We start from the raw sequence: 72,089 nt of genomic DNA, 5'->3' as shown, positions 1-72,089 counted from the left end.
CATCATGGCCATGCTCCTCCCATCCCCATCCATTGCAGCAGCATTATATTAGCTATCTAATGGCTAAAGTAAGAAATGTTTAAGCTATTTTACCTACATTTTAAACTCATTATACACTCTGCTCACCAGTTCTTCAGTTGAAAAAAACTCTATGGGTTTGTTTACAACTTTGTCACTACGTTTTATTGACTTGCCACTACTCTTTATGATGCCTGTCGCTACTGCTAACGAGAAGTTCCTGACTGCAAAGTTTCACAAAATGGCAACAGCATGTTACAGGCTACCAATACTGAAAGCCAGTCACTGAGTTGTGGCTAAAGGCTCCTGTTACCTCTAACATGGTGTAAAGTGGTTAATGACAGCTAAATCCTTATACACCCTGTTGAAACCATACGTCGTGTTCCAACCCTGTCATTAAGTTTAACTAGCATGTCTTCAAAATATTAACTGCTGATTCAAATGTTAACAGATAATTTAACCATTGTTTCTAATCTTTATTTTGTTGGAACATAAATAATACTTTTGTGAGATAATCTTACCTTTCCCATTTTCAGTTCCGTTTTACTGTCAGTTGATCTAGTCAAGCAAGTTGTGTTAAAATGTTGGCTGAAGGGCCCTTATATACCATCTATAAATCTATTGCTGATGCTTACATACATTGAAAGCTGTGCTGTGCTGTTTTCTTTCCACCAATAATTGGAATGTATAGCTATTGTTTTCTTTTATTGTGTTTGAAAAAAGGTCTGTATTTCCATTTGACTGATGTGTGTGTGTGATTCATGAATCCTAGAATGATCTACACACAACCTTCTGAAAGGGCTTTTTTTGTGAATTGAAATGATTTTAACATGTGGCAGGTCATGTTATAGTTTCTATAATGATAATTTAAAAAATGTTTTATAATTGATATCATTTTCTTTCAGAATTTTTTTTATTTAGATATGTTATAAGATGTTTCTCAGTTTACTATCAACATGTGATTAAGCACTAACATATATTGTAGTCTTGGATGTTAGGTTTGGACTGAAATTCAATTTGGCCAAATTTGCGCAAAACAGGAGATATGAAGAATTTCTGTTTTCGAAGAGGTGCTAATTTTTATTTGTGATTTGGAGTGTCATTTCTGGAAGAGGTTGCTTTTAAAATGGAGAAGGGGCTATTTTGGGGGAGTTTTTAACACACTGTGAAGTGGTCTGCTTAATCATATGGACTGGATCTTCTATTCAGTCAAGAGGTAGCAAAAAAAAAAAAAGTAGATTGATGATTAGGTAACAGCCATGTTGATTTTATTTACCTATCAAGTGACTTTACCAACAGAGGGACACAGACCACAAATGAGACAGTGTCATTGATGGAGTCATCTAGCAGCTAGCACTACCAAGAAAAATAGAGAAAATGTTAAGTGGGATATAGAAGATTAGTACTTGGCAGTAAATGTTGTGATTCATTCTAGTGTGAGACTATTTTACCAATATAATACATGTTTTGAGAAAAAGGAAATCCTGCAGTGTCAGGATACAAAACTAATTTTACCTAGTCTGTGTCATTGATTCTATTCTTCTTTCTTTCCTTGTGATCACATGTCGTGATTGTTTTTAGTCCGATCCCTTGACCACATGTTACTGTTCCTGTTTCTCCTCGATTTGGGCATAAAATCTTTATTAGTTGCCAACAATTTGTAATCTATCATTCTTTTTGAGCTAGTGTTCTCAGTACTGTTGAGTCTGATCACATGATGCATTAATTTCTGTCTAAAGTTTTAAGCCTACATTTCCCATTATTCCTTTGTGATCACGTAGTCTAGGCAACTTGACGCCTCCTGGCAGATGCATGGGCTCCAGATACTAGACCGTCATATGGGACCGCTTGGTGAGCTTGGGCAAGCTGGTGCCTGGCTAAGGATGTGGATTCTGTTTCAGCACCTGTGACTGCAACTCTTTAGTTCCTTACGTCTTCTTTAGAGGCTGGCCGTGCGTATCACACTAATAATTTGTATAAGTCTGCCATTTCTTCTGCACATGAAGGTTTTGATAGTTACCCCAAAGGCCAACATCCTTTGGTGTGTCATTTGCTTTGGGGATCTCATGTGTCACGTCCACCTATACCTCGTTACTCCTCGCAGGGCTCCTGTCCAAGCGCCAGCCCTGCAATGTGCCTTCAAGACCGGAGGGGAGATCAGAGATCTCCCTCCCTGGTCTGCAGGCACCTTGCTGGCATCCGGCAGGGGAAGGAGAGAGGACCCGGGAGCTCACTTGTGAGCACGGAGCTTTACCGCCATTCCATGCTGCTGCCACCAGGCCGGGTGGCTGCCTAGCCAGTCCGGCACCACACTCACTAATGCTGACAGCAGTGACCTGTCAGCATAGGAGGCCTGAAGAAGGGAGCATGTCTCTCTATCACCGCAGGGCAATTGTCACAGCAGGGCAATGTCTCTCTATCACAGCAGGGCAAGCGCCAGCCCTACAATGTGCCTTCAAGGACCAGAGGCGAGCTCAGAGAGCTGTTATAGTGAGTGCTTCCTTCTATCATGATTACAATTATAATTTTACATGTGCTGTTCCTTTTTGTCTCTTTTATTTTGAGATCTCATTTGGACATTGTGACAACTAAAGTGGAATATCCTCTTGTGAGTAGGAATAAGATAGTTTTAAGTACCTTTTGTGGCAGCACTGTTGAATCTGTATGGAATTACACCTAATAGTGTGTTTTGGCACAGTGCCCTTTAGTACTTTGTTGTAAAGGTATATTACACCAGTGTATGTACAGTTTCATGTTTTTTAAAATTTTCACTTTATATATTTTAAATAATCACTAAGGGGGGCGTGGTCTGATCATTGCCGAGAGCAGTCGTACACCTGCAGTGCTCCGGACCCACAGCGGCGTAAACTGCTTGTCACACATTACACTCAATGGTTATCCAACAATCTCCCGACTTCTGCACCCCGTGGCATCATGAGGAAGTGGACAAAATAATTAAAAACCCACTCAGACGAAGGAACTATGAAGATTAGGGATCTTTCTGGCTCGGTGATGCTAAACTTCCAGGCCTCGTCTTCGTAGGAGGATCTTCTGGATGCCCCAGACAAAATATCAGAGTCTGATGATTCTTTCTCTGTACTCTCACTGGGAGACCTGTGAGCTCCAGCAAGTAAATGTGATATTCTGGGCCTGCTGAAAAATGTACACACCCTATTCCACAGGGACATTGCGTTGCTTGGGGAGGGGGTGTGAGCCATCACAGATAGGGTGAGAGCCACGGAAGAAGATGTCTCTTCACTGGCACAATGCCAAATGTGCATAACATAAAAGCTGTAAATAGAAGAAGGGATAGTGTACCAAAAAGTGGAGCTGTGATAGAAGACAAATGTACAGGTACAACTAATCAATTCAGATAAAGAGAAAGAATCTCAATATGTTAGTATGAAAAATAAAAAAACTTTATTAATGAAAAGATGTTAAAGTTGCCCAATGGCAAATGTAATGTGTGCTGTGTACAAACAATAATGTGAAAAACTCAGATAAAAAAGGTGAAAAAAATACCTAATAAGTCCTGAATAGGAAAATAATAGATCTAAATATATTATCGTTACCACGTGGGGTAGCAATGATCGTGATAACTAATAAGTTAATTTTTCTATAACAGGATCAAATAAAATTGTATCACAAGTATCACACGTCTATGCCAAATATACTACTCAACAGATATGTAACTGGGAATAGCTGATCAATATAAGGTTGCTATTATGGCATGAATACACAGTAAATTGCAAACCTCAACAATGCTTGCTGCCTATAATAATTATGTGTAGATAACGAGTTCTAAAGTGGACTCCAACTCCCATGAGTGTCAGACATAGGTCTATAAATGAGTCTATCTGTCAAATATGATAATGCCTAGGACTGGAATGGTGACGAAAAAAGGAGGGAGGGTGGAGGTAAGATACCTAGCCTAAGACGGTCTAAATATAGGTAGCCTCGATTCGGTGTAAATATTAAAGCATATAAAATGAGAAAATCAAAAGGCAAACACCTATACTAAGGTTCACTTGTTATGGTTGTTGGGGGACTTATTATGATTATATATATATGATTAATATGTGCTTGATTAAGTCTGTGTGTATGGAAGATCAGGAATTATCTTCAAAGGGAGTTTCTGTTTAGATAGTTGGAAAGATACAGCACCTGAACGACACTGCTACATCCTTGGGAAAGTTTATCACATTTACACATCAACTAGTCTTCAAAGGAGTCTCTATCTAGGAAAAAACACCTTAGGTTAGAGGCAAAGGGATGCCTGGGAGAGTTTACACATAAATAAAATAACAGGATAGACAACACTTTGGGCCTTTGGAAAGTAATTCACATTTACAAATCAATTGAGCTGAGGAATTTGCTATTTACAACATGGGAACCAATTCCTTTCAAAATAGAAGATACTGACATCACATTAGATTAGGTTTGGTAAGACACACATGCTGCACATGACATCTCACAGCATATACACAATGTAGCAGATATTATTAGATAAATGGAATGTATGAGTTGTATGAATGTGTTTTAACTATAACTCTGTACCATTCTTCTTCTGTGATATTTAACTGGGCAGATTCTAAGTAAAGATTTCTCTCTGGTAAGAACTATGGTGTTGGCTGTTTATTTGTAATATCGGGTAGAATACCTTAGTAGTGCTAGTCATATATTCATCTGGACAAGGGGATAAAGATATATGTTAGTTCTTGGAATAGGCGACACAGGGATATTACATTCCACCAATCAGAGTGTTATGAGTTGTAACGGACCGTTTCAGCAGAAAAGGGTAAAAATCCGTTTAGGCGATAATCCCCTTTTCACAGACAGGCACAGCTACTGTAAAAGCACCAAAACTCACGAATTTGGATATAAATGAATGCACCAAACTCCTGAACGGCATACAAGGGAATAAGGTAGCACTCCAACTGGAACCTCACGAAAAGCTGCTAGCAGACGAACAGGAAAAGCATACATCCGCTTATACTCCTAGCAATCAATCTCCAACAGCATACAGTGAATCCCCCCAAGAACGAGACAAGGCTCCGTGTTGAGGGTCAAGCAGTGGTCTGTTTATTGAGGGCTACCTGCCCCTGTATTTATGCAGGTCTCCCACCTGGTGGACACTCCCCTAGGGGACCAAATGGAAGACTGTAACACAGACAGACATGTATCACATTTCAGACTTACAGAAGTAAAACATCCCCACAATGCATCCTGGCTTCCTCCCTTCTGCCCTGGAGATAATTGGAGAAGTAATCCAATTATCTCCCAGGGCAAAGACAAAACTCCATTACACATGTGGAAACACAAACACAGTCATCTGCTTTAAAATATATACAGTTACTTGTTACACATTAAATATGGACATGTTACATATCCCCAGATAGCTCAGGTCTGAGTGCACATTATTAGGTGAATGGCACTCAGACCACCCGAATACATTTTAATTGCCATGGAGCCAAAGTCTTTAATTCCACGAACAGGCTCCATGGCATGCTATCTGGGTACTTCCACATAGATTGCGATACAAATTCAAAGTCCCGAATAAGAACCAGGGGGCTGGAGGCTCAGCGGTGCCTGCACGTAAAAGTGTCCGCTGATAGTGCAGGAAAGCCGGGCAGACCAGCGCTGGCTGCCCGGGGATCTCCAGAACACCGTCATCGTGTGGCGGCTAAATGTAACCACGACCACACAGTAACAATCAATTAAGCTCCAGTTAACCGCAGCTACTGGGTGGTCAATTGCCGGCACACGCTTGTTAAGCCGCGGTAAACCGCGGCTTCAGGGAGGTCAATAGAAGGCACACGCCAGCTTCTGGGTGGCCCATTAACAACGCCGGCCGGCTTCCCACGACTCTGGGGAGGCTGAAAAGAAGCTGTTTGTTCGGTAGATAGAATCTACCGACCGGCTGTGCAGAAAGGGAAAAATAAACCTTTCTGCACAGTAAAATTAACCCTTTAGCTGCCGGTCCATAATCCAGAGGCAGCAGGCGGGCAACCAGGCTCCTCCAATACAATGTGGCGAGATTGGTCTCATCACATCTCTCCCCCTTTCCAAAAAGACTAACAGGGTACCTGACCTCCTGCCGGTCAGTGCCCTTGTTAGTCCAGCAGCCCACCCTCAAAGCAGAAAAAACAGTACAGCCCACCCACAATAAATGGTTACTACACCTGGGTAGAGGAGAAGTTTGTCCATGTCCAGGTGCCTCACCACGGCTGTGTAGGGGACTGGTAGGCTGCCTTGGTGGGTTGCTGAGTGGGCAGAGACCAGCGGTACTCTGTCCTGGTGCCAGCACTACCACCGGAGTAGTCTGGTTGGAGCCTGGTTGCTGGAGACGGACTGTCTCCCCCTTGGATACACAGCTCTGTTGTAGGGGGGGGCTTGGACCGACCGTCCCTACCCCCTGTGCGGTGAGTGCAGAGACCACGGTCCCATCTGCACCGGTGGGGGGTTTACAGTCTCCCCCTGGTACATTAAGCTGTCGTTGGGGAGAGGGGGTAACAAGCTCCTCTCCCGATAGAACACTCTGCCACTGGGGAATTGAGACTGGGTTCTCTATTCCCTGCCCATTAATGATCCACCACTGGGGAGAGGTGGTAACAAGCTCCTCTCCCATACATACTTCCAGTCTTTGCGGAGGGGGACCGACTGTCTCTCCTCCCAATGCAGAGTCCTGCTGCTGGGGAAAGGAGACTGGGCTCTCTATTCCCTGCTGGATACTCTTCCGCTGGGGACTGGAGACTGGGCTCCCAATTCCCAACAAATCACACTGCCGCTGGAGAATGGAGACTGGGCTCCCAATTCCCAGCACATCACACTGCCGCTGGGGAATGGAGACTGGGCTCCTAATTCCCAAAAAATCACGCTGCCGCTGGGGAGGGAGGACACTGCTCTCCTCTCCCTGTACTTCACACTGCCTTCCTGGCATATCACTCTGCTGCTGGGGGGCAGGAACAACTACCTCTGCCCCCTGTAACTCAGCCTGCTGCTGGGGAGGGAGGACGCTGCTCTCCTCTCCCTGCACTTCACACTGCCCTCCTGGCATATCACTCTGCTGCTGGGGGGCAGGAACAACTACCTCTGCCCCCTGTAACTCAGCCTGCCGCTGGGGAGGGAGGATGCTGCTCTCCTCTCCCTGCACTTCACACTGCCCTCCTGGCATATCACTCTGCTGCTGGGGGGCAGGAACAACTACCTCTGCCCCCTGTAACTCAGCCAGCCGCTTGGGGAGGGAGGACACTGCTCTCCTCTCCCTGCATTTCACACTGCCGCTGGGTAATGGAGACTTGGCTCCCAATTCCCTGCAGGACCGGTGGAGAGACCTCGGTCCCATCTCCACAGGCCACCTGGGGTTCTTCCCAGTACATCTCCTCATTATCTGCCCAGCTGAGTGGGTCTGGATCTGGGTCTCCGCTTTCCTGCTGAGCCTTCTCACTGGAGTGGAACAGATTTTGGTAGCCCTGTTCCAGCTCCATCTCTCGGGTCACTAGGTGGACCAGGTCTTGCTCTATCGCCTGAGTGTCGTCCCAGTCATACCTGCTCTCCCTCCACTCAAAGAGATCACTGAACCGGGCTTGTGTGGGGCTCCCAAATTCAGGCTCTGACAAAGACTCCCATAACAAGCCAGGACCATCAAACTCCTCTCCCTCTGGCTTGTCATGCTCGGCTGTCCAGGGAAGGTATTGTGCCCCATACCACCAGAGCGCCTGGTAGGCATCTTCTAGCCACATCTCCTGCCATACTAGGTGTTCCAGTTTCCTCACCCATTCCTCCAGGGGCTGCTCTCCCAGGAAGGGCATCCGCAGGGCTACTCGCTTCTGCAACCGAAAGGTCTTCCTTGGGGAATCTCCCGTCCTGCTGGTATTCCACAATAATCAGTGAAACACAAGTATATATACAAACAAAGTGGGACTAAGTGTGGTGGCAATAAATGCCACAGATCACCTGAGTGGAAAACCCTTACACCACTCTATAAAATACAAACATAAAATACATACAATGTAGTAGGTGGTTCACACTTCTAGAATGATTCTGTAATATATAAAAAGCAATATAGTGTAATATGTTAATACAATTGTATAAATCGAAATGAGCGTCAGGTACTCACAAGCCTAGAGCCAAATTTCAGCATATGGCTCTCATGGATGGCGCTGTGGGACTTTTTAGGATGTCCCTCTCCTATTCCCAGATCACTTGTAGGATACTCCGGTTAAGTACAAATCCAGGTTCCACAACTTGAATTGAATCTTTCAGGAGAAAACTTTATTGCTCCCCAATGTGGAGTAAAAATTGATAAAAGTAAAGTGTAGGTAGAATAAAATAAAAAATGATATAACTATATCAATAAAATTGAGTCCTGCCAATTGGCAAATGAATGTCCAAGGTGTCCGAAACGCGTTTCGCCCCGTACCAGGGGCTTTTTCAATCGGTGTATGGGCTTCCTTCTCTGTTCGGCGTCTTCTTAATCTCCTTGTGCTTTTCACTTCCGGGTTCCGGCTATCACACGTATGGAATGCAACGTGCGTTCCAACGCTAACGGCATGCGTTCCACTTTCGAATGGCGCCGCCTCTATCAACTGACGTCACTGGAACGCATGTCGAGCGTGTCGTGGGTTCCATTTCGGAATTAATGGAAATAAATCGGCAGAAGGATATTATTCACTACAAATACATATCTTAAGTTTACAGTGTCTTATTGGAATGTCAGATATTGTTTTTTTCCCCCTTTTTTCTTCTCAAAATATATTATAGCTATTTAGCTATTTAAGGTTTATAATAATAATAATACTAATAGGGTAATAAGAGGAGGGGAAGAAAAACCATCATATACTGACATATTATATTAAAGTGCTAATATTGTGCAAAGGGTGATAATAGCCCTTATTTTGATAGTATTAATCACACTGATATCTTTAAGGTGCTCTGGTGTATCTTAAGGTGCTTATAGTTATAGGGTATTGCTAGCTGTCCATTGCAATATTTAGTATTTGTCACCCTGGTGTCTCTAAGTGAAAGTGCTCTGGTGGGTAACAGAGTGCTTTCCGTTTTTAAGGATAGCAAATTTTAGAATACATTTAAAAGCCTATTTTATGTAGCAAGTGGTGACAGCATTTTTTTCCGGATATTATTCAAAATATTCAATTTTATTCTAACATAGAGATGTTTTACACATATAGACAATTAAAAGAAATGACAGACCTCGAAGTCTGAATTTAGTCCATGGGGTATGAGAGTGTTAAAATTATAAATAAATTTCATTTCTTCTATTCCGATTTTTTTATTAAAATCACCTCCCCTCCAGTCTTTTTCTACAAGTTTAAGTGGGCAAAAAAAATAGGTTCTCAGGCTCCTGGTTATGGTGAGTTTTAAAGTGCTTTGATAGACTGTGTGTCTCTAGACCCTTTTTTATGTTGCGCACATGTTCCGAAATTCTTATGTGCAGGCATCTTATGGTTCTGCCTATATATAGTAGACCACAGGGGCATTTTATCACATAGATGACTCCTTTTGAAAAACACCTAAGTTGTTCCTTGATGGTAAATTCCTTATTAATGTACTCTTTAATATCGGTTAGGTGTCTCTTTTTACTTTTGGTTGTCCTGCACGCCAGGCAGGTCCCACAACCATAGAAACCTTTATTATGATTTAGAAAATGTTTTATTTTGGCTGGGCCTTCACTACTTCGAACTAGGGTTTTTTTCATGTTAGTGGCGCCTCTATAAATTATACGTGGTTGGATTGGTAAAATATTTTTTAAAACGGGATCTTCTTGTAAAATATACCAGTATTTCTTAATGGCTCTATTTACTTGTTTATGGTTACCGTTAAAATTGCAAATAAAAGGAATATTTTGAGTATACGTTAGTTGTGTGTTTTTAGGTTTGTAGGTTAGTAAGTCTTTCCTTGATGTGTTTTTCACTTCTTCCATAGCCATATTCAATTCAGTTTCTTCGTATCCTTTTTCTTTAAACTGTTCTCTTATCCTCCCTGCTTGTGCTGTATAGTCTTCGTCATTAGTGCAGTTTCGCCTTATCCTCAAAAATTGTCCTTTTGGTGCGTTCTTAAGCCATGGTCTATGGTGGCAGCTGGATTTCTCGATGTACCCGTTTGCATCTACTGTTTTGAAGAAATTTTTTGTTTTAATTTGCTTGTTCTGTACAAAGATGTGGAGGTCTAAAAAATGGATTTCCTTCTGGCTTTGAGAGGTAGTAAGAATAATCCCCCAATCGTTGTCATTTAAAAAGTGTTTGAACATCTCTAAAAGGTCTGTCGTGCCTTCCCAAATTAAAAAGATGTCGTCTATGTATCGGTGGTAGGACACCAAATTCGACACCCAGGGGTGGATTGAATAGATGAAGTGCTCCTCCCAAGACGCCATAAAAAGATTTGCGTAACTGGGTGCGAATTTGGTGCCCATCGCCGTCCCTCTAATTTGTAGATAAAAAGTATCGTGATACCAAAAAAAGTTGTTCGTTAAAATGAGGTGAATCCCTTCTAAAATGAACTCTATTTGCTAATCTTTAAAATCCGCTTTAACTAAAAAGTATTTCACCGCTTTTATTCCTATTTCCTGTGGGATAATACTGTACAAGGATGTGACGTCACTTGTAACTAGATGATAACTATTTTTCCATTGAATAGAATCTAAAACTTGTAAAATAGGGATTGTATCCTTCAAGTGTGACAATGTTTTAGCAACTATAGGCTGTAATAGTATATCAATGTACTCTGAAATTCTAGAGGAAATGGAGCCTATTCCTGATATAATTGGACGTCCTGGTGGGTTTAGTGGGTTCTTATGTATTTTAGGTAAATAATAAAAAAACGGTAACTTTGGGTGTGCCGTCTGTAGATATTTACCTTCTTTTTCTGTGAGTATTTCTTTTTCCAATCCCTTTTTAATATATTCTTCAAAGAGTTCCTTCACTTTGTTAGTGGGATTGGAGCTGAGTTTTCGGTAAGTGCTGGTATCTGAAAAGATTCTTTCGGATTCTTCCATGTATTTCAGTTTCGATAATACCACTATCCCACCCCCTTTATCGGCCGGTTTTATAATCAGGTCTTTGTTTTTTTGTAACTTTGTTAAAGTATTCTTTTCTTTTCTAGACATGTTTTGTTGAAATTTATTTATTTTTTATTTTTTATTTAGGCTGATAATGGGGGTGGGATAGTGGTATTATCGAAACTGAAATACATGGAAGAATCCGAAAGAATCCTTTCAGATACCAGCACTTACCGAAAACTCAGCTCCAATCCCACTAACAAAGTGAAGGAACTCTTTGAAGAATATATTAAAAAGGGATTGGAAAAAGAAATACTCACAGAAAAAGAAGGTAAATATCTACAGACGGCACACCCAAAGTTACCGGTTTTTTATTATTTACCTAAAATACATAAGAACCCACTAAACCCACCAGGACGTCCAATTATATCAGGAATAGGCTCCATTTCCTCTAGAATTTCAGAGTACATTGATATACTATTACAGCCTATAGTTGCTAAAACATTGTCACACTTGAAGGATACAATCCATATTTTACAAGTTTTAGATTCTATTCAATGGAAAAATAGTTATCATCTAGTTACAAGTGACGTCACATCCTTGCACAGTATTATCCCACACGAAATAGGAATAAAAGCGGTGAAATACTTTTTAGTTAAAGCGGATTTTAAAGATGAGCAAATAGAGTTCATTTTAGAAGGGATTCACCTCATTTTAACGAACAACTTTTTTTGGTATCACGATACTTTTTATCTACAAATTAGAGGGACGGCGATGGGCACCAAATTCGCACCCAGTTACGCAAATCTTTTTATGGCGTCTTGGGAGGAGCACTTCATCTATTCAATCCACCCCTGGGTGTCGAATTTGGTGTCCTACCACCGATACATAGACGACATCTTTTTAATTTGGGAAGGCACGACAGACCTTTTAGAGATGTTCAAACACTTTTTAAATGACAACGATTGGGGGATTATTCTTACTACCTCTCAAAGCCAGAAGGAAATCCATTTTTTAGACCTCCACATCTTTGTACAGAACAAGCAAATTAAAACAAAAAATTTCTTCAAAACAGTAGATGCAAACGGGTACATCGAGAAATCCAGCTGCCACCATAGACCATGGCTTAAGAACGCACCAAAAGGACAATTTTTGAGGATAAGGCGAAACTGCACTAATGACGAAGACTATACAGCACAAGCAGGGAGGATAAGAGAACAGTTTAAAGAAAAAGGATACGAAGAAACTGAATTGAATATGGCTATGGAAGAAGTGAAAAACACATCAAGGAAAGACTTACTAACCTACAAACCTAAAAACACACAACTAACGTATACTCAAAATATTCCTTTTATTTGCAATTTTAACGGTAACCATAAACAAGTAAATAGAGCCATTAAGAAATACTGGTATATTTTACAAGAAGATCCCGTTTTAAAAAATATTTTACCAATCCAACCACGTATAATTTATAGAGGCGCCACTAACATGAAAAAAACCCTAGTTCGAAGTAGTGAAGGCCCAGCCAAAATAAAACATTTTCTAAATCATAATAAAGGTTTCTATGGTTGTGGGACCTGCCTGGCGTGCAGGACAACCAAAAGTAAAAAGAGACACCTAACCGATATTAAAGAGTACATTAATAAGGAATTTACCATCAAGGAACAACTTAGGTGTTTTTCAAAAGGAGTCATCTATGTGATAAAATGCCCCTGTGGTCTACTATATATAGGCAGAACCATAAGATGCCTGCACATAAGAATTTCGGAACATGTGCGCAACATAAAAAAGGGTCTAGAGACACACAGTCTATCAAAGCACTTTAAAACTCACCATAACCAGGAGCCTGAGAACCTATTTTTTTGCCCACTTAAACTTGTAGAAAAAGACTGGAGGGGAGGTGATTTTAATAAAAAAATCGGAATAGAAGAAATGAAATTTATTTATAATTTTAACACTCTCATACCCCATGGACTAAATTCAGACTTCGAGGTCTGTCATTTCTTTTAATTGTCTATATGTGTAAAACATCTCTATGTTAGAATAAAATTGAATATTTTGAATAATATCCGGAAAAAAATGCTGTCACCACTTGCTACATAAAATAGGCTTTTAAATGTATTCTAAAATTTGCTATCCTTAAAAACGAAAAGCACTCTGTTACCCACCAGAGCACTTTCACTTAGAGACACCAGTGTGACAAATACTAAATATTGCAATGGACAGCTAGCAATACCCTATAACTATAAGCACCTTAAGATACACCAGAGCACCTTAAAGATATCAGTGTGATTAATACTATCAAAATAAGGGCTATTATCACCCTTTGCACAATATTAGCACTTTAATATAATATGTCAGTATATGATGGTTTTTCTTCCCCTCCTCTTATTACCCTATTAGTATTATTATTATTATAAACCTTAAATAGCTAAATAGCTATAATATATTTTGAGAAGAAAAAAGGGGGAAAAAAACAATATCTGACATTCCAATAAGACACTGTAAACTTAAGATATGTATTTGTAGTGAATAATATCCTTCTGCCGATTTATTTCCATTAATTCCGAAATGGAACCCACGACATGCTCGACATGCGTTCCAGTGACGTCAGTTGATAGAGACGGCGCCATTCGAAAGTGGAACGCATGCCGTTAGCGTTGGAACGCACGTTGCGTTCCATACGTGTGATAGCCGGAACCCGGAAGTGAAAGGCACAAGGATATTAAGAAGACGCCGAACAGAGAAGGAAGCCCATACACCGATTGAAAAAGCCCCTGGTACGGGGCGAAACGCGTTTCGGACACCTTGGACATTCATTTGCCAATTGGCAGGACTCAATTTTATTGATATAGTTATATCATTTTTTATTTTATTCTACCTACACTTTACTTTTATCAATTTTTACTCCACATTGGGGAGCAATAAAGTTTTCTCCTGAAAGATTCAATTCAAGTTGTGGAACCTGGATTTGTACTTAACCGGAGTATCCTACAAGTGATCTGGGAATAGGAGAGGGACATCCTAAAAAGTCCCACAGCGCCATCGATGAGAGCCATATGCTGAAATTTGGCTCTAGGCTTGTGAGTACCTGACGCTCATTTCGATTTATACAATTGTATTAACATATTACACTATATTGCTTTTTATATATTACAGAATCATTCTAGAAGTGTGAACCACCTACTACATTGTATGTATTTTATGTTGGTATTCCACAATACCCAGTGCCTGGTACCAGATGCTTTTACGGACTGCATCTCGGTCATCCATGGCGCCCTCATTGAACTCCACTGCTGGTTCCATGCTGGTGCTGTCAGGGTCACTGTACTCAGACATGCGTTGCCCTCAATTTGTAAAAATCCAAAGCAATGGTGTCTCCTTAGCTGTCCTTCTGGCTGTAGGAACGATCCCACCGCTGCCACCAATTGTAACGGACCGTTTCAGCAGAAAAGGGTAAAAATCCATTTAGGTGATAATCCCCTTTTCACAGACAGGCACAGCTACTGTAAAAGCACCAAAACTCACGAATTTGGATATAAATGAATGCACCAAACTCCCGAACGGCATACAAGGGAATAAGGTAGCACTCCAACTGGAACCTCACGAATAGCTGCTAGCAGACGAACAGGAAAAGCATACATCAGCTTACACTCCTAGCAATCAATCTCCAACAGCATACAGTGAATCCCCCCAAGAACGAGACAAGGCTCCGTGTTGAGGGTCAAGCAGTGGTCTGTTTATTGAGGGCTACCTGCCCCTGTATTTATGCAGGTCTCCCACCTGGTGGACACTCCCCTAGGGGACCAAATGGAAGACTGTAACACAAACAGACATGTATCACATTTCAGACTTACAGAAGTAAAACATCCCCACAATGCATCCTGGCTTCCTCTCTTCTGCCCTGGAGATAATTGGAGAAGTAATCCAATTATCTCCCAGGGCAAAGACAAAACTCCATTACACATGTGGGGACACAAACACAGTAATCTGCTTTAAAATATATACAGTTACTTGTTACACATTAAATATGGACATGTTACATATCCCCAGATAGCTCAGGTCTGAGTGCACATTATTAGGTGAATGGCACTCAGACCACCCGAATACATTTTAATTGCCATGGAGCCAAAGTCTTTAATTCCACGAACAGGCTCCATGGCAGGCTATCTGGGTACTTCCACATAGATTGCGATACGAATTCAAAGTCCCGAATAAGAACCAGGGGGCTGGAGGCTCAGCGGTGCCTGCACGCAAAAGTGTCCGCTGATAGTGCAGGAAAGCCGGGCAGACCAGCACTGGCTGCCAGGGGAGCTCCAGAACACCGCCATCGTGTGGCGGCTAAGTGTAACCGCGCCCACCCAGTAACAATCAATTAAGCTGCGGTAAACCGCAGCTACTGGGTGGTCAATTGCCGGCACACGCTTGTTAAGCCGCGGTTAACCGCGGCTTCAGGGAGGTCAATAGGAGGCACACGCCAGCTTCTGGGTGGCCCATTAACAACGCCGGACGGCTTCCCACGACTCTGGGGAGGCTGAAAAGAAGCTGATTGTTCGGTAGATAGAATCTACCGACCGGGTGTGCAGAAAGGGAAAAATAAACCTTTCTGCACAGTAAAATTAACCCTTTAGCTGCCGGTCCATAATCCAGAGGCAGCAGGCGGGCAACCAGGCTCCTCCAATACAATGTGGCGAGATTGGTCTCGTCACATGAGTCAAATTATACAGCATGGGAAAATTCCAAAGAACTTTCCCACGTTGTGTAAAATGACACAGAGCACTCTGATTGGTGGATTTCAAGCCAACCAATCAGAGTGCTGTGACAGGTAAACGTAGAGACTTACCTGTCAGTCTCTTCATTTACCTGTCAGAGCACTCTGATTGGATGGCTTAAACACACCAATCAGAGTGTCTGAGCTTAATTGCAGGGAGGGGCAAGGCTTTATAAGCCTTCCCCCGCCCTGCAGAGCTCAGTCTGCGCAGAGCTCTCCATCGTTGAAGAGGGATTATTTTTTTTGCGCTCGTTTTTTTTTTTTTTTAATTGCGTCGGTTATTATGGATTTTTATTTGGCCTTTTTTGGGGATGTAAAAAGAAGATTTTAGAAGAAAGAAAACATCAAAGGTAAGTTTATTTTTATTTTTACAGGTACTTAGTTAAAGGTCCCCCCTCATTATTTTTAGGGTTAGAGGGGTAGGTAGGGGTTTATTTTTTGGGGGAGGGGGTGACTAGGGGATTGTGGACCCCTAGTCACCTGGGGGGAGGGGGGGTTAAATTTGCATTTAGGCCCCCACCCACCGCTCAGGGGTGGGGGACAGGGGGGAGGACATTAGGTCCCCCCTTATTCTTGTTTAGGGCCCCCACCCACCGCTCAGGGGTGGGGGCCAGGGGGGAGGACATTAGGTCCCCCCCAATTTGTATTTAGAGCACACCCCCATGCTCAGGGGTGGGGGACAGGGGGAGGACAATAGGTCCCCCGCTTATACTTGTTTAGGGCCCCCTCCCTTCGCTCAGGGGTGGGGGCCAGGGGGGAGGACATTAGATCCCCCTTATTCTTGTTTAGGGCCCCCACCCACTGCTCAGGGGTGGGGGCCAGGGGGGAGGACATTAGGTCCCCCCCAATTTGTATTTAGAGCACACACCCATGCTCAGGGGTGGGGGACAGGGGGGAGGACATTAGGTCCCCTCCCTTATTCTTGTTAAGGGCCCCCACCTGCCACTCAGGGGTGGGGGCCAGGGGGGAGAACATTAGGTCCCCTCCCTTATTCTTGTTAAGGGCCCCCACCCACCACTCAGGGGTGGGGGCCAGGGTGGTGGACATTAGGTCCCCCCCAAATTTTATTTAGGGCCCCCATCCGCCGCTCAGGCATGGGGGCCAGTGGGGAGGACAATAGGTCCTCCCCCTTTTTTTACTTTAGGGCCCCCACCTGCTGCTCAGGCTGCTCACTGTTTACTAGACATGCCCCTACTCATGGTATAGCAAGTAAGGGCACAATTTACTAATACTAAGTAATTTTTACTTAGTTCAAAATAGAAGAAATGATGAGAGCACTCAATGAATATAAATAGAAATTTTACCAGTACTGTGATGGACATCTAGCTAAAATTTAAACATAGGAGAAACCATAGGGTAATATAGTTGGTACATATATTAAAAACCACAAGTTAACTGGTCAGAATCACATGGTTCTGAGTAACTTAAAAAGCTGACTCAGACTATAGGCTTGAAGCAGAGATAAATCTTGGTAAAACTGGACTTCAGCAATGGCCAGGATACCTCCTGTTCGTCTTAAATAGCATATTTTCCAATAACCCAGGATGCAGGATCAAGGTAAAGACTTATTTAGTAATTAAAACAAAAATAACAATTTGATAACAAATTGTAATAGTCCAAATAACTGACGCGTTTCGGCTGGAGAGCCTTCCTCAAAGTGGTGCTGTCCGTTTATCTCTGCTGGGTCTGTATTTAAACAGAAAAATTTGGCGCCCTTCCGTGTGACTTCCGGGTTTCTAACTTCTGCATTTGTCATTCTTACACATCCGACGTCATATTCGTGGATCCTACGTCGTGACGTTGTTCCGACGGCGTTAACCGGAAGTTCCTCCGGCGCTATTACAGAAAATAATAAGGAAAAATTGCCATATTTTAGAACATGATCAAGACATTCATCAATATTTGGGGAAGAAAACTAAAATTATTTTTAGAGGGGCAAAAAGTTTTAAGCAGGTCTTAACTTCGTGTTTTTTAGACAAAAGTGTAAGCGTACGGAATTTTACAATGTTTAAGAGGGAAAACGGCTTTCACTATTGTAGATCTTGTAAAGGCTGTACCTTAAGAAAAAAATAAAAATAAAAAGGTTACTGAATTCACCTCTTTTAAAAATCAGCAACATTTTAAGATTAAATCATTTTTAACTTGTAACTGTAAAAATATTATTTACATGATTATTTGTCCCTGTGGTCTCCAGAACATTGGCAAAACCTCGAGATTGTTAAAGATTCGGATAAGGGAACAAATCTATAATATTAACCGTGGTTTTAATTTACATAGTGTCTCAAAACATTTTCTGGAAGTTCACAATTGAAATGCCAATGGCCTGGAATTCATGGGAATAGAAGGAATAAAAACGAATTGGAGAGGAGGAGACATTGAGGGCCTGCTTAGTAGAACTGAAATTAGATGGATTTTTAATGTAGATACATTGTTTCCCCATGGTTTGAATGCTGAATTCGAAATTAATTCATGCATTTAACTATTCATATTTATGATTTTATATTTTTTGTTAAAGGGACACTCCAGGCACACAGACCACTTCTGCTCATTGGAGTGGTCTGGGTGCCAACTCCCATCACTCTTAACCCTGCAAGTATAATTATTGCAGTTTTTTTATAAACTGCAATAATTACCTTGCAGGGTTAACTCCACCTCTAGTGGCTGTCTACTAGACAGCCACTAGAGGGAACTTCCTGCTCTATAGCACAGAAAACCTGTGCTAGAGCGTCGCTGGACGTCCTCACGCTGTGTGAGGACCTCTAGCATTGCTCAAATCCCCAAAGGAAAGCATTGAAAATCGTTTTTAATGCTTTCCTATGGGGAGACCTATGCACATGCGCGGCATTGGCGAGCATGCACATTAGGCCTCCTCGGCCGGTGGGCGGGATCAGTCTCGCCCACCGGCCGACGGAGACAGTAGGAGGAGTGGCGTGGAGGAGGATACAGCTACGAGGGACATCGTCGCTGCCTCAGGTAAGTGACTGAAGGGGTTTTAACCCCTTCAGTAACCAGGTAGTGGGAGGTGGGAGGTGGGAGGGAGAGGGTACCTCCAGTGCCAGAAAAACGGATTGTTTTCCTGGCACTGGAGTTTTCCTTTAAGTAATAGTATTTTTTATTATTTATTAGAATAGTAGTTTTCCTCCTCTTTTTTATGATTCCTATGATATATAATGTTATTGTTTTTAACATTTTAATATTTATATCCTTTTGTTTTTATGGATTTTTCTCTCTATTAATGCACATCTCTTTTCTCTAAGATAGGTACATTAATATGTCTATTATTTTAATTTTATATTGAGCAAATTACGAGACTGGCATTATATGTAGAGAAAAGACTTTTCAAAATAGCGCCGTCGGAACTTCCGGTTAACGCCGTAGGAACAACGTCACGACGTAGGATGCACGAATATGACGTCGGACGTGTAAGAATGAAGAATGCAGAAGTTAGAAACCTGGAAGTCACATGGAAGGGCGCCACATTTTTCTGTTTAAACACAGACCCAGCAGAGATAAACGGACAGCACCACTTTGAGGAAGGCTCTCCAGCCGAAACGCGTCAGTGGCACAGCTATTTGGACTATTACAATTTGTTATCAATTTGTTATTTTTGTTTTAATTAATAAATAAGTCTTTACCTTGATCCTGCTTCCTGGGTTATCGGAATAGACACTATTTAAGACGAACAGGACGTATCCTGGCCATTGCTGAAGTCCAGTTTTACCAAGATTTATCTCTGCTTCAAGCCTATAGTCTGAGTCAGCTTTTTAAGTGACTCAGAACCATGTGAGTCACTTGAATGGTGGAAACATAAGCAGCTCTGCGAATATGGGCTTAGGATATTATTTTGTAGTTCCCATTTGTAAGTATAGATGATGGTCCTTTCCTTCCAGAAATATAGAAGAAAAAGGAAAAGAAAAAACAAAATAGTGTGTACTGTAAGGCACAGAATACAATTAAAGTGGTAAGAAATTTACTCACATTTGATGGAGCATATGTGGACTGCTCTATCCCTTTGGCTTGTGTGGTAAAATCCCCACCACGGCTATGTTAGTTCAAGCAGTATAGCTGCAGAGGTTGGTCCAATAAAAAAGTACTTTTATTTAAAGGTAATTAATATAAAAATATAAAACAAGAAAAAATAGGTAGATAGTAATAATAAATACAATTAACACGTTTCATCTGGCAAGAGGCTTTCTCAAAAGTATTTTACAGACATGCTTAAATGGGGGGGGGAGATTTGAAAATACTGGTTCTGTGACATTAAAGGTCACATGACCAAAATTAATTAACATAATCAATCATACAAAAATATTTAAAAACGTATTAAGGGAAAAGAGAAGGGTATTGGGGAGGGGATAGAATTGAGACGCTGCACCACTCCTTGTACTTTCATCTGCTTGTGGAGGGGATGAGAGACCCCGGCTCCGGTGATTTAGCTGCCGTTTGCACTGTTCCAGTTATTGCTTAGCGCTGAATACTCTTTAGCTCTTTTGAATACCAGGAGTAGCAGTGAACACAGGGATGTCGGGTACAAAATTGTTAGGGGGCACCCAGTAATCAGCGCCAGGAGCAGTGCCAGGGGATCGTCACTTTCTTCATCTGGTACATAATCACCAGCTGCACTCCCTGTGGCAGTGTCTGTTGCCTCCGAGTCGGCCACTAATATATTATATGCCTCCTCGGCACTAAACCTTCTAAGCATGGTGAAAGCTTAAAATTAACTTTAACTAAATAACGTATTCTTTTTTTTGTTTTTTAATTCTTTATTTTTTGATGTGCAGGTGTATACATAGGATTTGCTCATGCCACAACAGCGTATATAGATGTACTCAGATTAAACAGTGGCATATTCAATAGCACAATTTCATTTTATAAACTTGGTTAGCATTTCTAGTTTGTCTCCACGTGAGGAATGTCATCAATCCGAGTCTAAAAGATATGCATACATTTCTATGTCATAGTGGTTTAGTTACAGCATTAAGTACAACAGTGTCAGGATTACAGAATGATCCAGCATGTAGAATTGTGTAACACAGAGGACTGATTGGTAATGTATATCGGACCTTAGAATGGCTGGACTAACGTACCAAAGAATAGTCAGGAATAGCCAAGGTCAAGGGAAACAGAAAGAGACACAACGATAAGGAAAAGCCAGAAGTCAGGGATGCCATAAAACAGGGAAGTCAAAAACAATGCCAAAGTCAAATAACCAGAATTACCAGAATCAATAACGAGCTCTCGGACAACCACAAGTAACCAGCCTTTGACCCCAAAGGCAGTTACCAGGTTCCCATTTGCATAATTGCTGCTCAGCATTAACCATTCTGTGGATTTGGTTGCTGCTCGGCACAACTTTTCCTGTGTGGACAGTAAATGCCATTAACCAAATTTTTATAAGCGTATGAATATGTAACAGACAGTACTAGTGCATACATTTCTATGTCATAGTGGTTTAGTAATGGCATTAAGTACAACAATACTAGTGTGACATCGATTTAGGTGTAAGTGTCTGCCGAGGTAGGTAGGCATGCACACACATCCATGGCATATCAGCTTAAGCAAAGCATAGAGTGTAACTATTCTAGTGTGTCTTCGAGTTGGGTGAAGGATTAGCAGTGTTGAGACAATACATACATACATACATTTATATGGTTTCTTAGCATACTTGAACATTATAGTATTATATAGTAAGATTGATTATAGTAAGAATAGCCATGTTAGATGTAACTGCGTTTGCCCTAAGTTCAGTGTCCATGGCGGTTGTGTGAGTCCTTCACCCTAGAAGTCCCCATATCGCCTCACAAGAATGCTCTGTGCTGGTGGCCCATGAGCGGGGCCCAGGTCCCTGTTGTGTAGGTTCGCTGTGCATGTGCCGAGTAGATGTTGGTATGTCTGCCAATGTCCTCTGGAGCTTTCTGCACCTTTTATGAATGTGGCCCGTCCTGCTGTGTATCTGCGAGCTGGGTGCATCGCGGTTCCAGTGCTGCTGGGCAGGAGGCTCCTTACGGTGAGTAGAGGGAGGGTGCATTTTTGCTCTGAGTGTCGGCTCCCTGGGTCCCGGTGCGGGACAACTTAGGGTTGGTCGCTGGTGGCGGGTGCTGTGGTGCCACCACTTGCTTAGTGTTTCCCTTCCTCCACCTCTGCCCGCCTCGGGAGGCAAGTATCTTGTGGAGGCCCTGTATTTTCGTCTTGCTGTTGGCTGCGGTTGATGTCAGGTCAGCAGGAGCCGTCTGCCAGTCAGTTATTCCACACATGGTCTCCGCCATCTTAAGTGTGGGCCCTTGGCCTGTGTTGTTGCCGGATCTTAGCTGCCACGAGTGTGGCTATGGGTCAAGGACCGGGATCAACCCCCCGGTCCAGAGGGGGGGGGGGGACAGGGCAGAGTCTGCAGAGATTCAGAGTGCTGTTCAGGCTCCGTGAGGCAGGATAGTGGAGCGGTGGTCGTCCACCCCACACACCGCCGGCTAAGTTCCTGCTTAGGATCGGAGATCTCACCTCCGAGGGACTAAAACTACAGGACCAAGCCTCTCCTTGGATCCGGTATCCGTTGTCCGTCATGGGTCGCAGTGGTAGGTAGTTGGATTCATTGAGAAGCTTAAATTAATGGGTTGTAGTTTGCCTTAATGGGTTGTAGTTTGCAGGCGCTGAGCTTTCCTGCGACCGTCCATCTTGGCGGTCCGGCCCCGCCTTTTTATACTTTTTTTTATACTTTTTTAAACTTTTCTAAAACTCTTAAAAACTTTCTAAGACTTCAAAACTTCTAAAAAAATTAACCCCTGCGGGTAAAATCAGAAATCAGATCACCGCTAAACACAGTGTGTACACCTTGCAAATGTCAGGATTACTAGTTGATCCAGCACATAGAATTATGTCACAACTAGGACTAAAGGTAACATCTTATCGGGCCTTAGAGTGTCTGGACTTAACTTACCAGAGAATAGTCAGAATACTTGCCAAGGTCAGGAACACAGAACGAGACACAACAATAAGGGAAAGCCAAAAATCAGGGATAACCAGAATACAGGGAAGTCAAACGAAGCCAAAGTCAACAACCAGAAATAAACACTCTCGGACAACCACCAAAGGAAACCATTACATGGCAATGAGGAAAAGGTAAAAGGAGTTTAAATAAGCCTCCCTCAGATCCGGTTGGCTGTACCCAGCCTTTGACCCCAGAACGTGTGTGCTCTTCCTGTAGCGTTACTTACCTTATCCAGGGGCCAGCCGCGGTCCTCTCTTCGAGAGGCTCATCCGACGGCTTCAATAGGAAGGTGGGCAGTGACCGCGAGAAGCGGTCACGTGTACTGCCTGAATCTAAGAGCACGCCGCGAGTCTCGGGCACGCTCTTAAAGAGACAGTGGGAGCCTAAATTGGCAAAAGGCTCCCATTGGCCCCTGTCATGCCACACTCCCCATACACTTACCTTTTGGGGGTGTGGATATGACAGGAGCCAATCACATTAGTTTAGAAGCTATTTAAACTTACCTCTCCCTTTACTCCCTGCCCTATCGTGGTTTCTGTTGCAGTTCCCATTAGCGCTTGTTGTGTTCAGTTGTGTTCCTTCGTATTGACCTTGGCTTTGTTTCTGACTACGTTATCTCTTTATCCTTATCTGTTCTGTTTGCCGGCTTGCTGTTTACTGTATACCAGACCCCGGCTAGTCCTAGTTTACGCTGTCTCTTTGTGCCCTTGACCTCGGATCGCTCCTGACTCTGTACTCCTCTCTTATACGTCGAGTCCGCCTATTCTAAGGTCCGGTAGACGTATCTCTCCTCTGTGTTGTCTTCTGCTTAGCTGAATCCTGCGTGTTGGGGTATATTCTCGTTACACTTCCATTGCAAGATATCACACGCACGCCGTAGGTGGACATGGGGTTACAAATTGGTGTGGATCCGCAGCGGCCGGCGTCCACCAACATGCTGCAGGAGTCAGATACATTAATGCATGGCCACTGAACGGCACTACTGCATTTGTCAGTAAGACAATTACTGCAGATACCGCAAGGTGAGGATGAATATGTTACAGCAAAGCAGAAATGCTTAGACTTAAAATAAACAGTTTTTTTGTCCTTTTCCCTTTTTTCACTTTTTTTTATACTTTTTTAAACTTTTAAGAACTTCTTTGATACTTTTTTCACTTTTTACAAACTTTTAAAATCTTTTTAAAACGTTCTAAAACTTTTCAACTTCCTAGCTACCCTAATGCTAGATTTCCCAATTTCCCTAGCTTCCACCCACCCCAGCTAACTAAATAACTGAAAATAAAAGTTAAAAAAATATAAATTAAATATATATATATATATTTTTTTTTTTTCTATTTCAGACATGTACCTGCCTTGCATAGTTTTGCTAATGCTTCTATATTTCAGGCCTTGGTACTCTTGTCATCATAAATATTTTGTGTTATCTTATTAATTTCCCCTCCCGAATCACCTTTCCCCTACCCCCTCCAAACTCTAGTTTTATTTTATTGTGTATACCTATTTGTCTAGTTTACTTTTTCATTTTATTTTTGGAGAAAGTGAAAGTCACTTATGTCTAGTGCATTATCCTTATTGTATTATTCTTTTTTGTCTGCCTGTTTAGGTGATAAGGTCTTTGCCTTCTTTTCTTTGTCTCCCCTTTTTTCTGGTCCTCTTTTCGCTATGTTTGGACCTTAGCTAACACAGCTAATTGTTACATACTAGGTTCATAAGGGAGCAGCGTAATGGTGATATTAATTGTAAGGTTATCACTTCCATTTTACCTATCCAAATGTCCCAGTCTTCTATTTAAGGATATATGTTTCCTAAGTTCAACAAGATACCCCTTTCCATTCTTGCTTGCCAAATGACTTGTGTTATTAAATCTTGAATGAGTCGGATTGTCTCTCTTTTCCAGTTTCGTGCTAAAAGTAGTTTAGCTGCTGTAATTATATGTAAAATTATAATTAATATTTTGTTGGTCATTTTTGGCCAGTACAAGTTTAGCAAACCACTTCTGGTTTGAAAACTAATTTTATATCCGTTATTTTATATTGAGCCTTAATTACATCTTTCCAGAAATTATTTATGGGTTTGCACTTCCACCAACTGTGGATTAAATTGCCTTCATTAATGTTACATTTCCAGCATCTATCTGATGAATCTGGGGAAAAAAAATGTCATTGTTTCAGTGTTGAATACCATCTGTTTGAAAGCTTAAATTGGGTTTCCTTAGGTTTAAAATAAATTAAATATATTTAACCCCTGAGGGTTAAAAAATAAATAAAGTTAACCTCTGCGGATAAAAAAAAAACACTCTGATCACAGTAAAGTACTGTGATCAATATTGTGATCACTGCTGTCAGTGATCAAAGGGTTAATCCCTGGTAAATTTTAAATCAGGAATTGATAAAGGGAGTTTTGACACTTTAAAACACTTTGGGTCTGTCAGGGACACATAGATGCACACGATCCGTCTCTCTCCACTTCAACACACACACAGAGGTGGAGGGAGGTGGATCAGAAGTCCCTGTGACCCGATTCTAGATCAATTTTAACCATGTTCTAATCCTCGTGTTAACCTTCCTATAACTCTCACTATTTCTATACCTACCTATATGAAACTTAATTTAATAAAGCTTTTTCATTCACATATTGTTTGTATTGGTGTCACATGATGATGTCATTTTGGTGCCAAACTCCACTTTCAAATGTTTGTATATCCTATATATACTTCTTTTTTTGCCAGGTTTTGACTTTTTGTTTCTACTTGACAAAGCCCTGTGTGGCAAAACACATTGTGGAATATATTAATGCTGTTTTAATAAAGGAATATTGGCTTCTTTTTTTACTGTGAGTGTGCCATGTACCTTTTTTATTTATTTTTCTATGACCTGACATCATGTCTACTGTTCTAGTGAGGACCTTGCTGAAGAATCCTAGGTGGGGATCAAACCACTTAAGCTTTATTAATTGAGTGGTCTGTCTACTCAATTAAATGTGAGTTAATTACTTTTATCTCACTCCTGGTTCATTTCATACAGAGAACATTATTGTTTTTTTTTTTGTATTTGGATTCTAGTTTTATTACGCTGCTGAGATATCTAATATCTGAGTTTTATTTTTTTGTGACATACTACACTATTGGATTTTCTCTGTATTTTTTATTTGTCCATAGGGATCCCAAGTATTGTTTGACCTGATAATTAAAACAAGTAGAGACTCTTCCACGTGATTGGAATTTTTATTGGACTTTTTATTGCTTTCTTTATTTTTTTTTTTATGTTTGACTATATTCGTAGTTTTTATTGTGTTCTTATGTATTGACTGTTTTTTTAATACACAACCTTGGCACCACCTTTTATTTTTTTATCCATTGTATATACCTTTGTTTATTTATTTATTTTTACTGTTCCTGTTCGGTTACTCAGCACAGATCTTTTTTTTTTCTGCCAGGGTGATAGGACCCACCAATGGACCACCAGGGATCCAGACAATCCACCAGGAAATCAAAAGGTGAGGTTGTAAAGCAGACACCCATACACTACATACAGCTAGCACATACTACAGACATCCACTACATACAGCCAGCACACACCACATATACATTACATACAACCAGCACACACCAGAGACATATATTGCATACCGCAAGCACTCACCATGCACTTATTACACACAGTTAACACACCACACACACACACACACCATGGTGGAGGACAGAGGGCGAGATGCAAATTTTCGCAAATTAAATCCAACTTGCAAACATTTCCAGTTGTGACTATAGCTGAGTTGGAGAATTACTCCAGATTTGCTATTTTTGGCTCAGTTTTCCATTTGGATTTTATTTGGGAAAGTTTAGTGAATAATACTGACAGAAGTCAGACATAAGCAGAGTCCCCAAATTTTCTAATATCAAATTATTTTGTGTCAGGACAAGTAGATTGCCATGACGGACAAATAGATTGAGCTACTTTTTTTAGGCCCTTAAACAATTAGATTTTCAAACATTTCCACAGTCCTGGTGAGAGAACCCTTGATGGACACTGTTAAAGAAGTGATGCAATGGAAGTGAGAATTCAGAGAAAGATGGCACTGGGGAGACACCATAATGAAGAGAAAGACAAAGGACATGAGAATTGAAAGAAAGATGGCACTGGGAGAAAAAAACTGGGGGATCACTGCTAAAGAAGAATGGGTAATAGAAGTAAGGATTGAGAGAAGGGAGGCACTGTAGTGGCAAAGCTAAAGAAAAGGGGCAATGTTGGTGAGAATTTAGAAAACAATGAAACTTGAGAGACATTACTGAAGTAGAAGGACAACGGAAATGTCTAATGTTCTAGTAGATGCTAATTATACTTTAAAACACTAAAAACACAGATGCACAGACTAGTGTTCTAATAAATTTAATACATTGTAAATTGCACTCTGATTGCCTTATTTATACAGTTTATTAGAAATGGTGAATCCTTCTGAATGAGCCAATTCTAGGGTTTGTGGCACCCCAGTCAGTATGTCTTCTGTACTCTCCAGGTCTCAGGTAATACTGGAGGCCTCTGTAGTTAGGTTCTTCATAGAACATCCAGTAGCCATCAAGTATCTGGCAGGAGTGAATGTCATTGTAACGAAATCTGTCATAGACATTGGGGCAGTCTTCAGTGAACTCCATCATTTGATCTTTGAAATCTTCTCTATCATAGATCTTCACTCTGAATGAACCGTGGTGCTTTAGGGAAAGCAAATTCATAAACAATTAGTGGCTGTATAATAATGTGCAATTATTTGTTATGAAATATCAAAATCATACTCACACAGGGTTATTCACTACAGTCCAAATGACCCGTATTGAATGTGGCAAAACCATGCGGTTGCATATGGGGGTCATTCAAACTGCAAAATTCAGATATTGTTCACACTATTTTACAATGTCTAGATTTTTCAATACATGCACCGAACAAGTCTGCATTTGCACCAGATTTTAGCCGGATTGAATGCTGCCATATAATTGAAAACTGGATCGACCTGCAACTCTGCCCCTGGTTAGATCCTGACACCGCCAGAAACTTGCAGATTTTTAATAACCATCCTACAATCACAGCCACACTGAAGGTCTGGCACAACCTCATAAAAACGACCACTATATCACCTCATCCGTCCCCGCTATACCCAATAACTCACAACCCTGACTTTCAAAGCGGCAAATCCGGCAGTACCTATAGAGCATATCACACAGGTACTACACTACAGCTGAGAGACTTAGTTGGAACCAATGGAATAAAGAACATCGAATGTATCTTCCTGCACACTAATATAACTGGTAACCAAAGACTACAATACAGCCAACTTAAGCTATTCGTTCGCAACCGGGATCTCCTCCCAAAGGGAAATAGGACATTGACCACCTTTGAACACATCTGCAGTACCCAACCACTTAAGAGCAAAGCCCTCTCGACCATGTATCATATAATCAGAGACCTACAAGACTCACATCTACCAAACCTCTTAGTACAATGGCAAGAGGAACTGGATATGCACTTCTCGACGCAAGAGTTGAAATCAATATTCAAACATACTCACAAATCCTCATCATCCACTTTAGCCCAGGAATGTAACTACAAACGGATTACAAGATGGCACCATTCTCCAATGAAAATCCATAAATTCTTTACCTCATCCCCTGATACTTGCTGGCGCTGCCAAGCACCTGGAGCTCACCACTCTCACATTTGGTGGCAATGCCCACTGATAGTGAAGTTCTGGAAAAGAATCCATAAAATTACCCAACTAGTTACTAAGAGCTTCTTCCCCATTGACCCTAAACAATACCTATTCCTGCTCCCGTTACAACATCTTCGGAAAAAACAATCTATCCTCCTAAATTTACTCATTATGGCCGCGACACAACTGATCCCCAAATATTGGAAACAGGTTGTCACCCCGACGATCAGAGAATGGTACGCTAGAGTCGAAGAAATTAAACAGATGGAACAACTGCCCCACGCAAAATCGAATAATCTTGTAACTTTCTCAGAAATTTGGAATCCCTGGAATGACTTTTTAACATATGAAAAAGGGAATTCTCTCTCTCTCCCCCCTCTTCAACACTACTAAACAAAAATACTAAACCGTCTAATTAAATAAAGTACATAACCCCCTCCCCCCCCAACCCACACAGAGGACAACCGAACCACCATACTGCACTTCTCATAGCAAATCATCACTTGAAGTTTATATAAATACACACCTACAGCTAAACTTCCTAAGGTTCACCACTGAAACTTGTATTTGTATTTCTATTTTTACCTGAATTTATATTTGAATTATATTTCAATTTTGTAATCTTATTATTCCTTTGTCAATGTTATCAAATACCTTCATTCTGTTTTTGATGGTAACAGTTAAACGATTCACGATGTAAATCCACTAATTGTTACACTTTACTGTAAAACCTTTATCTCAAAGTCAATGCATATAACTACTGTAACCTGTACATTTCTGCAACAAAAAGAAAAATAAAAAACTTTGAAATTTAAAAAAAATAATAATTGAAAACTGAATCCAAATGCTTCAAATCTGAGCCTGGATCCTTTAAATCCATACTTGGATTTTTTTAAAAAATCCAATATACTTGTACACTGGCAAGTAAATAGCTAAATAACTCTCGGCAGTGTCAGCAAGCAAATAATTTAATAACTCTAGGAAGTATAAGGGTTAATTATGTAGTTGCTGGCCACTGCTTGTTAGCCAGCCACTACATTATATAAACAAACAAAAAAGTGTAGTTTGTGGCGCTAAGAAACAGCTGCTGGAACACACTAGTGGAATTTAATCACCACAGTCCCACAATAAGCATAACACAAAAATACAAAAAAGTGTGCAGCGCTCGTGATAAATACACACAATAATATGTTAGTGGTATATCCCAAGGTATATGTATGAGATAAGGATAAATACCTTATTATAATAGGTCTCAATAAGCATAGCTCCTATACATAATAAACAAAAAAGATCATAGTATAATACTGCAATGTAAAATAGATCAAATACAGCAGTCTTAATGGTCCCACTCACATGGGTTGGAGCCTGTTAATGGATAAACTGGCTCAGGTAAAAGCGCTTAGGGAGGAGTTTCCACTGAAGTCCACAAGGCTGGAGCTTGAACCTCAAAATATGAGGGAAATAGAGCAGGCAAAACACCAATTTTAGAAATATATCAAAAGTATTATTTATTAAAAAGCATATAAAATCTTACATTCCAAATTGGGTAATGTCAGCATCAAGCACAACGTGTTTCGACGTCACAATCAGTCTTCCTAAGGTGCAATATTGTATTCAAGCTCAGTATACATTTAAATAAGCAATTTTGCCCGGGAAACGGGTACAAGGAACCCACCCCCTTTGCCCATCAACCAATCACATAAGTCCGTTTGATCTGTGACTCCGGGCTCTGACGTTGTGGTTATCACTTCCGCGTTTTTGCGTTCCACCGCTGGTACTTCCGGGTTCGCATGCGTTCCACTTACGGCATTCATGCGTTCCAACAGTTATCAAGTCCGTTTTTGCTCATAATCATAAGGGTTAATAGTCCAAGCATAATTCCAGCATACACAAGATGAAATTAGCTCGAGGCAAAGAAGGAAAGGGGGGGGGGGAAGCATACAAAAAATAATAAATAATCAATATAAAATACCCTAATCAAGGGAACTAATTTTATAACTAATCAACATAATATAATTATATATACATAATAAAAACATTTAAAAAAAAATATATTAAATATAATTATACATTTCAAAATCAATATTCAAGCCATTAGGAGAGAGGGTTTCCAATTCAAAGATCCATTTCATCTCGGTTTTATTTAGGATCTTTATATGGTCACCCCCTCTCCATGGCTTTAAAACCCTCTGTATTCCCATAAAGTGCAAATTTTTTGTATCACCATTATGGATTAAATTAATATGTGCCGATACAGAGTGATTGAGAACTTGTCAGGGTACCTGTAGTCTCTACCTCAGAGGAGGTGAGAGACTTAGACGTTTATCCTCCCAGAGGGGTTGTTTCTTCCGTTCCTCGCGGTTCTCTCGGCCATTTACAAGCCGACCGCGAGGGATCCACTTCCTTATATGACGCGACGCTCAGTAGTCGACGTCATGACGCCAACCCGGCTCGACCTGTCAGTCAAGTCCCGAGCACTAATCAGGACTCGTCGGGGGCGTGATTACCCTCTAGAATCAAGGTATAAAATAAGGCTTTCGGCATCTGCTCATTGCCCTGTCGTGGTTCTAGCCTGTCTAGTCACTCAGTGCTCTTGTATTCTAGTTGTCTCTTTGGTTCTGACCCGGCTTGTTTGTATTACTCTGTTTATCTCTGTTACCCTTTGACTCGGCTTGTCTCTCGCTTACCTGTCCTCTCGTTCCCTCGACCTCGGCTTGTTCCTAGACCATTCTCTACTTACTCCTTACGTTAAGTCCGGCCATTCTAAGGTCCGGTATACGTACCTACCACCTGTTTGTACTCTGCGTGTTGGATCCCTGTCCCGATCCTGACATTACAACAGGGCCAATGGATCCTGCAGGTACAAACACTCAGGTTGGTCCTTCTGACTCTAGGTTCGACGCCATGGATCACAGAATGGACCAGATGGCTCTAGCACTACAGGCGTTACTATCTCGTTCTAGTAATCAACCAGAGGAGATGCGTAATACTTCTATCTCTCCTGTGAGTTCAGGTCTAGAGGTAGCCACTGTAGGTGCTTCTTCCCGTATCACTCCACCTGTACATTATGGTGGTTCTCCAGAGAAATGTCGTGGTTTCTTAAACCAAATAGGTATCCATTTCGAATTACAACCTCGCTCCTATCCTACAGATAGGGCGAAGGTTGGATTTATTATCACATTACTTGTTGAGAAAGCTTTGAGATGGGCCAATCGATTGTGGGAAAATGATAATCCGTTAGTATATAATTATAATGCCTTTGTAGCTGCTTTCAGAAGAACTTTTGACCCTCCAGGTAGAAAGGTCAATGCAGCTAGATTACTGTTGCGCCTTAGACAAGAAAACCGAACACTTGTGGATTATGCACTAGAGTTCAGGTCCTTGGCGGCAGAGGTTAAGTGGAATGAACAGGCTTATATAGATGTATTTTTAAACGGGTTATCAGACATAATCCTTGACGAGGTTGCTACTAGAGAGCTTCCTGAAAATTTGGAGGATTTAATTTCTTTTATTTCTCGCATTGACGAACGTTTAAGAGAGAGGCAGAACACTCGAGAGAGAAACCGTAGACCTTCCTTTAAACTAGCTCCTTCATTTCAAAGTTCTGAATCCACAACCTCACTTTTTCCAGAACCTATGCAGATAGGCAATACTCGCCTCTCAGAAGAGGAGAGACAGTACAGGAGAAGGGAGGGGTTGTGTATGTACTGTGGAGTCAGAGGTCATTTACGCCTAAATTGTCCTAATCGCTCGGGAAACGCTCGCACCTAAGTTTCTCTAGAGGACAGGCCTTGGGTGTTTCTATTTTGTCCTCTAATCTTAATTATAAAGATCACAGGCTTCTGCTACCCGTTTCTTTAACTTGGGAGAAGGGAGTACTAGAAACTATGGCATTGATAGATTCCGGAGCTGCTGAGAGCTTTATCGACCAAGTTTTTGTTACCAAACACGCTATCCCATCCCAGTTAAGGGAGACACCCTTGGCCTTTGAGGCCATAGATGGTAGACCTTTAGTTGAGCCTGTTATTTTCCGTGAAACCATACCCGTTAAATTAACTGTTGGTATCTTACACGAGGAAGACATATCTTTATTGCTTATTTCTTCTCCTTCTGTTCCCATAGTCCTGGGGTACCCTTGGTTAAAAAAACACAACCTTATTATTGATTGGGAATTAGGGGAGATAATCTCATGGGGTCAGGGTTGTCAGGACAGGTGCTTATGGACAGTGTCACCGCTTTGCGCAGTTAACACACCGATTAATTCTACCTACTCTACAGAGGTACAAATACCGCCCCTGTACCTGGATTTAAAGGCAGTATTTGACAAAAAGAATGCTGATACTTTACCTCCACACAGGTCTTTTGATTGTAAGATTAATCTACTACCTGGTACTATGCCCCCAGGGGTAATGTATATCCTTTGTCCACTAAAGAGAACTTAGTCTTAGAGGAGTATATTCGTGAGAACCTTGAAAAAGGATTCATTAGGAGATCCTCCTCTCCTGCCGGGGCTGGGTTTTTTTTTGTTAAAATGAAGGATGGTACACTAAGACCTTGCATTGATTATCGAGGTTTGAACAAAATAACCATTAGAAATGCCTACCCAATTCCTTTGATTACCGAGCTCTTTGATCGTCTAAAAGGCTCCAAGATTTTCACCAAGTTAGATCTCAGAGGGGCGTATAACTTGGTGAGAATTCAGCAGGGACACGAGTGGATGACGGCGTTCAATACCCGTTATGGGCACTATGAATACACAGTAATGCCTTTTGGCCTCTGTAATGCACCGGCAGTATTTCAGGACCTGATCAATGAAGTTCTTAGGGAATTTCAACATGACTGCGTTATTGTATATCTGGATGATATACTTATACACTCTAGAGAGATTGAGACTCACCACAGACAAGTCAGAAGGGTATTGCGCAAGCTTCTTCAACATGGCCTGTACTGCAAATTGGAGAAATGCAGCTTTGACCAATCCCAGATAAACTTTCTTGGTTATGTGATTTCTGGGGAAGGGTTTAAGATGGACCCGGATAAGCTCCAGTCCATTTTGGATTGGCCTTTACCCAGGGGCCTCAAGGCCATTCAGAGGTTTATTGGATTCTCCAACTATTATAGGCGCTTCATTAAGGGTTACTCTTCAATTATAGCTCCTACTACCAATATGACCAGACAGGGGGCTGACACTAAGAACTGGTCTACTGAAGCCCTTCTTGCCTTCAAAACACTCAAGGAACTGTTTGCTTCTGCACCAATTTTAGTTCACCCTGATACGACGCTGCCTTTCCTACTCGAGGTAGACGCCTCAGAGACAGGTATAGGTGCCATCCTGTCCCAAAGGTTAGGTGTGGATAAGCCCTTACATCCATGTGGTTTTTTTTCCAAGAAACTATCAGGTCCTGAGAGCAGATATGACATTGGTGACAGGGAACTACTAGCAGTTATCATGGCTTTAAAGGAGTGGAGACATTTACTGGAGGGCACCTTACATCCTGTTACTATTTTGACAGACCACAAGAACCTGTCCTATATTGGGGAGGCCAAGCGCTTGTCCTCCAGGCAAGCTCGTTGGTCTTTATTCCTCACGCATTTCAATTACGTGCTCACTTATAGACCTGGTTCTAAGAATTCTAAAGCCGATGCTTTGTCTCGACAATATGAACCTTCTGCGATATCTGAGCCGGTTTTGTCTTCTATAGTACCCAGGTGCAATATTATCGCCAACACGAGTCTTAAGATTCACTCTCCGTTGCTTGGTCAGATCATGAAGTTGCAGCATCTGGCGCCTAGACAGACTCCTGGGTCAAGGCATTTCGTTCCTCCTGAACTCCAACTGGAACTCTTACAGTGTTTTCACAACAGTAAGGCGGCTGGGCATCCGGGTATTCGCAAGACATGTTCCTTGATCTCTAAAGATTTCTGGTGGCCTTCTTTACGGAAGGATATTAGGGATTTCATCGGAGCATGTGAGGTCTGTATGAAGACTAAGCAACCTCATACGCTTCCATGTGGGTTGTTACATCCCTTGAACATTCCAGAGAGACCATGGTCCTGTTTGGCTATGGACTTCATTGTAGATTTGCCTGTTTCTAAAAAACAGACTGTGATCCTCACGGTGGTTGATAGGTTTACTAAGATGGCTCATTTCGTGCCCTTAACTAAACTCCCGACTTCTCCTGAATTGGCGGAGATATTCGTGAGAGAGATTTTTCGCTTACATGGGATACCTTCCGAAATTGTTTCCGATAGAGGTTCCCAATTTGTTTCACGTTTTTGGAGATCCTTCTGTTCTCAACTAGGCATCAAATTGAATTTTTCTTCTGCCTATCACCCTCAGTCTAACGGAGCTGCTAAACGTACCAATCAAAAGATTGAACAATATTTGCGTTGTTTTGTTTCTGAACACCAGGATGATTGGGTCGGTTTGATTCCTTGGGCGGAGTTTGCACACAATAATCTCGTTTGTGATTCTACTCGTTCCAGTCCCTTCTTCATGAATTATGGCTTTCATCCTTCCATTCTTCCCTCGGTTTCTCCTTCCCAAGGGGTACCGTCGGTTGATGTTCATGTTGCCAATTTGAGGAAGTTGTGGGATCAGACTCGACAAATTCTCCTACATAATTCCATGTTGTTCAAGAAACACGCTGATAAGCACAGAAGGGCGGCTCCGGTTTTTGTTCCAGGTGATAGGGTATGGTTGAGTACTAGAAACATTCGTTTGAGGGTTCCTTCTATGAAATTCGCTCCTCGTTACATTGGCCCTTACAGGGTTCTGACTCGAATTAACCCAGTTGCGCATCGCCTAGCTCTTCCAGCTGCCTTACGCATTCCTAACTCCTTTCATGTTTCTTTACTGAAACCGCTAGTCTGTAACAGATTTTCCTCCACTATATCCTCTCCTCGCTCTGTTCAGGTTGAGGGTCAGGAGGAGTATGAAATCAACTCCATCATCGATTCTCGAATCTCCCGGGGGAAGTTACAATATCTTATTGACTGGAAGGGATATGGTCCTGAGGAGAGGACTTGGGTACCTCAGGAGGATGTACATGCTCCTCGCCTCCGCAGGGCTTTTCACTCCCGTTTTCCATCTCGTCCCGGTTCCTTCCGCCCGGTGGGCATTTCTGAGAGGGGGGGTACTGTCAGGGTACCTGTAGTCTCTACCTCAGAGGAGGTGAGAGACTTAGACGTTTATCCTCCCAGAGGGGTTGTTTCTTCCGTTCCTCGCGGTTCTCTCGGCCATTTACAAGCCGACCGCGAGGGATCCACTTCCTTAAATGACGCGACGCTCAGTAGTCGACGTCATGACGCCAACCCGGCTCGACCTGACAGTCAAGTCCCGAGCACTAATCAGGACTCGTCGGGGGCGTGATTACCCTCTAGAATCAAGGTATAAAGTAAGGCTTTCGGCATCTGCTCATTGCCCTGTCGTGGTTCTAGCCTGTCTAGTCACTCAGTGCTCTTGTATTCTAGTTGTCTCTTTGGTTCTGACCCGGCTTGTTTGTATTACTCTGTTTATCTCTGTTACCCTTTGACTCGGCTTGTCTCTCGCTTACCTGTCCTGTCGTTCCCTCGACCTCGGCTTGTTCCTAGACCATTCTCTACTTACTCCTTACGTTAAGTCCGGCCATTCTAAGGTCCGGTATACGTACCTACCACCTGTTTGTACTCTGCGTGTTGGATCCCTGTCCCGATCCTGACAGAACTCCCTTTTCAGTGTTCCTGAGGTGTTCACAAATTCTGACTTTCAAAGGTCTAGTCGTACGTCCCACATATTGTAGTCCGCAAGTGCATGACAATAAATAGATCACATTATTAGTATTACATGTGATAAATTCTTTCACTACATATTCCCTTTTCGTTTTATTGGAATAAAATTTATCAGTTTTTCTATTTATAATTTTGCTACTATTGCATGCTTTGCAGTTTCCACAGTTGTAGAATCCCTTTAAATCTTTACCCAGTACATCTTTATTTTTTGGGGAGTTTTTAGGTATAAAACTGCTGGTTAAAATATTCTTGAAATTACTGGCTCCTCTATATACTATTTGTGGTTTATCTCCCACGAAAGTGAGGAGATCTTCGAAATAAAATTAGTTCCCTTGATTAGGGTATTTTATATTGATTATTTATTATTTTTTGTACGCTTCCCCCCCCCCCCCTTTCCTTCTTTGCCTCGAGCTAATTTCATCTTGTGTATGCTGGAATTATGCTTGGACTATTAACCCTTATGATTATGAGCAAAAACGGACTTGATAACTGTTGGAACGCATGAATGCCGTAAGTGGAACACATGCGAACCCGGAAGTACCAGCGGTGGAACGCAAAAACGCGGAAGTGATAACCACAACGTCAGAGCCCGGAGTCACAGATCAAACGGACTTATGTGATTGGTTGATGGGCAAAGGGGGTGGGTTCCTTGTACCCGTTTCCCGGGAAAAATTGCTTATTTAAATGTATACTGAGCTTGAATACAATATTGCACCTGAGGAAGACTGATTGTGACGTCGAAACGCGTTGTGCTTGATGCTGACATTACCCAATTTGGAATGTAAGATTTTATATGCTTTTTAATAAATAATTATTAAGTCCCATGTTTAGTGAATAGAGATGTCGCAAACATAAAATTTCCGCAAATGTACGCGGACGGGCGAACCGGGCGAACCGCCATAGACTTCAATAGGCAGGCGAATTTTAATACCCACAGGGACTCTTTCTGGCCACAATAGTGATGGAAAAGTTGTTTCAAGGGGACTAACACCTGGACTGTGGCATGCCGGAGGGGGATCCATGGCAAAACTCCCATGGAAAATTAAATAGTGTATGCAGAGTCTGGTTTTAATCCATAAAGGGCATAAATCACCTAACATTCCTAAATTGTTTGGAATAATGTGCTTTAAAACATCAGGTATGATGTTGTATCGATCAGGTAGTGTAAGGGTTAGGCCCGCTTCACAGTGACAGACCAAACTCCCCGTTTAACGCACCGCAAACAACCGCAAACAGTCCATTTGCACAAGCGCAAACTCCCCATTTGCACAAGGTTGGATACCAAGCTAGCCATGTCCCGTTCCTTGTCCTCACTGATGTAATTGAAGGTCTCTTACTTCACCCAGCCACGTACAACACCAAGGGTCCCCGAAAGGTGACAACAAGCCCCCTGGGACGCCTGCTGTGTTTGGTCTTCCACCTCCTCAAAGCCACCTTCCTCCTCTGACTCCTCTTCTTCAGATTCCTCTCTCTGCGTTGCCTCTCTCAGCGTTATTATAAGGTGTGTTAAGTAGTACTATTCCTATCAGTTTAATCCCTGTTACGTCCCCTATCAGGGGAAGTGTATATGGCATCGATTTTAGGAACCGGGAGATGGAAAAAGATGCTTGGTCGGTCCTCCTACTTCAAATTTGGGGCACTGCGCGTGCAATCTAATGTGCCACCAGATAGGAGTGGTGTGTTAAGTAGTACTATTCTTATCAGTTTAATCCCTGTTACGTCAGGCCTTTTTTAGTCGAATGTATCGCCCACTGTCAGTCCCTTCGGGATCCATCCCTCATTCATCTTGGAGGGATTATTGGGAGGGGCTGGGGATGACCCAGCTGTCATGGTCCATATTGGTACCAATGACAAAGTCAGAGGAAAATGGAAGGTCCTAAAGAGTGAGTTCAGGGATCTAGGAAGTAAGCTAAAGAAAAGGACCTCCAAGGTAATATTTTCAGAAATATTACCTGTGCCGCGCGCTACAGCAGAAAGGCAGCGGGAGATTAGAGAGGTCAATGGCTGAAGTCTTGGTGCAGGAAAGAGGGTTTGGGGTTTTTAGAGCACTGGGCCAATTTTGCGCTTGGGTACAACCTGTATAGTCGTGATGGATTGCACCTAAACGGAAGAGGGTCTGCTGTGCTGGGGGATAGGATGGCTAGAAGGTTGGAGGAGATTTTAAACTAGTAGTAGGGGGGGTGGCTCAAAGCAATCTAGAAAATGGAGATAGGATAGAAATGAGATGGGCCTTAGCTCAGAACAATGGGGATGGAGATGGGGGGAGGGGGGAGCTCAGAACAGAGGAGGTATGTAATATTGATTCACAAAAAGTACAAATGACTCATGGTAATATTAAATGTATGCTTACTAATGCAAGGAGCCTATATAACAAAATGGGGGAACTAGAGGCAATAGCATACACTAAACAATACGATATAATAGGCATAACAGAAACATGGTGGGATGAGACACATGACTGGGCAGTTAACTTAAATGGGTACACATTATTTAGGAGGGATAGGAAAAACAAGAAGGGTGGTGGGGTATGTTTGTATGTCAGCCATGAGTTCAAGTCAAATCTTAGGCATGTGGAGTGTAACGAGGAAAATGTGGAAGCTTTATGGGTAGATATCTGCTTGGGGCAAACAAAGGGAAATACGTTATTGGTTGGGATATGTTATAAACCACCAAATGTAAATATTAATGAGGAAGAACTGCCGTTAGAGCAAATTGGTGAAGCTGCAAATTGGGGGAACACATTAATTATTGGAGATTTTAATTACCCGGACATAAATTGGGATAGAGGGACTAGTACTTCAGCTAGGGGAATACGTTTTTTGAATGTGTTAAATGACACCTTTATGTCACAACTGGTACAAGGACCAACTAGAAAGGATGCTTGTCTGGATCTCGTTATAACAAACAATGTTAATCTTTTAACCAACATTCAAGTAGGGGAGCATTTGGGAAATAGTGATCACAATATGGTAACTTTTGAAATAAACTCTAAAAAGCAAAAGCATGTGGGGTATATTAAAACGTATAATTTAAAAAAAGCCAATTTTAATAAGATTAGGGCAGCTCTGCAACATATCGACTGGCATAAACGCCTTAGTGATAAAAACACTGAGGAAAAATGGAAACTATTCAAACAAATATTAGAAAGGTACATTTCACAGTATGTACCATTGGGTAATAAATATAAAAGAAACAAATTAAAACCAATGTGGCTTAGTAGAGAAGTAAAACAAGAGATTAAAAATAAGAAAAGGGCTTTTAAAGCATTTAAATCGGACCAATCTGATGCATCCTATATAAGATATAAGGAAGCCAATAATACTTGCAAAAAGGCAATTCAAGTGGCTAAACTAGAAAATGAGAAATTGATAGCCAAAGAATGCAAAACCAACCCCAAACATTTTTTCAAGTACATTAATTCTAAAAAAACTAAAAATGAAAGTGTAGGTACACTGAAAACAGAGATGGGTCTGTGAGTCAATGAAGACCAGGAAAAGGCAGAAATTTTAAATAACTAAATAAATTTTTCTTCGGTATATATTAAAGATTCTTTTGTTTCAGGTATTGTACCGGAGGATTGGAGGAAGGCAGATGTTGTTCCTATATTTAAAAAGGGTTCAAAATTCTTGCCTGGAAATTATAGACCTGTGAGCTTAACTTCTGTGACTGGGAAATTATTTGAACGGCTATTAAGGGATAATATTCAGGAATTCATTGGGAACTGTGTTATTAGCAATAATCAGCATGGTTTTATGAAACATAGGTCATGTCAAACTAACCTAATTGCATTCTACGAAGAAGTAAGTAGAAATATAGATCAGGGTGTTGCAGTGGATGTGATCTACTTGGATTTTGCCAAGGCATTTGATACGGTTCCTCACAATAGGTTAGTCTTCAAACTAAAAGAAATTGGTCTAGATGAATATTCTTGTTCTTGGGTAGAACATTGGCTTAAGGATAGAGTACAGCGAGTTGTCATAAATGGTAAATTTTCAAGCTGGACAAAAGTGGTAAGTGGTGTCCCTCAGGGTTCTGTTTTGGGACCGCTTCTATTTTACATATTTATAAATGATCTTGAAATGGGCATTGAAAGCCATGTATCAGTGTTTGCAGATGACACAAAACTTTGTAAAGTAATAAAATGTGAGCAGGATATTGCCTTGCTGCAGAGGGATTTGGATAGATTGGGGGACTGGGCACTAAAATGGCAGATGAAATTTAACGTAGAAAAATGCAAAGTTATGCACTTCGGGGTTAAGAATGCACAAGCAATTTACACCCTAAATGGTAGTGAACTAGGGATAACCACACATGAGAAGGATTTGGGAATTGTTATAGATAACAAATTAGGTAGCAATATGGAATGTCAATCTGCCGTTGCTAATGCCAGTAAGGTTTTGTCATGTATAAATAGGGGCATAAATTCTCGAGATGAAAATATAATTTTGCCTCTTTATAAATCACTGGTAAGACCACACCTTGAATATGCTGTGTAATTTTGGGCACTTGTTCTAAAGAAGGCTATCATGGCACTAGAAAAAGTGCAGAGACGAGCTACAAAATTGATAAAAGGAATGGAGCATTTTAGTTATGAAGAAAGGTTAAAAAATTTAAATCTCTTCAGTTTGGAAAAACGGCGCCTTAGAGGGGATATGATAACATTATACAAATATATTCGGGGCCAGTACAAACCATTATCTGGAAATCTATTCATACACAGGGCTATACATAGGACACAAGGTCACACATTTAGGCTTGAAGAAAGGAGATTTCATCTAAGGCAAAGAAAAGTTTTTTTTACAGTAAGAGCAATAAGGATATGGAATTCATTGCCGGAAGAGGTGGTTTTGTCAGAGTCTATACAGATGTTTAAATTGCAATTGGATAAATACTTGCAAAAACATAACATACAGGGATACAATTTCTAATTAGTGGGCTAATAGCTGCTTGATCCAAGGAGACATCTGACTGCTATTTTGGGGTCAAGAAGGAATTTTTTCCTAGTTTGTTGCTAGCTTACTTCAGACTGGGTTTTTTGCCTTCTTTTGGATCAACAGCAAAAGCATATGTAAGGAAGGCTGAACTTGATGGACGCAAGTCTCTTTTCAGCTATGTAACTATGTAATCTTAATAAAGGTGAGGTAATCTAGACTTTTTTGACCTAGGCGACTTCTCTTCCTAGTAACAATACCTCCTGCTGCACTGAAGGTCCTTTCTGACAGGACACTTGAAGCGGGGCAGGCCAGAAGTTCTATCGCAAATTGGGATAGCTCAGGACACAGGTCAAGCCTGCACACCCAGTAGTCAAGGGGTTCATCGCTCATCAGAGTGTCGATATCTGCAGTTAAGGTGAGGTAGTCTGCTACCTGTCGGTCGAGTCGTTCTCTGTGGCGATGCGTAGGACTTAAAAAGCTCCGCACATCCTCCATCAACAACACGTCTGTAAAGCGTCCTGCCCTTGCCGGCGTGGTCGTGGGAGGAGGAGGATTACTTTCACCTCTTCCCCTGTTAGATTCCCGTTGTGCTGTGACATCACCCTTATACTCTGTGTAAAGCATACTTTTTAATTTATTTTGGAACTGCTGCATCCTTTCCGACTTGCGGTAATTCGGTAACATTTCAGGCCCTTTCTGCTTATACCGGGGGTCTAGTAGCGTGGACACCCAGTACAGGTCGTTCTCCTTCAGCATTTTTATACAAGGGTCCCTCAACAGGCACGACAGCATGAAAGACCCCATTTGCACAAGGTTGGATGCCAAGCTACTCATGTCCCATTGCTCGTCCTCAGTAATCTCACTGAAGGTATGTTCTTCCCCCCAGCCACGTACAACACCACGGGTACCAGATAGGTAATACGAGCACCCTGGGATGCCTGTTGTGGTTGGTCTTCCTCCTCCTCCTCAAAGCCACATTCCTCCTCTGACTCCTCTTCCTAACAATCCTCTTCCAGCGTTGCCGCAGGTCCAGCAAGCGATGCTGATAAGGCTGTTTCTGGTGGCGATGGTGACCACAACTCTTCCTCTTCCTCTTCACGCTCATCTATGGCCTGATCCAGCACTCTTCGCAGGGCACGCTCCAGGAAGAAAACAAATGGTATGATGTTGCTGATGGTGCCTTCGGTGCGACTGACTAGGTTTTTCACCTCCTCAAAAGGACGCATGAGCCTACAGGCATTGCGCATGAGCGTCCAGTAACATGGCAAAAAAATTCCCAGCACCGCAGAGGCTAGCACCCCGGTCATACAAATAGTCGTTAACAGCTTTATCTTGTTGGAGCAGGCGGTCGAACATTAGGAGTGTTGAATTCCAACATGTCGGGCTGTCGCAAATCAAGCGCCTCACTGGCATGTTGTTTCGCCGCTGGATATCTGAAAAGTGCGCCATGGCCGTGTAGGAACGCCTGAAATGGCCACACACCTTCCTGGCCTGCTTCAGGACGTCCTGTAAGCCTGGGTACTTATGCACAAAGCGTTGTACGATCAGATTACACACATGTGCCATGCACGGCACATGTGTCAACTTGCCCAAATTCAATGCCGCCAACAAATTTCTTCCGTTGTCACAAACCACTTTGCCGATCTCCAGTTGGTGCGGAGTCAGCCACTGATCCACCTGTGCATTCAGGGTGGACAGGAGTGCTGGTCCGGTGTGACTCTCTGCTTTCAGGCAAGTCAACCCCAAGACGGCGTGACACTGCCGTATCCGGGATGTGGAATAGTACCTGGGAAGCTGGGGGGGGTGTCGTTGATGTGGAGCTAGACGCAGCCGAGGAGGTTATGGAAGAGGATGGAGTAGGAGGAGTAGAGGAGGTGGCAGCAGGCCTGCCTGCAAGTCGTGGCGGTGTCACCAACTCCTCTGCAGAGCCACGCATTCCATGCTTGGCAGCCGTCAGCAGGTTTACCCAATGCGCAGTGTAGGTGATATACCTGCCCTGACCATGCTTTGCAGACCAGGTATCAGTGGTCAGATGGACCCTTGCCCCAACACTGTGTGCCAGACATGCCATTACTTCCACTACGGTGTCCCAATAGCTAAAAATTTTCGCCTCAGACTCCACCAGCTTGTATGGTAAAAGCTGGCGGGCTAAGAGTTCAGACAAGCCAGCTGTCAGATGCTGGGCAAGGGGGTGACTTTGTGACATTGGCTTCTTACGCTCAAACATGTCATTGACAGACACCTGACTGTGGGCAGATGAGCAGGAACTGCTCAAGGCGAGAGACGGAGTGGCGGATGGTTGAGAGGGGGCAAGGAGGACAGCAGTGGTTGACGTGGCTAATGATGCTGGACCAGGAGGAGGATGGCGGCTTTGAGTTTGTGTGCTGCTTGTACTCATGTGTTGATCCCATAGGCGTTTGTGATGTGCGATCATGTGCCTTCGCAAAGCAGTTGTACCTAGGTGGGTGTTGGACTTCCCACGACTCAGTTTCTGTTGGCACAGGTTGCAAATGGCATCGCTGATGTCAGAGGCAGACACACAAAAAAAATGCCGCACCGCTGAGCTCTGCAATGACGGCATTCTGGTGGTGGCAACAGCATGCGTTCATTGGCGTGCTGTCTGGCTGACCCCGGATGCCGATGCATGCTGTCTGACTGTGCCACTAGCTCCTTGCGACGACCTCCCCCTGCTTTCAACTCGTCTCCTCCTCCTCTCTGTCTCCCCATCTGAACTTTCCCCTTGTTCTTCTTCTCTTCTAGCGGGCACCCACGTGACATCCACGGACGCATCGTCATCATCAACTGCTTCTCTTGTATGTGACAACTCAGCAAAGGAAGCAGCAGCGGGTACAACATCATCATCATCACACCGTACGTCCATGTGTGTAATGCTGCCTGACTGAGACATATCCCTGTTATCTACATCCTCTGGCAATAATGGTTGCGCATCACTCATTTCTTCCAACTGATGTGTAAATAACTCCTCTGACAGATCAAGTGAAGCGGCTGTGGTGCTAGTGTTGGTGGTGGCGGCAGGCGGGCGAGTGGTAACTTAAGAGGTGCCCGAAGCTAAGCTGGAGGAGGATGGTGCGTCAAGGTTCCGAGCGGAAGCTGTAGAAGTTCGGGTGTCCTGTGTTAGCCAGTCAACTATGTCCTCAGAACTTTTCGAGTTCAGGGTACGTGGCCTCTAAACACTGGGCATTATTCTAGGGCCAAAGGGAATCACAGCACCATGACCACGACGGCCCCTGCAGGGTGACCTGCCTCTGCCTGTCATTTTTTTTTCCGATTAGTGGTACTATGCGTGCAAGCTACTGTGACAACAGATATGAGTGGCACTGTGTACTGGCAGAAGTTGGCAGAGTAGACGCTGTAGTCCTGACACACACGCTTGCAGACAACTAACTGCTATTCAATCTATTACAGTCAAAATTGTATTTATTTATTTTTTTTAAATGTACACTACTGTTACACCAGATATGAGTTGCACTGGTGTGACACTGTGCCCTGGCAGGCCCTGAAACGCACAAGTGTGAAGGAAACTGACTGCTATTATTTCACAGTCAAAAAATTGTTGTTTTTTTTTAAATGTACACTACTGTTACACCAGATATGAGTTGCACTGGTGTGACACTGTGCCCTGGCAGGCCCTGAAACGCACAAGTGTGAAGGAAACTGACTGCTATTATTTCACAGTCAAATTTTTAGTTTTTTTTTAATGTACACTACTGTTACTCCAGATAAGAGTTGCACTGGTTTGACACTGTGCCCTGGCAGGCCCTGAAACGCACAAGTGTGAAGGAAACTGACTGCTATTATTTCACAGTCAAATTTTTAGTTTTTTTTTTATGTACACTACTGTTACACCAGATATGAGTTGCACTGGTGTGACACTGTGCCCTGGCAGGTCCTGAAACGCACACGTCTGAAGGAAATGACTGCTATTATATTACAGTCAAAAAAGTTTTTTGTTTTTTTTTTAAATGCAATCTATTGTGAAACCAGATATGAGTGGTGGCACTGGGCAAGTGGGCACAGTATACGCTGTGAGCCTGACACACACGCTGGCAGGCAGGCAACTGCAATTAGATTACACAGTAAAAAAAAAAAAAAAAAAGCAGACTGATGTTATAGCCCTAAAAAGGGCTTTTTGGGGTGCTGTCCTTACAGCAGAGATCAGATGAGTCCTTCAGGACTATAGTGGACACTGAATACACTAGCCTAGCTATCGATTTCCCTATTAAATCAGCAGCAGCTACACTGTCCCTCCTCTCACTAAGAATGCAGCTTCCGAATGAATCTAAAATGGATGCTGTCCAGGAGGTGGGAGGGTCTGGGAGGTCGGGTCTGCTGATGATTGGCAGGAATGTGTCTGCTGACTGTGAGGTACAGGGTCAAAGTTTACTCAATGATGACGAATAGGGGGCGGACCGAACATCGCATATGTTCGCCCGCCGTGGTGAACGCGAAAAAGCTATGTTCGCTAGGAACTATTCGCCAGCGAACTATTCGGGACATCTCTATTAGTGAATAAGCTTGTGTTTTGTTATCCTGATACTGTCTAATGTGTTTTTCATGGTTTAATAAAGACTTTGTGATCTAGGATATATTGTATTAAATATGTAATAATGTTATCCTAAAGAGAAAGTTATATTTTCCAACCTAAATATATATGACTTGCAGAATAAAATGCCTTTTTTAAGTGCCCTCTTTCATTATCTGCTTTTTAATAAACATTTATGGTTTTCTGGGGGGTCACTGCTGTTAAGTGTGTTTCTTTTTTCCTTTATATCTCTTAAAAAAAAAGAATGGTAGTGCATAGGGTTTGCTTATTTAAATATAAATCCAAAAAAGTGCTCTGTGTGCATGATAGATGGTTCACTGTGTATGTAGTGAATATATGTAGACAACTTCAACTACTACACTCTAGTTGGTATCTCAAGGAACCTGGCTATAAGTATAGTAGATGATGCCCATAACAAGAGGGCACAACCTTTCTTTGCAGAAGAAGACAGTTTTGAAAGCTTGCAGGACTTCAGAATATGTATTATCAAATAAACAGCTAAAACCAAATAAAAATAATAAACAATAAATTATTAAAGTGGTCAATATGATACTCAGTTGATAGTTCACAGGCTCTCCTCCTTCTGAGACACATTTCCCCCCCTTTATGAGCTTTATCAACCAGTTATTTCTGCTTCATCCCCTTTTCTCTTTACATATGTCAGTTCAGGATGCCATTGGTTGCTGCAGTCCGGTTGCGGCATAAGGGAGATTTTGGACCTGCCAGCTGTCACTTGTTGCATCCTTTATCATTTCCAGAAATGGCGCGGTGGACCACACCACATTGTCTGCCTGCTCAATTAAATGTGAGTAAATTACCTTGATATCACTCATGGTTCATTTCATACGTGGAACTTTATTGCTGTTTTTTTCTCTATTTATTTGGGTCCTACTGTTATTACGCTGCTGAGACATATTTTCTTGCATATTGTAGAAGTGGCTGATTAATATCACTACATGCTAACTACACTAGAGCTAGAACTAGCTCTAACAAATGTCAGTAATACTACATAAGATCTACAAATAATTAGAGTCTTTATTATTGTGACATACTACACTATTGGATTTTCTCAGTTGTTTTTTAATAGACATTGGACTTTTCGTTGGAGTTTTTATTGTGTTCTTTATTTTTATTTTATATTGGACTTTATTCTCAGTTTTCATTGTGTTTATATATATATATATATATATATATATATATATATATATATATATATATATATATATATATACACTGTTTTTTAAACATATCTTTTTTAATACACAATCTTGTGGTGCTTTTATTTTTTTATACAATGTATATACCTGTCACTTTGTGGACTTTTGAGGGAGCCCAATAACTTTTGATGAGCTGTCTTTTTTTTAAATGTATTTATTTTTACTGTTCCTGTTTGGTTACTCAGCACTCATCCTTTGGTATTTTTTCTGCCAGGATGATAGGACCCACCAGTGGACCACCAAGGATCCAGAGAAGTCACAAGGAAAGCATAGGTGGGATGACAAAGCTCCACAAACTACTTACAGCCAGCACATGCCACAGACACACACTACATAGAGCCAGCACACACCATAGACTTACATTGAATACAGCAAGTACTCACCACGCACATATTACACACAGTTGACACACAGCACCAACACACTATCAGGAGAGAGCGCGAGATGCTAATTTAAAATCAGAATGGCAACCAGTTTCCAGTTGTGACTATAGCTGAGTTGGAGAATTTCTTCAGATAAGCTATTCTTGGCAAAGTTTTCCATTTGAATTGTATTTGGGAACATTTAATGAACAATATTGCAAATATCCAGGCATAAGCAGGGTCCTCAAACTTTCTAATTTCAAATTATTTTGTGTCAGGACAAGTAGATTACCATGATGGACAAATAGATTGAATTACTGATTTAGGCCCTTGGACAATTTGATTTTTTTTCAAACATTTCCACACTACTTGAAAGGTAAGGGACAGTGAGAGAGCCCTGGTGGACACTGTTAAAGAAGTGATGAGAAGCAATGGAAGTGAGAATTAAGAGAATAATGGTATTGGGGAACACCACTAAAGAAGAGAAAAACAATGGACATGAGAATTGAGAGAATGGTGGCACAGGGAGAAAACAGTGGGGAATCACTGCTAAAAAAGAATGGGTAATAGAAGTAAGGATTAAGAGAAGGGAGGTACTGTGGTGACAAAGCTAAAGAAGTAGGGCAATGTTGGTGAGAATGTAGAAAACAATGGAAATGGAGAGAAATTTCTAACGAAGAAGGACAAGAGAAGAGTCTTATTTTCTAGTACATGTAACTATACTTTAAAACACTGCTGATATAAGCACAGTAAAAATACAATAACACATACTAATGTTCTAATAAATTTAATATATTGTAAATTGCACTTTGATTGCCTCATTAATACAATTTATTAGACATGGTGGATTCTTCTGAATGAGCCAATTCTAGGGTTTGTGGCACTCCAGTCGGTATATCTTTTGTACTCTCCAGGTCTCAGGTAATACTGGCGGCCTCTGTAGTTGGGCTCCTCATAGAACATCCAGTAGCCATCAATTACCTGGCAGGAATGAATGTCATTGTAACGGAATCTGTCAAAGACATTGGGGCAGTCTTCAGTGAACTCCATCATATGATCTCTGAAATCTTCTCTATTATAGATCTTCACTCTGAATGAACCATGATGCTTTAAGGAAAGTAAATTCATAAACAATTAGCAGCTGTATAATAATGTACATTACTTCATTTGAAATATCAAATTCGTATTTTGACAGGGTTACTCACTAAAGTTCAAATGGGGTAAAACATGGTAAAACGGGGTATTAAATGGGGTAAAACCATCTCGTTGCATAGGGGGTTGTTCAAACTGCAAAATCCAGGCATTGTTCATACTATTTAGCAATGTCTAGATTTTGCAATACAGGCACCAAGTGGGCCTGGATTTCCATCAGATTTTAGCTGGAGTAAATGCCACCAACTGGATCCAAATGCTTCAAATCTGAGCCTGGATGCTTAAATCCTCACCTAGATATATATAAAAAAAAAAAATTGCCCACTTGCAAGCAAATAGTTAAATAACTCTCGGCAGTGCTAGCAAACAAATATTTAAATAACTCTAGGCAGTACTTGGGTTAATTATGTAGTGGCTGGCCAGTGCTTGCTAGCCTAAATGTTTGAAATTAGCAACTAGGCAATCATTGCCACTACATAGTCTCCCTGTGTCCTCCATCCCTTCCCTGGTCACGGGTGGGGGCTATTTAATAAAAGACAATGGGGGGAATATCCTAATGTCCACACCCATGGTTAGTAGATGGGGAATAATATATTTATACAGACACATATCCCCCGCCCCTACCACAAGGTGGCAGCTGGGGGCTATTATAATTTAAAGCAAAATACATAATGTACTTAATAATAATATTCTGGGAGAAACATAGGGTTCCACAACAGAGCCCTCACTCATGGTCACCAGATGGGGGCTTTACATAATTAAATAATAGGAGGTGGACATACCATTGTCCACCCACACCAAATTTGTCATTGTTATCCCTCTCAGGTGACTAGGAGTACCTAATTCCCTAGATCCGAGCCCCCCCCCCCCCCCCTCCCCCGCCCACACACACTTACATTAAGGAAATTCTACATACTCCCTCTCACACTAATATTAGTGAGGTGGAATATTAAGGTCTAACATATGTAGAAAAAAATCAGTTACACTTACCATCAGAAGTCTTTCTAGCACTTTCTAGTGAGCAAATAATACTTAAAATGTTGTTTGCATGCAAGAAGCAAGTGAACAATATTTTGCGAATATCCATTTGGCGCTGAATATTAGTAAAACTGGTAGTTTGTGCATATTCCGAATCCTATACTTTGTATATAATTTGAATGCAAAAGCAACAATTTTAACCTGGACATATATTAAGCAAATATGAAAATTGCCACTGTTGCCAGAATTAAGTAATTTTCACTATCTGGGCTAAATCTGTTTTTTAACGAATAATCCTGCGAGTGTCTTGTGACCCTCATACTTTCCGATGTGTTTTCCATGGTTTAATACAGACACTGTGATTAAGGATAAATGGTATTAAGTATTAATAATGTTATTCTAAAGAGAAAGTTATATTTTTCAACATAAATATACATGACTTGCAGAATAAAATGCATTTTGAAGTTAATCTTTCATTATCTACTTTTTATAAAATGTATATACCTGTGGGCTAATACGACAGGATCTGATAGAGTCATTGTACCCCATCCATTGATTGAAATCAGGATATTCTCCCCTCCTAAGGTAATACTGGTGTCCTCTATGGTTAGGGTTCTCATACAGAATCCAGTTTCCATTTTCCACTCGGATGGAATTGCAACGCTGAAAATATTTGGTCAAATCTGAACACTCAGAGCTGCATTCATAATGGTGGCCCTGAAAGTTGTGATCTTCATAAAAAATAATCTGTGAAAGGAAACATACAATAAGTTTAAATATTTGGTTTAATTTTCCTGTTTTTTTTTTACATCTGCATGATGTTCTGATAATGTATTCTTATTTTACAGTGCCTAGTTTGCATTTTAATTATTTAAAAGTTGGCGTTAGACTTGTCCATGGCATGATTATACGGTTGAGGAAAAAAGAAATCTAAAATGTATATTTTATTGGACAAGTCCCATGCTTATTTATAGGTGGTTGGGCTTGACTAAATGTTGTCCATGGAATAAGATTAGAAAACACATTTGTGTTAAAGTGTTAAAGTGTTGTTCATAACTTCTCACTATTTTTGTTTGTTCTCAGTTGGGAAACCTTTTGTCACAATTACAGCCTTACAACAGCGTTCATTGAAGTGAATCAAGTGTTTTAGTTCATCAGGTATTATACTATAAAACCAATATTGTATGGTTGCTTCTGTCAATTGTCTTTTTATTCCTTGTTTTTAATTCTGACTAACAACTTTCCTTAACTGGACCAACATATCTTCTGTTGGTTCTCTCAGTGCTATTATCTAGCAGTGTATAATGATTTTCCTAAAACTATTTTTTGCCCTCCTCCCCCTCCCCCCCCCCCCCCCCCTTCAAAATGACAAGGAGCTGAGTACTATTAAGGTATATATTATCCTAGAAAAGATCACGTGCCAAAAGCTTTAGTTTTGGCTTAAGTATATCCTTGATGTATATATGTTGTTATTTACAATACCATTACTCACACAAAATCAGCCCACATCATGTGCTGAACCAATCAGGATCTCCTCATAGAGATACTTTGAATCAATACATCTCTATGAGAAATGTTCAGCGTCTCGATGAAGTGCATGAGAAGCTGAATGCTGGAAGTACCTCTACCTCTAGTGGTGACTGCCACTAAATGTATTACTTGGAACTAATGTAATTAATATAATTAAACTGTTGTGGTTCTGGTGACTATGCTGTCCCTTTAAAATACCACCTGTAGTGGTTTCACCCTGACTGACTGAATCTTGCTTGCTAAATGGCATTATTTATTACACACTCAATAACTGTCACTAGACTGAATGTGTGGGAAAGCTTTGTTCTTCTGGTGGTGAATGAGTCATCAATTGCCCATGCCCATCCCCTTTTTCATGAGAAAAAAAGTGACTGTCCTTCAGTATGGAAAAAAGCAGTGCCCTATTAGCTTTGCCAAGCTACAATTTCCACACCACATGACTCAGCCACTAGTATAATGAAGGACATTTTAAAAGAGTGGGGCAGCAGTAAGAGTAATTTAATTTAAAAAAAAAAAACAGGATTTCTCAAAAACTGAAAGGAAAAATGGAGTGTGTAATTGACAACCCACTCACCACTTCTAGCCTGAGAAGAACAAACATTAGGATACTGTATACAGAAACATTCATCATAGATATAGAGGGGCAGTAAACCCTAAAATATTACTGTGTGTTAATGGAGTATATAGTCTCTACAGAATAAGCAGAATTATACCTGATTAATGCCTGTTGGCCGAAATATTGTAAGCTGTTTTTTCATGTGTGATGTAAATAAATCTGTTTTATGCTGCTTGTGCCGTGAAGCCTATATGCTGCACTAGTACACAGAAGAAAACGTTCCTACACATCCTGTTTGTAGCATCACTGAGCATCATTCAATGTGGAAAAAACAGTGCCCTAGCATTTTAGAAAAATTGTGGCTGAAAAAGAAACATGCATAGTCACACTACAAGCCAGGTAGGGTGAAACCAACCGATTACAATGAAAGGTATTTGAAAACAACCAACACCACACTACTACCATATTTTAGCATTCTGTTTAGGATTTTTTTGGGTCTTTTTTTCACCAGATGACGAGGGTTCTGACTGTTCCTATTCAGCCTGTCTCTGTTAACTACTGGCACTATTTTCACCATGCCTCTGCTCTGTCTAACGGTGCTGGTAGCAGTAGTGGAGAAGGTACCGCCGGTGGTAGGTAGTTGCAAATAATCAGATACAGTACAGGTAGACCTGATGCCTGTCCTAGTACATTCTCTTTCTGCTTCTTCCCTCAGTAATGAAGACTTCTGGTGCTTTTGAAAATTTTAATTAATCCCGGCAATAGTAAGTTGATCCCTCACTCTCCCCTTTCCCACTTCCTTGCTGCACAATTTCCTCTTTGCAAGTAAGGCTTATGGGAGGCACTCAAACTTTGCTACACTGCAATGTATTAGGTTCAACCCTTGACCTTGTATCTGTTGATAAAACAGGTGAATTTGCATTGGGGCAGTGAAAGCTGTCACAACATTAGCTTGTACACTAGCACCAAGTGATTAGTGGAAATGTTGATTATGGTAGTATATGTGATCTGGGTGGTATTGGAGGTGGTGGTAGTGGAAACATTGAAAGCATGTGAGCTATTTATGCCAGTGGTAGAAGAGGCAGGTGGTTTCTCTGAAGAATTGGGCAATTCTAAAGCAGGTGGAGGACTTTGACAAAGTGTATAAGATACAGGAGTAGAGTACACACCAACAGCCAAAAAGAGTAGTAGGCTGCTGTCTGACTTCTCCACACTCTCCTTTTCTAATTCCTCTGGCTCGTGTTGGGGGATTATGACTATATATATATGATTACTATGTGCTTGATTAAGTCTGTGTGTATGGGAGATCAGGAATAATACAACAGCTCATACTCGTAGTCAAGTAGCAGCTGAGCTATTAGAAACAGTGCTCTGTCTGTAGTGGTGGGGAAAAGAGCAATGTCATCATCATCAGGTTTACAATTGTCACCACCATACCATACATTGGGGACACAATCACTGCTGGTCTGTCTATCTCAATAGCTGAAGTCAAAGTGGATAGAATAATATTTCTTGAAAATATATAGATATCTTACTGCTTCTCCTTTTTACTCTGTAATGTTTGGTTCTTACTTGATCAGTTAATAAATTCAACGTTTAGTGGCTGTTCCCTAACCATCTGTCTCTTTTTTTTTCACCCTTTAATTGGACAGGAAATGCAACCTACATCATTGGTCAGACCTCTGACCAATGAGCTGCTTATTTGCAAAAATCTACTTCCTCTCCATTCTGTCCATCTTTGGACATAACCTTGTCATTCACATTTTTTAATGTCAGCATGGCACTTCAGAGATGCAAATTTACCCAATACTAACCTGGCCAAATATCAGTTTGGCTAAAACTAAAGTTCAAGACTAGTTGGCATCATCTCCAAAGTCCTGTAACATTGTTATGAATGGAAAAAAATAATTTTACAAATAAATGCAATTTGTGTAACTAATAACATGTGATATCACTGTAAAAAAAAAGATAGACCTGGGAGAAAAATGTAAATAAAAAACATAAAAGAACATAGGAAGGAAATGGGTGTGGGTCTGGTGCACTGTGAGAAGACCTTTTCATTATGCCCATCAGCTGGGTTAATACTTTTGAATAATCCACAGAGCCCAAATGGAATAAAATTGTTTAAGGTTATGATGAATTATAGCTGTTAACCTATCCATCTGTATATTAATTACTATGAGTATAAAGTATACAAATATTAAGGACTTATTTTCATGACTATAGGAAACTTGTACCAACATGCCCGTGATTGCAAAAATGACTGCTGCTACTGTTATACATTTGCTACTAAGCAGTGAATATTTAAGCACTAAAGACAGTAAGCATCTCTAAACATCTTGCATATAAACATTTGTGCATTTTCATAACTTTTACATATTAACTTTTCTAAAATTTTAAATTTTTTCCCAACCCTTTGTAATTTTTTAGTTTCTTACCTTCATTGTGTAATTATACTATGTGCCACTCTGGCTCAGTTCCTTTCTCAGTTTACCAGATACATTAATAATTAAAACGTGAGTTTAGCTGATATGAGTATACATTGACAAGCACCGTGGGAAAAATAGCAGAATAGTATGCAAATATGTTTCATTATATCAGTAAAGCCTACTTTTTAAAAAAATATATGGTTATCAATTTAAGCCAACCCACTAGAGTTGCTTTGTGATAGACATCTCTTCAAAACACAAATAGTTCATAATGAAAAAATATAATTTGGATATGGATTGTTTTTCTACTGCAGTAACAGTTGAATATTTAATTTAATAAGATAACCTTACCTTTCCCATTTTCAGTTTCGTTGATCTGCTCAAGCAAGCTGTGTGGTTACACAGGAAGAGGGGCCTTTATATACCATGTATCTTGCTGATGCTTACATCCACTGAAAGCAATGCTGAGCTGTTTTCTTTCTGCCACTAGGTAGAATGTATAGCTATTGTATCCTTTATTGTGTATGACGCAGCTCTATACTTGTATGTGACTGATGTTTGTATACTTGCTGGTACCTGCATTTCAGGGTTCTTCCTAGAGAGCTCGACAATAGTGTGACCAGATCTGTTCTAACAACATGTCAGTATTTGACATACTTACACAAGCATTTTAAAATAGCAAAGGAAAAAAAACAATATTTGTGATAATATCAATTAGCCATTAATTTTCGGTTTTACATTTGTTTGATATTATTGAGCTTCCTGGCACTAAAAATGTTGTATTTTTTTTATTTATTTTTTTATCAGTTAATAGTAATTGTATTAAATGGCCTTTATAGTTCGTAAAGCTGTATTACTTTATAGTAAGGTCTAAAGTCAATAAGCATCTAGTTCTTTTATCAACAAATGAACCAACAATACAATTGTATTGGAAGACCTTTGCAGTTTGTAAAGTTGTATTATTAGACTTGTGCACGGTAGGTGTGCTGGTACTACTAAACAATCATTCCCGAAATTGACATTGTGTTTCTGTCCCACCTTTTGTATGACTATTTTCGAAATTACATTTAATGCTTGGTCTAATAGATCTAGTTTTCTGTAGGTTACACTATTAGGAGATCAAATATAATGGGTGCACTTTATGAAGCTTGCTGTCAGGATCCTATCCTACTGCAATACCTGTTTCTCGCCTCTAGTGGCCTCCCTAGCCACTGGTTACCTCAGTTGCTCTCACCTGTATAGGATGATAATCCAAATCTGCTACAAAAGGCTACACCCAATTTACCACAGGGCCTTTACATTGAGAGACGATGTGTTCTGCACCTGGCTCTTTCTGATAAGACATCTGTTCCTGGCTCAAACTGATTCCTGATAACCTGCTCAACTCTGATTTCCTTTGATCGATCCTGATTCATCCAAACATCCTGCTTTAATTCAAACTGGACTTTGTTTTGCTATTAATCCCTGATTTGCTTTGGATTTAACCTTCTAGGACTTTACTAACCATCCTGTTAATTGCAACTCTGCTGGAAAACCCTGATCCACATATCTGGTAACTTCTTAACAAATCCAAACTAAAGAGACTGTTTACCTTAACTTAGGACCAACTCGAATTCCAATATCCTTTATTATGCTGTTTATTATTGTCTTATAATATTATGTTTACTTGTTACCTATTATTGCGGTGAGGTTTATTTTTCTGTCCGCCCGCACCTCCCACGCCTCCCTCCTCTGTTAATCCCTACATTGGCTCCCAGTTAGATATAGGGCTCAATTTAAGATTCTGGTGCTTGCTTGCAAGTTCCTAATACACAAATATGTCCCGTAGAGGCCCCAGCACTCTGCCAAAGACCTACGCCTATCCTCCGTACTCCGACATCTGATGCTCGCCTCCAAGACTTCTCCAGTGCTGCACCTTTAGACTTTCACCCAGTATCCACTCCTTCAAAAAATCTTTGAAAAGGAGTGGGTACTTCTGGAAAGCACATCATTTAAACTGTTTGCGGGTTTTCATCCCCCTCCCCCCCCCCAATAACTCCTCTCCTGCAAATGTCAAAAAATAACCTACTAAGTTCTCAGTGATTACTTTTCTAGCAACCTATTTCATTACCCCTATTTATGCCCATTGTGTCACTATACCCCACTCCCTCTATGTAAGCTCATTGAGCAGAGCCCTCAACCCCTCTGTTCCTGTGCGTCCATTTGTCTGGTTACAATTACATGTCTGTTAGTCCATCCATTGTTCAGCACTACGGAATTTGCTGGCACTATATAAATAATAAAATAATAATAATAATATTATCTAGGAGCTTGTCCAAAACTATCCATGTTCATCCAATGCAAATTTCCCCACAAGGTGAAGAATGGTAATATATGCTAATAATAATACTGCATTGTGAAAATATTTTTAAATATAAAACTGCGGGTCCCCCCCCTCCTCTTTAGTCCTATATAGCATTGGGAAACTCGGAGTGAGGTTTTCCTGCTATAATTGAATTTACATCCTGCTGTATAGAAGAGATGAGGAGAGTTTTTTAGGAATGACAACTGGCAAGGTTCGGAAAAGATAATGTGATCCCAGTATTACATTCATGTTAACTTTTGCAATTCTGCCCAGCCAGTACAGTTCTAACCGCCTCCAACAAAATAAGTCTTCGTTAATACTTTTGGTTTGGTTTCTATGTTAAGATGACCATGGAGGCACATTTTTAGATGGTTTGGTGCCAGAGTATTTGTGTATGTCTCCAATCATAGGGAATGAGATACAATGCATCTTCAGCTGTGTAGCCAAAAATCCTTTCCTGTGGCCCTGGAAATTAGTACAGAGAATTTGGATTGACAAGATCAAATACAAAGTAAGTCCAAAATGTTGTAAAGTTTCAAACAACTGTTGCCAAAGCACCCCTTAAAGACTTCCATGCAATGATAGGAATAGGCAGGATGTTTTTGTGGCTGACATAGAGTATTACAATTAAGGTTCACAGTAGTGATGTCGCGAACATGAAATTTTCCGTTCGCGAATGGCGAACGCGAACTTCCGCAAATGTTCGCGAACGGGCGAACCGCAATAGACTTCAATAGGCAGGCGAATTTTAAAACCCACAGGGACTCTTTCTGGCCACAATAGTGATGGAAAAGTTGTTTCAAGGGGACTAACACCTGGACTGTGGCATGCCGGAGGGGGATCCATGGCAAAACTCCCATGGAAAATTACATAGTTGATGCAGAGTCTGGTTTTAATCCATAAAGGGCATAAATCACCTAACATTCCTAAATTGTTTGGAATAAAGTGCTTTAAAACATCAGGTATGATGTTGTATCGATCAGGTAGTGTAAGGGTTACGCCCGCTTCACAGTGACAGACCAAACTCCCCGTTTAACGCACCGCAAACAACCGCAAACAGTCCATTTGCACAACCGCAAACTTCCCATTTGCACAAGGTTGGATACCAAGCTAGCCATGTCCCGTTCCTTTTCCTCACTGATGTCATTGAAGGTCTCTTCCTCCACCCAGCCACGTACAACACCAAGGGTCCCCGAAAGGTGACAACAAGCCCCCTGTATTTTTTTTTTTAAATGTACACTACTGTTACACCAGATAATGTATAATAAACACAGGTTACTGGCTATGGGGGGGATAATGTATAATAAACACAGGTTGCTGGTTATGGGAGGATAATGTATAATACACACAGGTTACTGGCTATGGGAGGGATAGTGTATAATAAACACAGGTTACTGGCTATGGGAGGATAATGTATAATAAATACAGGTTACTGGCTATGGGGGGATAATGTATAAAAGACACAGGTTACTGGCTATGGGGAGGATAATGTATAATAAACACAGGTTACTGGCTATGGGGGATAATGTATAATAAACACAGGTTACTGGCTATGGGAGGGATAATGTATAATAAACACAGGTTACTGGCTATGGGGGTAATGTATAATAAACACAGGTTACTGGCTATGGGGGAATAATGTATAATAAACACAGGTTACTGGCTATGGAGGGATAATGTATAATAAACACAGGTTACTGGCTATGGGGGAGATAATGTATAATAAGCACAGGTTACTGGCTATGGGGAGGATAATGTATAATAAACACAGGTTACTGGCTATGGAGGGATAATGTATAATAAACACAGGTTACTGGCTATGGGTGAGATAATGTATAATAAGCACAGGTTACTGGCTATGGGGAGGATAATGTATAATAAACACAGGTTACTGGCTATGGGGAGGATAATGTATAATAAACACAGGTTACTGGCTATGGGGGGATAATGTATAATAAACACAGGTTACTGGCTATGGGGGGTAATGTATAATAAACACAGGTTACTGGCTATGGTGGGATAATGTATAATAAACACAGGTTGCTGGCTAGGAGGGGGGGTAATGTATAATAAACACAGGTTACTGGCTATTGAGGCCTGCATTAAAATTCTCCCATCCAACAAACCAACACACAAATATGTGCAATTATTGCCCAGATTATAGAATTAATACTCACACACAAATATTTCAATTTTAATAACTATAACTACCTACAAATGACAGGGACAGCGATGGGCAGAAAAATGTTACCCCAATACGCTAATCTTTTCATGGCTCACTTAGAAAACAGATTTTAATGTACACAGCCCCACTTTTTTTTTCATAATATGTACAGAAGGACAAAAAAGCCTTATAGACCTTCATAAATCATTCAATTCATTCCACCCATCAATAAACCTTAAAATGAACTTTTTAAATCATAGTGTGACTTTTTTGGACTGCACAATAACTGCCACCAATGGCTTTCTTCATTCATCTGTGTACAGAAAACCCACAGACAGGTACAGCTACCTCCACAATTCCAGCTTCCATGCCAATCACACCAAAAAAGGTATTATCTGCAGCCAGGCTATCAGATATCACCGCATTGCTCTGACACAAAATACAGAGAAAAAAATGGGTCGCAAGAGTATTCTGAGAACGGACAGCAGCTGAAATAGCCTGCCCTTCGGTGGGTCCCCGCTCAGAACTCAAGCTGGTTTTAGCTCATCTTGTGCCATTACAGAGAGAACATATCTGAAGCATATCAGACTGGTCCCACCCATACGGGCAGTCCAGATCCGAAATGCCAGCAAGTTCTCTCTGCATGAGAGATACAGCAACCCCAGACGATCGTTTCAACCTTGTTAGGCATCATCAGTGAGGCATAGCTGATATCTCTCTAGGCACCGTGAGCAAGGGGTCCACGTCTGGATTACCCTTTAAACTTATGGAGAGAAAAAACGGTTCGCAAGAGTATTCTGAGAACGGACAGCAGCTGAAATAGCCTGCCCTTCGGTGGGTCCCCGCTCAGAACTCAAGCTGGTTTTAGCTCATCTTGTGCCATTACAGAGAGAACATATCTGAAGCATATCAGACTGGTCCCACCCATACGGGCAGTCCAGATCTGAAATGCCAGCAAGTTCTCTCTGCACGAGAGATACAGCAACCCCAGACGATCGTTTCAACCTTGTTAGGCATCATCAGTGAGGCATAGCTGATATCTCTCTAGGCACCGTGAGCAAGGGGTCCACGTCTGGATTACCCTTTAAACTTATGGAGAGAAAAAACGGGTCGCAAGAGTATTCTGAGAACGGACAGCAGCTGAAATAGCCTGCCCTTCGGTGGGTCCCCGCTCAGAACTCAAGCTGGTTTTAGCTCATCTTGTGCCATTACAGAGAGAACATATCTGAAGCATATCAGACTGGTCCCACCCATACGGGCAGTCCAGATCCGAAATGCCAGCAAGTTCTCTCTGCACGAGAGATACAGCAACCCCAGACGATCGTTTCAACCTTGTTAGGCATCATCAGTGAGGCATAGCTGATATCTCTCTAGGCACCGTGAGCAAGGGGTCCACGTCTGGATTACCCTTTAAACTTATGGAGAGAAAAAACGGGTCGCAAGAGTATTCTGAGAACGGACAGCAGCTGAAATAGCCTGCCCTTCGGTGGGTCCCCGTATGGGTGGGACCAGTCTGATATGCTTCAGATATGTTCTCTCTGTAATGGCATAAGATGAGCTAAAACCAGCTTGAGTTCTGAGCGGGGACCCACCGAAGGGCAGGCTATTTCAGCTGCTGTCCGTTCTCAGAATACTCTTGCGACCCGTTTTTTTCCCTCCATAAGTTTAAAGGGTAATCCAGACGTGGACCCCTTGCTCACGGTGCCTAGAGAGATATCAGCTATGCCTCACTGATGATGCCTAACAAGGCTGAAACGATCGTCTGGGGTTGCTGTGTCTCTCGTGCAGAGAGAACTTGCTGGCATTTCGGATCTGGACTGCCCGTATGGGTGGGACCAATCTGATATGCTTCAGATATGTTCTCTCTGTAATGGCACAAGATGAGCTAAAACCAGCTTGAGTTCTGAGCGGGGACCCACCGAAGGGCAGGCTATTTCAGCTGCTGTCCGTTCTCAGAATACTCTTGCGACCCGTTTTTTTCCCTCCATAAGTTTAAAGGGTAATCCAGATGTGGACCCCTTGCTCACGGTGCCTAGAGAGATATCAGCTATGCCTCACTGATGATGCCTAACAAGGCTGAAACGATCGTCTGGGGTTGCTGTGTCTCTCGTGCAGAGAGAACTTGCTGGCATTTCGGATCTGGACTGCCCGTATGGGTGGGACCAGTCTGATATGCTTCAGATATGTTCTCTCTGTAATGGCATAAGATGAGCTAAAACCAGCTTGAGTTCTGAGCGGGGACCCACCGAAGGGCAGGCTATTTCAGCTGCTGTCCGTTCTCAGAATACTCTTGCGACCCGTTTTTTTCCCTCCATAAGTTTAAAGGGTAATCCAGACGTGGACCCCTTGCTCACGGTGCCTAGAGAGATATCAGCTATGCCTCACTGATGATGCCTAACAAGGCTGAAATGATCGTCTGGGGTTGCTGTGTCTCTCGTGCAGAGAGAACTTGCTGGCATTTCGGATCTGGACTGCCCGTATGGGTGGGACCAGTCTGATATGCTTCAGATATGTTCTCTCTGTAATGGCATAAGATGAGCTAAAACCAGCTTGAGTTCTGAGCGGGGACCCACCAAAGGGCAGGCTATTTCAGCTGCTGTCCGTTCTCAGAATACTCTTGCGACCCGTTTTTTTCCCTCCATAAGTTTAAAGGGTAATCCAGACGTGGACCCCTTGCTCACGGTGCCTTGAGAGATATCAGCTATGCCTCACTGATGATGCCTAACAAGGCTGAAACGATCGTCTGGGGTTGCTGTGTCTCTCATGCAGAGAGAACTTGCTGGCATTTCGGATCTGGACTGCCCGTATGGGTGGGACCAGTCTGATATGCTTCAGATATGTTCTCTCTGTAATGGCATAAGATGAGCTAAAACCAGCTTGAGTTCTGTGCGGGGACCCACCGAAGGGCAGGCTATTTCAGCTGCTGTCCGTTCTCAGAATACTCTTGCGACCCGTTTTTTTCCCTCCAAAAGTTTAAAGGGTAATCCAGACGTGGACCCCTTGCTCACGGTGCCTAGAGAGATATCAGCTATGCCTCACTGATGATGCCTAACAAGGCTGAAACGATCGTCTGGGGTTGCTGTGTCTCTCGTGCAGAGAGAACTTGCTGGCATTTCGGATCTGGACTGCCCGTATGGGTGGGACCAGTCTGATATGCTTCAGATATTTTCTCTCTGTAATGGCATAAGATGAGCTAAAACCAGCTTGAGTTCTGAGCGGGGACCCACCGAAGGGCAGGCTATTTCAGCTGCTGTCCGTTCTCAGAATACTCTTGCGACCCGTTTTTTTCCGACACAAAATACAGAGATCAGCACATGAGTACACTGTCAGTCATTCAGGCAAAAGGCCTACAAGGAAAGGACAATATCTAAAAAAAGAAATTCTGCCCTAAAACACCACGGGAAAGGCTCCTACTAAAGAAAGCAACGGAAAACAAAACAAGAATCCATCTTGTAGTTACATGCAACCCAACTCTAGGAGTATGTCAAATTATTAAGAGCTACAACCATTCATTTCAGTGGAAATGCACTAAAAAAAAAGTTTCCTGAGCTCCCCATCCTAGCATTCAAACAACTGCCTAACCTGAGACAGAGATTGGTCTGCAGCAAATTGACCACAGAACAGGAGCTCACACAGAATGGCACTGTACGATGCAACAAATCACTCTGCAAACTGTGTCAACATATATGTGGAAATAGCATATATAGCATATATTTTCTTACATTATATCCTCTCTATTTTCTTACATTATATCCAAATATAGCGCTTCACCATTTCCCCATATTTTATTCCTTTGTTTTAAGATAAGATTTTGGTGTTTTAGCAGCTACACTTGTATTAAATTGTAACCAATTGGTATATATTTTGGTTCTTCAAATTAGCGCTGGTACATCCACCCATCTTTGACTAAAAATATGAAATGTACTTACAATATACCGAGCAGGCTCACTGCTCGGTGGATGGCGTATTATCCCCACCTAAGGATTCTTTGCTTCTTAAGAACAGTAAAAGTAATAAAATTGATGGTGTCAGGTCAGGTATATAAATAAAGTAAAAATAAAAATAAAAGGAATATGGCAACTGGAATATAAAGCCAAAAATACCTTTATTATAAAAAAATAAAAAAGTTTCCAGACGTGTTTCGCCTCAAGGGCTTCTTCAAGTAGAAACTGGTATATAGTAAGAACATAGAACTGACAAACAGGGGTTTATATATGGAACAGTGATTAAAACAGTGATTTTGAAAAATCACACCAAAATGACGTCATCACTTTAACAAGTTAAATATATATATATATATAATCCATGTGAATATAATTAGGATTAGATACATGAGGGCTATTCTCATATATGAAAAGAGGTGATAGACAACATTTATACTTAAAAACAAAGTGTGCAAGTACATAAAATCTTAGATTAAAAAGAATCACGTGACACTCGGCTAATTACTTCCATGTCACGTGATGTTCTTTGGACCGCATACGTCATCGTATTCTGAGATGCATAGGTGATAGGGAGGGGAAAGAGGGAGATACCGTCAGATAGTGTGAAAATACATTGCGTCATCACGGGGGAGGAGCCCTGTGACGACCGCAATGAGTAGCACACTGCCTGTGTGTGAATGAGGTGGCCTGCTTGTCTGTCCAAGCAAGCATGCTGGTGCATCTAGTAATGTTAGGGCCTGAGTTCAAGATCTGCAAATGCCCTCAAATTATATTAAAAAGCATGTGCACAAACATTAATTGTAGAACAAAGCTAAATGGGCTAAAAGGGATCTATGTTCTCATGATTCAGCAACATTTTGAACTTATATAGAAAATAACATATTAAAAGAGATATGCTGGATGAAAGACATCTCCAGTATATTGTAATGTATATGGATAATAACAAAAGTACACATAAACAGATAAAACAAAATTATACATGAGAAATGTATGCAGTGTATAATACTATTACATTAAATTAAGTAGGAGATACATATAAGGTAAAAAGAACATATAAAGAATGTATATATGAGTAAATGAAAATATGATGGGAAATATAAATAGCAATAAAAATAAGAATGTATATAAAAATAATAAACTAATAAAATTGGATAATAAAGAGTTAAATTAACATGTATCTAGGATTATATATAATTATAAGAAATTAAAAAGATTAAAGTCTATATTGAGACCCTGGGGAGCAAGGCTCTTTAGATTATATACCCATTCCATTTCCTTACGTCCTATGGATCAGTGCTAAGTCACCTGGACTATTATTTATTTATTACTATATTTTTATTGTATATGTTATATATACTGTTATAAAATTATTACGATAATACTATCTCTCGAAGGCGCACCCTTTCTTTCTTGCTATTCTCTTACCACATCTATTTTTGAGGGGATAAGAGGGGACCCCTCTACCTATAGGTTTGCTGCCTACACTCTCTCCATATCTTCTGTGGCCTGCTAGCGCTGACCCTTATTCAGATTTTTGCCCTATACATACTGACACATACACACAGATACAGATGCGCACCCTGATAAACAGAAGCACACATGCACAGATAAACACACTGACACACAGATACACACACACACAGATGCACACTGTGACGAAAGTAACCTCATCACTGGCTTTTGGAGGGGCCTTTTTGCCAGCCTCCTACCTTGTGATCATGGCCCTGGGACAAACTGAACCTCGTCAAGGGTTCTTGGAGGGGCCTGTTTTCCAGCCTCTTGCCTCAGGACTATGGGCCCTGCAATATACCTTGACCAATGCACTTTAAAAGACTCTGTTCCTGTAAAGTATGTACTTTTGTACTCCAGACAGAGAGACCGACTGGTAGCCCTTATTCTCTGGAACTGTTTTGGGCATGGAACCATGTGCATGGTGGGTCAAAAAGAGACTTTAAGGAATTTCCTGAACCCCTGCTCTGATCTGGGTGATTTTGGGATATGTTGTTCATTTAAATCAGGGCTATCAGGGGATGTGGGGATATGTTATGTTTTGGGGTACTTTCTGAACTTTGCAAAAATGTGGTTTTTCTGCCTGGAGATAATTGAGTTACTTACAGGACTTTACTCAATGATCTCCCAAGCAGATTGTGTGCTGTACATGGGAGTGTCACAGACTGTGTGTTTGTTCTGATTGGTTTGTGTTCTTTGTGTTCCTGTGCCCCATCTGGTCCAGGGGGTATTCCTTTGGCCTGAAGAATTGTATACAAGCCAACCTGAACCATTAAAGCACCTTCATGAAGTCTTGGCTCATGTTTGAGGGATTGGAGAACTACACTCTGGGGATTGCTATAATCACTATACTCCCCTGAGTATAATCACTAAGCTCTTGTAAGAGCTGTTCCTGCTACGCTTTCGGCACTAAAAGAGGCCTACCTACTGGAAGCTGGATCCTGGTCTTCGGTCCAGGGTAGGTGGAGGACGGCGAGACCCCAACCAAACTGCAGCGGTTTGTGGGGTTTACGGTGGTTATGGTGTTCCAGTGCAGTGCTTATGGTACTCACCAGTTCTAGTAAGCAGGGCTTGACAGAGGTACCCAGTCTGGATGCCAGGCGGTCCGTCACACACACACCCTGACACACAGATACACACACTGACAAATACACACATATATGCACACACTGACAATATACACACAAACAAAGATGCACACCCTGACAAACAGATGCATACGCACAGATACACACACTCACACACAGATGCACACCCTGACACACACACACCTTGACACAGATACACACACCTTGACACATATGTACGCACACACCTTGACACAGATACACACACACACACACACATGAACAATGTGACATACACAGAAACACATACATGTGATCATTTTGATATCTGCAGTCACCCTTCTGTTAGCTTACTTGGGAGTGAGGGGTGTGGAGCAGCTCTTCATTCTCCTCTCACTTCATGCTGCCTCTGTGGCTGCATCCTCTCCCTCCTGCACTGTCACTCGGCACAAATCTGGGAGGAAGTGACAGGCTGTCACTTGACATAGGCACCGTCGTTATTCGGCAGGTGCTAGTTTACTTTACCTTAAATAAGACTCGGACACCAGTTATTCTGTTGGAGTATAACGTCCACAGCTTTATTAATTCTTAAACAAATTAAAATATTTAGGGTCATTGTCATTCCTGACATTTTGTTACTATCCCCCCACACAATACCCCTGACAATGACCCTAGCACATGAACAATAAATAACATTCCAATAACATTTAACTTGTAACACACGGCCTACCAAAGAGGCCCCATAACCAAACGGTTAACTGTAGGGGTGTACCCAGACACCCCTACCCCCTAGGTTCGTAGCCACCGAAGAGCTTGAACCTACAACACTCTTATCCATCTGGCCTACTCCAGCCTAGGCCTTGGCCTATCCACTTCCAATTCCAGCCAACTTCCGACTTTACCACGCCCTGTTCCCGCCGCTGTGACCAAACGGGAACCCTTCACAAATCATAAGGGAGGGTGGGAGGGACAAAGAACAGGTGAGTGAAGCTCTGTTAAAATGGCCACTCTCTGAGATGGCCGCTTTTTAAATTAGTCCTAAACCACCCCCACGCTGCATTACCCTAAACCCACTCCAAAATCTTTTCCCTGCCCACTCTCTGGCCCTGTCGAGGCCCACTCCCCCTCTGCGCTGCTCCGTGGGCTCCATTCTTCCAGCCTGCCGACACTACAGAAGGCTGGAAGAAAATGTTTCCTGGTGCTATGTTCACAGCAAAAAAAGGAAACATTTTGCTGCACCCCTTTGTGCCAGTCACAGAGTTTGAGAACCGCTGGTCTAGTAGGTAAATCTTTGAACATATACTGAACTATGAACTATAATTTATGTATTTCTATATATTTAATTTTATCTTCACATGGTTTCTGTAAACTAGTGTGTATACACGGTAAATATATTGCTGTACGAACATAGAACTATTTTGATTAAATAGGTGTGATGTGGTGTTTGTATATATTTTCTAAAGGGTTGACTAGAACAGGAAATTGTAATATAGACTAATGTCTCTAATGTATCTTCAGGTAAATTAGATAAAGGGGCCCTTCACTGCCCACATCCAAAGCAAAAACACTATTTAGTAGATTACCCACAATAAAAATATGCATGCGTTTAATCATGTATTTTTACACTGGGGGTATATCTCAAAACAGCTTGTAAAAGCTGCAGATCTCTTGTCTGAAGTCTTTACAAATCCTGCCCTTCTAACCCAGCCCACACTTTCTGTGGATGTGCAAACACAGATTTTCCTCCCAATGCAGATCAATTAGGAGTCTTTACAAGGCAGGTGCTCTGGGCAATTGCTGCCTCCTGAGTTTAGTTCCACGAGGCTAAACTACTAGAACTAACATGATTGGTCTTCTTACTGACAGCCAGTGGGTGTAGCTGGGTTTATTTGTAATTTGTCAATTTCTATGGAAATCTGGACTTTTTGTAAAATGAAAAAAAAGAGTGCACACTCTTCAACAATAAAGCTGAAGTGCTGTAGGTCTCTAAAGTTTCCCTTTAAATCACCAATCAATGTGTCTTTGTGATATTTTGTATGTTTTTACCTTGTCCTGGTCGACCTACTTTTTGGTCTTACGTTTTTATTAGAGTGATAGACATTGTACAAAGTAAAGATAACTTCATTCATTTTAAAAATTAAATTCCTAAATATCTCAATTTCATCACATTGTTATATTTAATGTACACACCAAATTAAACAGTACACTTTGGATAGCTACCAAATCCTTTATGGGCATAGTGCAAAGTGCATATTATAGATGTTCATATTTAAACTGTGTCTTTCTGCACCTTCAAATCTTATTAGTTTAGCTAAAAGAAAAAGCGCTAGGGTTTGCAGCTTTCTTCAGTATAGCCCTGTGTAGTTTGTATACAGTTTTCTTAGTTGTGTTTTCAGCACTTATTTAAAAGATGAGCTGCTGGCATCTATTAGCTCCATGGCTAGTCATTGTCCTGTTATTATTTGTACTCTTTGTCCTTAGCACAACTTTAAATACTATTCAGATAATAAAGCAAAACTAAAGAGATGAACATGGAGAAAACAAAGTATCAACATAAGGCCATAACCTATATAAACCAATCTATTGCACTTCTTTTTGTTCCCAAAGCAGTTGTGGACCTATGGTATAGCAGATATGGCACATGCCCTGGGAGCCCCTTGAAGGTGGCGCCATGTCAGACATTTCTAATAACCACATCACCCGACAACTAGCACAGGCAATTTTATTTTTTATTTTAGTCCTGCAGTGTGCAAGTGGCAGTGCTGCCTTGGTCAGGGGTTCAGAACTGGCAGCGTGAGGTCCAAACCTCATTAACGTCTCTCTTGCATTCCAAATCTCTCTCTATAGTTAGTCCCAGCGCAACCGTTGGATTTCCCTAGTTTGAGTCTGAGTGCCTAGTGAGAGGGAGCCATTACTGAGGTCTACATTCACCAGTGATAAAAAGTTAGTGCCCAAGGAGAGGTACAGAACAATGCAATTGGTGTATTGGGCAGGTCACCTCTGCCTTAAAATCTCTCAGTACACCCGCTAGACCACTAAGCAGCGTTAATCCCTGCTTAACCACCAGAAAGTATGACCCATACATTTAAACCCAAAGTTCCTGATTTACACAGAGATAAGCGATAAAATGTAATATTGCATTACAAAAGCAAAAAATAAATACAATCCCAGAATTTATTGAATTCGAATCTACATGCTTAACTCAGTATACTCCAAAAATATAACACTGAAATGTATTTCTCTAACAGTAAGAAGTACACTCATACAACTGCAAAATAAACAAATAGTCTGCTTTATTCTAAGCAGATGCGTAACAGCTTATTATAGGGGTAGGCAACCTATGGCTCTTTGGTCTTCATTAAAATTCATGAGCACTACTGTCGGCTCACAATTCCAGTTGTGACTTTAGCTGAGTTGGATAATTTCTCCAGATTAGCTATTGTTGTGTCAATTTTTCCATTTGGATTTAATTTGGGAAAGTTTTGTGAATAATACAGTCAATGTCCTGGCCTAAACAGGGTCCCCATACTTTCAAGAACAAGTAGATTGCCATGACGGACAAATAGATTGAGCTAACAATCTATGCCCTTGGACACATATTTTTTAAACATTTGGACAGTCCTGGAAAGGTAGTGGACAGTGAGATAACACTAGGCAGACACTGCTAGTGATGCAATGGAAGTGAGAAATGAGAGAAGGATGGCACTGGGGAGCACGACTAAAGAAGAGAAAGACAATGGACATGAGAATTGAGAAAAAGGTGGCACTGGGAGAGAACACTGGGGGAACACCACTAAAGAAGAATGGGTAATAGAAGTAAGTATTGAGAAGGGAGGCACTGTAGGGACACTGCTAAAAAAAAAAAAGAGCTGCAATGTTGGTAAAGAATTTAGAGAAGGATGGCACTGGAGAGACATTGCTAAAGAAGAGGGACAAGAGAAGTGTCTAATTTTCTCGTACATGCTAATTATACTTTAAAACACTGCTGATATAAGCACAGTAAAAACACAATAACACATACTAATGTTCTAATTAATTTAATATATTGTAAATTGCACTTTGATTGCCTCATTAATACAATTCATTAGACATGGTGGATTCTTCTGAATGAGCCAATTCTGGGGCTGGTGGCACCCCAGTCAGTATATCTTCTGTACTCTCCAGGTCTCAGGTAATACTGGCGGCCCCTGTAGTTGGGCTCCTCATAGAACATCCAGTAGCCATCAAGTACCTGGCAGGAGTGGATGTCATTGTAACGGAATCTGTCATAGACATTGGGGCAGTCTTCAGTGAACTCCATCATATGATCTCTGAAATCTTCTCTATCATAGATCTTCACTCTGAATGAACCATGATGCTTTAGGGGAAGTAAATGCATGAACAATTAGTAGCTGTATAATAATATGCAGTATTTGATTTGAAATATCAAAATCATACTCTGACAGGGTTATTCACTAAAGTCCGAATGGCCCTATATCGAACATGGTGAAACCATCCAGCTGCATACAGGGTCATGCCATCTGTAAAATCGAGACATTGTTAATACTACTTATCAATGTCTAGATTTTGCCAGAATTTGCAACTGATTTAAGCTTGCTTCAAAGCTGCCATAAGGATAAAAACTGGATCCAAATGCTTTAAATCTGAGCCCAGACACATTAAATCCTGGCCTGGATTTAAAAAAAAAAAATCCAAATGATTTGCCTGCTGGCAAGCAAACAGTGAAATAAATCTCTGCAGTGACAGATAGCAAACAGTAGAAGGGATTATATAGTGTAAGGAATACAGGTATGTATTCCTTACACTATAGTCCTCTCTGCCCCCCTTCCGACCAACTTTTACTGGCACTACCAGGGTTACAAAACCCTTTTAACACTTACCCGATTCCAGCGACAAGGTCGGCATTCCGTCTCCCTTCGACATCATCCAAAAGTTGCTTAGCAAGCAGGAAGTGCCTGTAGTGACTGTCTGAATGACAGCCACTATAGGCCGTATTAGTCCTGCAAGGTAATCATTGCAGTTTTTCTAAAATTGCAATGATTTACATTGCAAAACTAAAGTGGACAAGGACATTAAGCTGAATTGGTCTAAGTGCCTATAGTGTTGATTAATTATGTAAAGGTTGGTCAGTGCTTGCTAACCAGCCGCCATGTTCATTAGTTTTCATTTTTTTTTTTTTTTTTTAAGTACAAATATTTCTATGGGAAACAATAAGATCTCCGTATTATTGTAATAGTTATATAGAGATGGAGCAGGTGGAGGCATATCACCTAAATGTTTAAAACGGTGACTGGGCAGCCATTGACACTACCCAGTCACTAGAAAGGCCATATATCATGGAATGGAGCCTTTAAAATTACAAGGAAAACATAGTCTTTCCATGGCCTCCACCCCCTTCCCTGGGCATGGGTGGGTGCTATTTAATAAAAGACAATGGTGAAATATCCTAATGTCCCCACTCATAGTTATTAGAAGGAAGATATCAAAGTATCTCCCCAGCCCCTTCCCATAGGTGGCAGTCGGGGGATATTATAGCATAAAGGTAAATACATAATGTCCCCACCCATTAGTAGAGGGTGAGTGTTCTAAATAATAATATATGGGGAGGGGTCATAATGTCCCTTCTCCATGCACTCACTAATAGGCAGAGGGTAGGGGCACTACAAAATTAAACAATGGTGGTGGACATGAAATTGTCCACCACCCCCCACAACACATTTGTCATTGTTCTCCGTCCTAGGTGACATGGAGTACTCTAGTACTCAATCCCATAGCCACACCCTTTTACATTAGGGAAACATTACTTTCTCCATCCCACCCTAATAATAGTGAGGGAGCCCATTAAGACTAAAACTGGTACTTCGTGAATATTCCAAAACCTATAGTTTGTATAGACTGGATGCAAAAACAGAAATTTTATCCTGGACACATATGAATGAACATTGCCATTCTGCATGGAATTAAGCAATTTTCACCATCTAGGTTAATTTTTTTGTGAATAATCATGCGAGGGTCTTGTTATCCTGATACTGTATCAAGTGATTTTTATAGTTTAATATATACTTTTTGATTTAGGGTATATTGTATTAAATTTGTAATAATGTTATTATAGTAATGTTATGCTAAATAAAAAGATACATTTTCCAACATAAATATATATGTAAAATGCATTTTGATGTGTACCTTTCATTCTTTATATACAATTGTTTATGGTTGTAATAACACATGTTTTGCAAAGGGTTTAGATGTAAAGCAGCTTTTTATAAAACGTATATACCTGTGGGCTAATACGACATGATCTGATAGAGTCATTGTACCCCATCCATTGATTGAAATCGGGATATTCTCCCCTCCTAAGGTAATACTGGTGCCCTCTATGGTTAGGGTTCTCATACAGGATCCAGTTTCCATTTTCCACGCGGATAGAATTGCAACGCTGAAAATATTTGGTCAAATCTGAACACTCAGAGCTGCATTCATAATGGTGGCCCTGAAAATTGCGATCTTCATAGAAAATAATCTGTTGAAGAAAACATGCAGTAAGTTTGAATATTTGGTTTTGTTAAATTAAAAATGATATACTGATAAATGTACTCTTGTATTACAGTGTCTAGTTTGATTTCTAATTATTGAAGTTGGCATCGCATTGATTAGATAAAAAAATAATAATTGACATTTAAACTTTGTTCAACAAGGCCCATGCATGTTTGTTCATATGTTGGTTGGGCTTGGCTGAATGTTGTCCATGGAATAAGATTTGAAAAAACAATTGGGCATGCTAAAATATTGGAAAAAAGACACCTATTAGTGTACGGCAATGCAAAATGTCTAAACTATTGATTAGCCTACTGGCTACACAATATGAACCCATTTTGCAATATCAATTCTGAGCTACATTCATAATTGTGGCCTTGAAAGTTGTGATCTTCATAGAAAATGTTGAAGGAAGCATACAGTAAGTTTGGATATTTGGTCTTGTTTCCTTGTTTGTTTGTCTGTTTTTTACATTTTCATTATATTCATACTGTTCATCCTTATATTGCAGTGCCAAGTTTGCTTTTTTATTGTTTAAATTGCCATTAGATGC

The 72,089-nt window shown here is 41.2% G+C and overlaps 3 protein-coding genes across 4 annotated transcripts in view; all 3 read right to left on the bottom strand.

The window, feature by feature from the left end:
- Positions 1 to 632, bottom strand: part of LOC134570792 (gamma-crystallin 1-like) — a 1,907-nt gene extending 1,275 nt beyond the window's left edge. The window contains exon 1 of the mRNA XM_063428767.1: positions 540 to 632. Coding sequence (XP_063284837.1) covers positions 540 to 548 — 9 coding nt within the window. The 5' untranslated portion in view covers positions 549 to 632. The remainder of the gene's footprint in view (positions 1 to 539) is intronic.
- A 26,585-nt stretch (positions 633 to 27,217) lies between these two features.
- Positions 27,218 to 54,375, bottom strand: LOC134570791 (gamma-crystallin-3-like). 2 transcript variants are annotated; one of them, XM_063428766.1, is made up of 3 exons: positions 54,326 to 54,375; positions 49,964 to 50,206; positions 27,218 to 27,490 (listed from the first exon to the last, which is right to left on the bottom strand). In XM_063428766.1, the coding sequence occupies exons 1-3, from the start codon at positions 54,332 to 54,334 to the stop codon at positions 27,218 to 27,220; spliced, it is 525 nt and encodes a 174-aa protein (XP_063284836.1). In that variant the 5' UTR covers positions 54,335 to 54,375. The 2 variants fall into 2 exon arrangements, with proteins under 2 accessions (XP_063284836.1, XP_063284835.1); XM_063428765.1 differs by lacking the exon at positions 27,218 to 27,490 and adding an exon at positions 48,101 to 48,436.
- Positions 54,376 to 69,023: 14,648 nt separating this feature from the next.
- The window catches only part of LOC134570790 (gamma-crystallin-3-like), a 5,580-nt gene continuing 2,514 nt past the window's right edge, over positions 69,024 to 72,089 (bottom strand). Inside the window, exons 2-3 of the mRNA XM_063428764.1 lie at positions 71,280 to 71,522; positions 69,024 to 69,359 (exon numbers count right to left, since the gene is read on the bottom strand). Coding sequence (XP_063284834.1) covers positions 69,087 to 69,359; positions 71,280 to 71,522 — 516 coding nt within the window. The 3' untranslated portion in view covers positions 69,024 to 69,086. The remainder of the gene's footprint in view (positions 69,360 to 71,279; positions 71,523 to 72,089) is intronic.

The sequence above is a fragment of the Pelobates fuscus genome, chromosome 8, assembly GCF_036172605.1.
Source record: "Pelobates fuscus isolate aPelFus1 chromosome 8, aPelFus1.pri, whole genome shotgun sequence".
In the NCBI taxonomy this organism is placed as follows: domain Eukaryota; kingdom Metazoa; phylum Chordata; class Amphibia; order Anura; family Pelobatidae; genus Pelobates; species Pelobates fuscus.
This window is presented reverse-complemented; position numbering and strand designations above follow the sequence as displayed.

What these genes read in the sequence shown, in the direction of transcription:
- LOC134570791 (XM_063428766.1), bottom strand. An exon ending in CCTGTCGTATTAGCCCACAG is followed by an intron (nt 27,491 to 49,963) that starts GTATATACATTT and finishes CTTTCCCTAAAG; the next exon opens with CACCACGGTTCATTCAGAGT.